Source organism: Coregonus clupeaformis, chromosome 6, assembly GCF_020615455.1.
Source record: "Coregonus clupeaformis isolate EN_2021a chromosome 6, ASM2061545v1, whole genome shotgun sequence".
NCBI classification, from domain to species: Eukaryota; Metazoa; Chordata; class Actinopteri; order Salmoniformes; family Salmonidae; genus Coregonus; species Coregonus clupeaformis.
Window position 1 is genome coordinate 45217294 of NC_059197.1, and position 60948 is coordinate 45278241.

A 60948-nucleotide genomic window follows, 5' to 3' on the forward strand; every position below is an offset into this window, starting at 1 on the left:
CCCCATAATGACAAAACAAAAACAGGTTTTTAGAAATATTTGTAAATGTATTAAAAATAGAAAAATTAACTATCACATTTACATAAGTATTTAGACCCTTTACTCAGTACTTTGTTGTTGAAGCACCTTTGGCAGCGATTAAAGCCTTGAGTCTTCTTGGGTATGACGGTACAAGCTTGGCACACCTGTATTTGGGGAGTTTTTCCCATTCTTCTCTGCATATCCTCTCAAGCTCTGTCAGGTTGGATGGGGAGTGTTGCTGCACAGCTATTTTCAGGTCTCTCCAGAGATGTTAGATTGGGTTCAAGTCAGGGCTCTGGCTGGGCCACTCAAGGACATTCAGAGACTTGTCCCGAAGCCACTCCTGCGTTGTCTTGGCTGTGTGCTTAGGGTCGTTGTCCTGTTGGAAGGTGAACCTTCGCCCCAGTCTGAGGTCCTGAGCACACTGGAGTAGGTTTTCATCAAGGGTCTCTCTGTACTTTGCTCCATACATCTTTGCCTCGATCCTGACTAGTCTCCCAGTCCCTGACGCTGAATAACATCCCTACAGCATGATGCTGCCACCACCATGCTTCACCGAGGGATGGTGCCAGGTTTCCTCCAGATGTGACACTTGGCATTCAGGCCAAAGAGTTCAATCTTGGTTTCATCAGACCAGAGAATCTTGTTTCTCATGGTCTGAGAGTCTTTAGGTGCCTTTTGGCAAACTCCAAGCAGGGTCTCCTGTGCCTTTTACTGAGGAGTGGCTTCAGTCTGGTCACTCTACCATAAAGACCTGATTGGTGGAGTGCTGCAGAGATGGTTGTCCTTCTGGAAGGTATTCCCATCTCCACAGAGGAACTCTAGATCTCTGTCAGAGTGACCATTGGGTTCTTGGTCACCTCACTGACCAAGGCCCTTCTCCCCCGATTGCTCAGTTTGGCTGGGCGCCCATCTCAAGGAGAGTCTTGGTGGTTCCAATCTTCTTCCATTTAAGAATGATGGAGGCCACTGTGTTCTTGGGGACCTTCAATGCTGCATAAATGTTTTGGTACCCTTCCCCAGATCTGTGCCTTGACACAATCCTGTCTCTAAGCTCTACGGACAATTCCTTCGACCTCATGGCTTGGTTTTTGCTCTGACATGCACTGTCAACTGTGTGACCTTATATAGACATATGTGCCTTGCCAAATCATGTCCAATCAATTGAATTTACCACAGGTGGACTCCAATCAAGTTGTAGAAACATCTCAAGGATGATCAATGGAAACAGGATGCACCTGAGCTCAATTTCGAGTCTCATAGCAAAGGGTCTGAATACTTATGTAAATAAGGTATTTAAAAATATATATATATATACATTTGCTCAAATTTCTAAAAACCTGTTTTCACTTTGTCATTATGGGGTATTGTGTGTAGATTGCTGAGAATATTTATTTATTTAATCCATTTTAGAATAAGGCTGTAACGTAACAAAATGTGGAAAAATTCAAGGGTTCTGAATACTTTCTGAATGCACTGGAAAAGCCTCATAATCTATGTCCGTTTCTCTTTCTTATTCTCTCTCTCTCATCTTCTGAGAGACATTGTGAGTGATATGGATCAGATTGGAAATTAGATCATTTGTGTTTTGATTATCAAATGAAGAGTACATAGCGTTAGCACCTGGCTGAGATGAGACATTCATATGGATGATGATAAAACATTTTGCTTTGTTGTTAGCCTAGAGAGGTCATACTCCTTCTCCATCTCATGCAGCCAATCACGATTCATCATGGCACAGCAATGCACTCGAGACAACAGAGACAGAGCTGTTTTCCATGTTTGTTTCTTGGAATAAGTGATTTCTTATTGTTTTTATATTGCACAATGGAATTGTTGTCATACTGGAATTGTTGGCCATCCCAACAAACCATAGTAAACCTACAAACCATGTACAGACTTGTATTTGCCTAAGCTGTCACTTGTCAAGAACACATGATTTAAGATATTATTCACCAAAATTATTGACCAACTACTTTTAACGGGACATTTCTTAGTCTTCACAGACTACTAGTTGACAAAGATTTCACATACATCCATACTAAGTCTATAGAAATTGGATTATGCTACATACTGTGCCTGTGAGAAATTGCTTTTCAAAACTGGTTGATGTTGATTCGAACATAACACATGCAGTATATTTATCCAGCCACGTCTATCACAGGTGTGCATACATCTTGTCACAGCTCTGTGTAGCGCTTTTGCTCTGTCTTTGCACTCTCTTCAGTCAGAATCTTCTTGTGGCCATCTCTTTGGTTTTTATTGGCACAGTGTGTAAAAATGTCAATAGTGTGAGTGTGTCACGAGTTACAAAGCCAGAACCCAGAAGCAGACCAGGACAAGGTAAGTTGAAACGAAGGTGAGTGTTTATTTACAAATTCAAGAGTGATGCTGAATAATCCAGGGAACAGAGCGGGCGGCGTTGATTAGTTGTTGGGGGTGCAGTGGTTGATCCCATCATGGCTCGGCAGCCGCCGACCACCAGGCAGAGGTTGGATGAAGGTTCCGGACGAGTGATGTTCATGGCTAACGATCCGGCAGGGAATGGATGTTAGGCCAGAGCCTAAGAAGGGTGATGATCAGGACCAGGTGTGCAGATTGCTGATGGGATGCAGGTGCGGAAATCAAGAGAGCTCCCCGGAGCGTTCCAGAACCCTCGGGAAACTGGAGATCCCGAGCAGAAAAACTAGTCCACAGACAGGACCCGACTCAGACTGCCGGGATCGTTACAGAGTGAGAGTCTATGGTGAACTGTGCCAAGCACCTGTCTCTGAACTCAATGTCCCTCAATGTTGTGAAATGGTTATCCTTGTGGAAGGTGAACCCTTGAAAACTATATGCTGCCATAAGTCTGCAGGATAAAATCTATCACTCCTCTCACAGCCCTAAGGCTAAACAAGGATTAGACTGAAAACTATTAAACTGGGCTCTGGATTCTGTAGGCCCACAGTATGCTATTTTGATAGCCTAGGACACTGTTTTTTCTGCAATCTGAGAACGTGGTACAGTTGTGCTTTATTGACTATGGCCATGTCTGAAATCTGGCTTGCGTACAACTTACTTAAACGTACTTAAACTGCATACTGTTTACTAATTGTACTACATACTATTTAGAACGTACTGTTGAGTACAAAAGTATGCAGTAAGCAACAAATATCAACATACTACTCATTCATACTGAAAAGGTGTCATCGAATGTGCAATCGTGCTTGTTCCCCACCATTCGTTCATTTTTGTAGAGCGCATCCCCTATTCTGATGATCAGCTGTTGTTGAACACACGTCCCACTGGGCACAGATGTCAATTCAACATTTAGTTTTGATTTACATTTGGTTAAATTGTCAGCTAAAGTGAATTCAATGTGAAATCAACTAATAAATTCACCATGTCATTGGATTTAGGTAAAAAAGTTAGGCGAAAAAATACGAAATTCTCTTACGTTGATGACTTTTTTCAAATCCAATCAGTTTTCCACGTTGATTCAACATTATCACATTACATTTTTTTGTTGAAATGCCGTGGAAATAACATTGATTCAACCAGTTTTATTCCCAGTGAGGTGGGTGTGGAAAGACGATTCTCTTCCTCAATAGTCAAGTCAAATCAAATCAAATGGTATTTGTCTCATGCGTTGAATACAGGTGTAGACTTTACAGTGAAATGCTTACTAATGAGGCCTTTCCCAACAATGAACAGTTAAAAAGTATTTTCATTTTTTTTGCTAAATAATAGTAACTCAATAAAATAACAATAGGCTATATAAAAGGAGTACCGGTACAAGTCAATGTGCAGGGGTATGAGATAGTTGAGGTAATTGAGGCAATATGTACATGTAGGTCAGGGGAAATATGACTTGGCAATCAGAATAGATAATAAACAGAGTAGCAGCAGCGTATGTGAAGAGTGTGAAAGTGTGTCTATATGTGAGTGTGTGTGTGTGTGGCGTCAATATGCGTGTGTGTGTGTGTTTTGTGTGAGCACGTGTGTGTGTGTGTGTGTGTGTGTGTGTGTGTGTGTGTGTGTGTGTGTGTGTGTGTGTGTGTGTGTGTGTGTGTGTGTGTGTGTGTGTGTGCGTGCGTGTGTTGGAGTGTCAGTGTAGTGTGTGTGTGTGTGTGTGTGCATGCGTGTGTTGGAGTGTCAGTGTAGTATGTGTGAGTGTGTGGGTAGAGTCCAGTGAGTGTGCATAGAGTCAGTGCAAGAATGTCAGTGCAACAAAAAAAATGTGTGCAGCGAAATCTACTAGATGAAATGTCAAAATGAGTATGATATTTAAACAGGAGAATGGCAAGATGACAGCAATCTGTAAGTCATTGAGAGAGGACATCAGTTCTGTATGTGAATCCATGATAACAATGATGGAAAAATCGGATTATCTCGAGGGACAATCAAGGCGGAACAACATTGGACGGAATTGCAGAATCTCCACATGAGACCTGGACGGAGTCTGAGGACAAAGTGAGGGAAATGATCCCAGAGAAACTGAAGATGGACCACAGGAAGATTGAGGTGGAGAGCGCCCACAGGACTGGAAAACCCACCACCGGCCCAGGTGACAGGCCCAAGCCGATAGTGGTCAAGTTTCTGAGGTTCAAGGACAAGGTAGCTGTTCTGGAAAGAGCCAAGAACTTGAGAGGAACGTACATCTTCTTCAACAAGGACTATCCTGAAGCTGTGCGCCAGAAGAGGAAAGAACTTATCCCAGCCATGAAAGCTGCTCGAGCGCGTGGAGACATTGCTTACATCCGCTATGACAGGCTCATTGTCCACCCTCCCTCCCAAAAGCCTGGAAGGGATGAGAGAGCCAAGCCTATGGGTTCATAGCTTCAACCCCACAGCTCACACACACACACACACACACACACACACACACACACACACACACACACACACACACACACACCAACTGATTAATGGACTGCTGAATGTTTGTTTTTTTCTCTTGCTTTGTTTGCTCTTTTCCATATTATGTCTATCTCTAATAAGCTACCCAGGAAAGGGCTGTCAATAGCCCATATGATAATAATAAGATTGTGGGAGCTGTACGGTTACATTTCAGTGCAGCCTTTGATATTATTGACCGTAACCTGTTGTTGAGAAAACGTGTGTGTTATGGCTTTTCAACCTCGGAGCTATCTATCTAATACAACCCATTTTCTTTAATGGAAGCTTCTCTAATGTCAAACATGTAAAGTGTGGTGTACCGCAGGGCAGCTCTCTAGGCCCTCCTCTTTTCTATTTTTACCAATGACCTGTCATTGGCATTAAACAAAGCATGTGTGTCCATGTATGCTGATGATTTAACCATATATGCATCAGCAACCACAGTGAATGAAGGCACTGAAACCCTTAACAAAGAGTTGCAGTTAGTTTTGGAATGGGGTGACCAGTAATAAACTGGTCCTGAACATCTCTAAAACTAAGAGAATTGTATTTTGTACAAATCATTCCCTAAGTTCTAGACCTCAGCTGAATCTGGTAATGAATGGTGTGGCTGTTGAACAAGTCGAGGAGACTAAATTACTTGGTGTTACCTTAGATTGTAAACTGTCATGGTCAAAACATATAGATTAAATGGCTGTAAAGATGGGAAGAGGTCTGTCCGTCATAAAGAGATGCTCTGCTTTGTTGACACCACACTCCACAAAGCAAGTCCTGCAGGCTCTAGTTTTGTCTTATCTTGATTATTGTCCAGTCATATGGTCAAGTGCTGCAAAGAAAGACCTACAGTAGTTAAGCTGCAGATGACCCAGAACAGAGCGGCATGTCTTGCTCTTCATTGTAATCAGAGGGTTAATATTAATACTATGAATGCCAGTCTCTCTTGGCTAAGAGTTGAGGAAAGACTGACGGCATCACTTCTTGTTTTTATAAGAAACATTAATGTGTTGGAAATTCCTAATTGTTTGCATAGTCAACTTATACACAGCACTGACACACACACTTACCCCACCAGATATGCCACCAGGGGTCTTTTCACAGTCCCCAGGTCCAGAACAAATTCGAGTAAATGTACAGTATTATACAGAGCCATGATTGCATGGAAGTACCTTCTATCTCACATAGCAAACCTGGTTTCAAAAAACAAATAAAGCAACACCTCACGGCACAACGCCTCTCCCCCATATGACCTACCTGTTGTGTGTATGTACTGACATGTACAGTGGGGAAAAAAAGTATTTAGTCAGCCACCAATTGTGCAAGTTCTCCCACTTAAAAAGATGAGAGAGGCCTGTAATGTTCATCATAGGTACACGTCAACTATGACAGACAAATTGAGGAAAAAAATTCCAGAAAATCACATTGTAGGATTTTTAATGAATTTATTCGCAAATTATGGTGGAAAATAAGTATTTGGTCACCTACAACCAAGCAAGATTTCTGGCTCTCACAGACCTGTAACTTCTTCTTTAAGAGGCTCCTCTGTCCTCCACTCGTTACCTGTATTAATGGCACCTGTTTGAACTTGTTATCAGTATAAAAGACACCTGTCCACAACCTCAAACAGTCACACTCCAAACTCCACTATGGTCAAGACCAAAGAGCTGTCAAAAGACACCAGAAACAAAATTGTAGACCTGCACCAGGCTGAGAAGACTGAATCTGCAATAGGTAAGCAGCTTGGTTTGAAGAAATCAACTGTGGGAGCAATTATTAGGAAATGGAAGACATACAAGACCACTGATAATCTCCCTCGATATGGGGCTCCACGCAAGATCTCACCCCGTGGGGTCAAAATGATCACAAGAACGGTGAGCAAAAATCCCAGAACCACACGGGGGGACCTAGTGAATGACCTGCAGAGAGCTGGGACCAAAGTAACAAAGCCTACCATCAGTAACACACTACGCCGCCAGGGACTCAAATCCTGCAGTGCAAGACGTGTCCCCCTGCTTAAGCCAGTACATGTCCAGGCCCGTCTGAAGTTTGCTAGAGTGCATTTAGATGATCCAGAAGAGGATTGGGAGAATATCATATGGTCAGATGAAACCAAAATAGAACTTTTTGGTAAAAACTCAAAGAATGCTGAGTTGCATCCAAAGAACACCATACCTACTGTGAAGCATGGGGGTGGAAACATCATGCTTTGGGGCTGTTTTTCTGCAAAGGGACCAGGACGACTGATCCGTGTAAAGGAAAGAATGAATGGGGCCATGTATCGTGAGATTTTGAGTGAAAACCTCCTTCCATCAGCAAGGGCATTGAAGATGAAACGTGGCTGGGTCTTTCAGCATGACAATGATCCCAAACACACCGCCCGGGCAACGAAGGAGTGGCTTCGTAAGAAGCATTTCAAGGTCCTTGAGTGGCCTAGCCAGTCTCCAGATCTCAACCCCATAGAAAATCTTTGGAGGGAGTTCAAAGTCTGTGTTGCCCAGCGACAGCCCCAAAACATCACTGCTCTAGAGGAGATCTGCATGGAGGAATGGGCCAAAATACCAGAAACAGTGTGTGAAAACCTTGTGAAGACTTACAGAAAACGTTTGACCTGTGTCATTGCCAACAAAGGGTATATAACAAAGTATTGAGAAACTTTTGTTATTGACCAAATACTTATTTTCCACCATAATTTGCAAATAAATTCATAACAAATCCTACAATGTGATTTTCAGGAGAAAAAAAATCTCATTTTGTCTGTCATAGTTGACGTGTACCTATGATGAAAATTACAGGCCTCTCTCATCTTTTTAAGTGGGAGAACTTGCACAATTGGTGGCTGACTAAATACTTTTTTTCCCCACTGTATGTGTAACTGATAGATGCACACACGCACGCACACTACATGTTACTGTATTTAAATGTATTTTTCGATATTCGTCGGACCCCAGTAAGACTAGCTCTCGCCATTGGCGTCGGCTAATGGGGATCCTAATAAATCAATCAAATCTAAAGTATACTCGATTTTCTACATTTCATATACTATAAAACTTTTTTTTTTCACTTACTCAAACGGCCTACCATTTAGGACGCAAGTATGGGTATTCAGACACGGCCAATTCCATGAGGAATTTCATCAGTGCAGAACCCTTTAGACTAAATGGATGAATTTCCTGGATTTAGTCGTTATGTTTGTTCTTTTTCCATCTGTGTTGCACATTGAAATCCCATAGGGAAAAGTATGTTTTATTGTTGGCTTAAACACTGTTTTTGGCTAAATCCAACAAGTTGAAGGACCAATCGATATGGCACATCACTTAAAATGATATGAATAAATTTGGCATCCAAATGACATGACACCTTGGGACCGCAACTCGTCACATAGTTTACAGAACTGGTGTATTCCTAATCTATATAGCTACAGCTTCTAACATAAATGCATGGTCTTACCAACACCATCAACAAAGAACAACCAATATTTGCATTGTTTGTAGGTCAGGGGTTATTTAACAGTACAATGGCATTTTGACATGGTAAAACCTGGTAATAAATCTAATTAGAATCTTTGTTTCCATTTGCAGGTATTATTTACTGGTGTTTGTTTGCTTTATCCATGGTTTCTTCCAGGGGACGACATTTTGAAATGTAAACCATTATTTACTGTACAAACAGAGCTTAATCACCATGACAGTTGAGATTCAGGGTCTAGGAAGGTGCTACAGTAAAAAATTTTTGAATATGAGGCATGAAGGGTAGACATGGCTGGGGAGGCACACAGCAGTGCCACTTATTTGTTTCATGCATTGTCCCCCCTGCTTAAGTTTTATCACTGTTTTACTCTGCTCACTGGCTGGTTCCTATAATGGAAACCTCAGGCTCCTCAGTGAGAGAGAAAAGTGAAAGGAAAGGGAGATACCTAGTCAGTTGTACAACTGAATACATTCAGCTGAAATGTGTCTTCCGCATTTAACCCAAGAGGGAGATGCTTTAGTAGTTTTATCTCTATTGTTAAAGGCAGTCAATCATCTGGATTCTGAGGCTCCAAACTAGAGAAGTACTGTATGTGTAATTGGAGAAGAATTGGTTTGTCTTTTTATTTGTCTGAGTTCTACACATTTGAATAAACAGCAGATAGCAACAGTATGTTCTCATGGGCAATTCATAAATTGTGCTTCGTCTGACATTAGGGGTCATGTATGCCATCGTAATGAATAGGGGATGCACTACACTGGATTGCCATTCACGTTGCAACGAGACTCATTGGAAAAATGCCTCCCCTGCTGTGTTCTTACAGCGGGGCGTGAGATAGACACGAGTGACTGTATGCTAATGAGGTTATTGTCACCATCCGTTATGTGTCAGGTGGGATGGGCAGCACTTGAACAAGAGATCCTGAGAAGTGCTTTTCCTATCCAATTTCCTTGAATGGATGTGAATCTAGAACATCTAGAGTCCGTGTTGAGTGTATGGCACTCAATCTCATTTCAAATGAGGCAGTAACGGGAGTTGCTGCTGCTGTTTGCCCTTGCACTTGCCTCAGAGCCCAAACGCTGCGCAGCCAGCAGTGTGAATAATAACCTGCAGCCGACATGCTGTTTTATGGGCGAACAGGGGGCAATTGCCCTACCTTTCCCTTGCCTGTTAAGCGTAATCACTCCTGTACTTCGTTTTGGGACATTTATGAGACAATGACATTGTAGAACCTTGAATAGATTCAGTGAGGATAACAGACACTTAATCATGTAGCCATGTCACATAGACAGAATGTCATTTATTCATCAGATATGATAAATAGATATTCCCTGGATTTCTCATGGGCCAGTGGAATAATCAAGTGGAACATTTCTCAAAGAAAACACCAGAAGAACCATAACCACACACATAAAAGTTGTGTCGACCCCGTGACACGTATGAATATGGAGCTGAATATCCCTCTTTGTGTGGTGCATCTAAACATTACTTAGCACAGTGACTTAACGCTGGCCCTTTAAATAGTGGTGACCTCAATTAATCTCATCATAACTCAGTTTAAATACATTTGAATAACAGATGTATTTATTTTCCTAAGAGGCACTGATGATGACTGTCACGCCCTGGCTCTGGGGACACTGTTATGTTGAGCCAGGGTGTGTAATTCTATGTTTGTATTTCAATGTTGGCCTGAGTGACTCCCAATCAGAGGCAACGAGTGTCAGCTGGTTGTCTCTGATTGGGAGCCATATTTAACTGTCTGTCTTTCACTTTGTGTTTGTGGTTTCTTGTTCTTATTTGGTTTGTGTTAAACCGTAGACATCACGTTATCGTCTGTTCTTTTGATCGTGTGATCATTAATTAAATAAATATGTTCACCTTCAACGCTGCACATTGGTCTCTCCCTGACGATCGTGACAGAAGAAACCACCAGAACTGGACCAAGCAGCCTAGTGAGGAGCAGAGTGGGTGGACTTGGCAACAGTGGAGGAAGAGCTTCGACTGGGTCAAGCCGAATGAGGAGCTGAATGGCGGAGATTGGAAGCAGAAGAGCGAGAGTTGGGCGAGAATTATCGAGGCCTGGCCCACGGGGAGGAGAGACTCCCAGAAAATGTTTAGGGGGGGGCTCACGACGTCGGACAAGCAGGAGGCCGCGATAGAGCGGCCCAGCGGGTTGCCAGAGGAGGCCGCCAGGTTACGGGGGCCACTGGTCGAAGAGGGGATGGAGGATGTAGAGGCACGGCGAGAGGTACTGGCGTGTGTTGCCAGTCCGGTCCGGCCCGTTCCAGATCCCGGTGTAGGGCCAGTGGTGTGTGTCCCCAGTACGGTCCGGTCTGTTCCTGCTCCCCGCACCAAGTCAGTGGTGCGCGTCGTCAGCCCGGCTCGGCCCATTCCTGCTCCCCGCACCAAGTCTGTGGTGCGTTTCGTCAGCCCTGTCCGGCCCGTTCCTGCTCTCCGCACCAAGTCGGTGGTGCGCGTCGCCAGCCCAGTCCGGCCCATTCCTGCTCCCCGCACAAAGTCTGTGGTGCGTTTCGTCAGCCCGGCTCGGCCCGTTCCTGCTCCCCGCACCAAGTCTACGGTGCGTGTCGCCAGCTTCGGCCCGGCCTGCTCCCCGCACCAAGTCAGTGGTGCGTTTCGTCAGCCCTGTCCGGCCCGCTCCTGCTCCCCACACCAAGCCAGTGGTGTGCGTCGTCAGTCCAGCACGGCCCGTGCCTGTTCCCCACACCAAGCCAGTGGTGTGCGTCGTCGGTCCGGCACGGCCCGTGCCTGTTCCACTGGTGCCTGGTCCGGCACCGGTCAGATGCGTTACGCCGGAGCTAGAGCAATCCGCTCCATCAGTGTGCAGTCCAGCTCCGGCCAGCGGGGCCAGACCGGACCAGGGGTACTTTGGGGGGTTGGAGAGGGAGTGGGGATCAGGCCCGGGCCGGATCCGCCGCCAAGGCGGAGTGCCCACCCGGTCCCTCCCCTGTGGTATTTAGTTGGCGCGGTCGGAGTCCGCGCCTTTAGGGGGGGGGGGGTACTGTCACGCCCTGGCTCTGGGGACACTGTTATGTTGAGCCAGGGTGTGTAATTCTATGTTTGTATTTCTATGTTGGCCTGAGTGACTCCCAATCAGAGGCAACGAGTGTCAGCTGATTGTCTCTGATTGGGAGCCATATTTAACTGTCTGTCTTTCACTTTGTGTTTGTGGTTTCTTGTTCTTATTTGGTTTGTGTTAAACCGTAGACATCACGTTATCGTCTGTTCTTTTGATCGTGTGATCATTAATTAAATAAATATGTTCACCTTCAACGCTGCGCATTGGTCTCTCCCTGACGATCGTGACAATGACATAATCTTAAGCGATGCAGTTGCCTCATTAAGAAAATATTGAAAAGAAAGTGTGAAAAATGTTCATGCTAAAGGTTGCTTTTAAAACCTCTGATCAACACACAACTATCCTACTGTCTCTTCCTTGAGCATGTATCTCCTGCAGCAGGGGTAAATGCAGAAAAAGTCAATTGAGGCATTTATTTAAGATTGCAATCAATGAGAAATGCTACGTTTCCCTGTGACAGTACAGTACTGGATTTGCGCGAAACATTAAAATGGTGGTCTTCACACAGAGGCATGGTTTTTGTTTGGGTTTTGACCTCTCTACCTGTTCCGCCATTAAACCCTCTCCATATGATGCTAACTTGGGGATTTTTTCCCTCAAATATCAACAAGGCAGTAAATTATGGACCACTCTTTAATGTATGAGCCCTATTTACGAGATATCTAAAGTATATACTGTGTACATGTACCACGTTGACCTGTGAGTACTGCATTTGCTCACACAGCAATCAATGGTACAAATTCCAATTTCCTGCAAGTTTCCTGAAAGCTGTTATTGTATAAGCACTTTACATTTAAATATTCCAGCCATCCACAGTTCAACAGTTGGGCTGATTACCATTTCTGATAATACCTGACTGCTTTTCCTGATATAACTCGATATAATTTCCCCAACACAGATGTCAGTACATTAGTAGAGTCAATGTATTGATGTAAGGTTATGACTCAAGCTGGTTTTAGGCCAGAAAGCGCTTGAGAAAAAGGATGGCTATCAGCCAACACATTCATAATCCACCCAACAATCCCCCTAAGGCCAGCTCAAGGACAGCCTTCTACTGGTTCCTGGTCTGCTTGACTTTACTGTGCTTCAGTGCCTTATTGATTAAGTAGATCATTTACTGAATGTGGTAGAAAGTTACACTTTAGGGCAGGTCATCAACTAGATTCAGCCGCGGGCCGATTTTATTCTTGAGCGGATGGTCGGGGAGCCGGAACATAATTACAAATAATTTGTAGACAGCAAATTGACCGCAACATATAATGTTTGACTAAAACATAATCATTTCAAACCTTGCTTACATTTTTATACGAGCACGTATCTCTCTATTATGCGTAGGAATACCTTGGAATAGATTTCTTCAATTAAAATTACTTGAGCTGATTTCCTGGTGTTTTTACAGTCTTTTACGTCCAACAATGGAGAAAAAAAAAGTTACAAATTATTATTATTATTATTTTTGACTCAGAAAATTGGTGGGCCAAATAAAACCACCTGCGGGCAAAAGTCGGCCCGCGGGCCGCCAGTGGGGAACCCTGCCTTAGGGTTATCCAGGAATGGATCAAGTTAATCTCAGTCAGGAGGAGGGTGTGAGTTCCTGGAGACAAGAAAATAACACATGCCGCGAGCCTCAATTATTTCATTCCAATCACTCATTGAATCATTTGTCTAATGATGGTTGGAGTGAGCCAGATCAGCTTCCTCTCTCGTACTGGGAGTAGAGGTATGAATCTGACATACTGTATGCTGGTCCTCCAGGACCTGAGATGGGCAGCAGAGCTCAAAGTTATCAGCTGCTATGAAGCTCATGCATGCAGCAGCTGACAGACTGCCACTTGCCAGTTGGAGCACTCTGGCCTACAGCCAAACAGCAACATTCAGCCTGCATCCCTAATGATCCCTGACAAGTGCGGGAAACAACTACCGCCCAGCAATTGGAAGTTTCTACTTCTGACATCTCATGTGTTTCCACGCATATCCTGATCTTGTCATCTTTCCAGCCAGGGGAGGTTATATCCTTCCATTACTATGTCTCCCAGATTGTAACACTGTATCACTCTCAGGGCAACATATATCGAAGCTTAGTGAGTTATTAAACTGTCTCCTGGGCTAAATCTCTCATTATTTCTCTCCTAGCTACCTACCGATATTCCCTTCCTTGCACCCCGCCTTCTCTCCCCCTTCCATTTCTCCTTAAATCTGCAAAGTAAGAATTTGGCAGCTGACTTCTGACCTGGGTGAACCCTCTAAATTGTGATGCACTGGTTCCCTTGGAGTGTTGTCCAGATATTTGTGAAGCTCTGTAAATCAGGTCTGACTCCTGTTAACTGGCTTTTCCCTTGTACTGCTGCAGGATGTGGTACTTCAGGTTCCTTTTGCCTTGTGATGGTCATGGTGCTGAGGATTACTGTAATGGTTAATTTATGTTTATCCTGATACACAGCAAGGTTGCTATATTGTTCAAAACTAGAGATGGTGGCTGAACGAGGATTTGGGAAGTAAGCCATGCTGCTTTTGTGCCATCCATAACATTGATTCCCACACCCCAGTATTTTGATGTTTCCTCTGTCCTTTCCTCTCCTGACATAGCTATGCTGCTCTTATTTCTCATATTTTAAATATATGGTTTTACTCATATAGCATGTTTAACCATTTATGTGGAGGCTGCTTGTCCTTGTGGGTGATTGTTTTATGTGAGTTGAGTGTAGCTCGGTGGAGCTACTCGTACCTTGTATTGCCGGGGTAGATTATTCCCCTGTGCCTGTATTTTGTTGGAGCTACCCGTACCTTGTATTGCCGGGGTAGATTGTTCCCCTGTGCCTGTATTTTGTTGTTGCTATCCAGCGCAACTGTGTACGACGGAATAAACTCTGAATTCTGTGATTTACCCTCCTGCGCCTGACTCCTTCTAATCACACTCATCACAGAATCACCCACCCTTCATGGAGTCAGCGGGAGAGGAGCGCATGCCTGGAGTCGTGGCACGGGTCCAGGAGCATTCCACGATGCTGGCCAGCTTGGTGGAAGCGATGGATCGGGTTCATCAGGTCGTCCAACGCCTGGAGAGGAGAGGACCCGATCTGTCGAGACCAGCTGGCCAACCGGATCCAGCCACCCACACCCCAGCACCCGGAGGGATCCAAATATCCCGACCACGGGAGTTCGACGGGACGGCGGCGCTCTGCCAAGGATTCCTCCTCCAACTGGAGCTCTACTTCTCCAGCATCAGGCCGGCCCCATCGGAGCGGGAGAAGGTGACCGTCCTCGTTTCCTGCCTCTCGGGGAAAGCCCTGGAGTGGGCCAACGCGGTTTGGAACGAAGGAGGAGCCGCGTTGGAGAACTACGGGGAGTTCGCTCGCCTCTTTCGGGTTGTCTTCGATCACCGGGCGAGGCGGGCGAGCGGCTGGTCCAACTGGGGGACGAGGACCGCGCAGGACTTCGCTTTGGAGTTTCGGACTCTTGCAGCGGGGTCCAGGTGGAACAAGCGGGCCCTGATCGACCACTTCCGGTGCCATCTGCGGGAGGACGTCCGACGGGAGCTAGCCTGCCGGGACACCATGTGTCCTTCACGCAACTGGTGGACATCGCCATCCGTTTGGACAACCTGCTGGCAGCCAGAGGACGTCCTGGAAGGGGTCTGCCCATTCCCACCCCGGCTGACTCGGATCCCGAGCTGATGGAGCTGGGTGGAGCAGCCGTCCGAGAGAGCGGAGGACAACAGCGACAGTGCCACTCTGATGGCACGAAGGGACAGTACACCACACGTTGTTGTCAACGCTCTTTTGGGTCTGGAGGCGGCAGGCAGGGCACTCTTGCATCACCACAGGTATCGAACACCCACACTCGTTCAGAGCCCTCTGCTGCGCACTGTACCCTACCCATCTACTTTCCCGATCACATGGTAGTTCCCCAATGTAAGGCGCTAGTCGATTCAGGCGCAGCTGGGAACTTTATGGACAGGGCATTCTCACGCCGTCTAGGCATTTCATTGGTTCCCCTATCCATTCCACTCGCCATCAGAGCACTTGATAGTCGACCATTAGGGTCCAGGTTTGTTCAGGAAGTTACTGCACCAGTCACCATGATTACCCAGGAGACTCATTGTGAGCAGATCTCTTTTTTTATTATTGAGTCCCCTGCTTTCCCTGTAGTATTAGGTATCCCTTGGTTAGTACTCCACAACCCCACCTTCTCATGGCCGCAGAGGGTTCTCACAGGGTGGTCGCGAGAGTGTCAGGGTAGGTGTCTAGGTGTTTCCATTGGTGCAACCACGGTGGAAAGTCCAGACAGTACCTCCACCGTGCGCATTCCCCCCGAATACCTCGATTTGGCGCACGCGTTTAAGAAAATGCAGGCTACCAAGTTACCACCTCATCGGGCAGGGGATTGCGTGATAAACCTCCTGGTAGACTCTGTACCTCCCAGGAGTCATGTGTACCCCCTGTCGCAGGCTGAAACGGAGGCTATGGAAACATAGGTCACCGAGTCCCTGCGCCAGGGGTATATACATCCCTTCACTTCACCCGCATCCTCTAGTTTCTTCTTTGTGAAGAAGAAAGACGGCGGTATGTGCCCGTGCATTGACTATCGACCACTGAACAAGGAGACGATCAGATTTAGTTATCCTCTCCCCCTCATTTTGTCAGTGATCGAATCAATGCATGGGGCGTGCTTCTTCACCAAATTAGATCTCAGGAGTGCGTACAACCTGGTGCGTATCCGAGAGGGGGATGAGTGGAAGACAGCATTCAGTACAACCACGGGGCATTATGAATACCTGGTGATGCCCTACGGTTTGATGAATGCTCCATCCGTCTTCCAGTCCTTTGTGAACAAGGTGTTTCGGGACATGCTTGGTCGCGGTGCAGTGGTCTACATCGATGACATTCTGGTGTATTCCGCTAAGCGCGCCGAGCATGTGTCCCTGGTTCGCAAAGTGCTGGCCCGACTGTTGGAAAATGACCTTTATGCCAAGGCAGAGAAGTGTATGTTTTTCCAGCAGTCCGTCTCCTTCCTCGGATACCGCATTACCACCTCAGGTGCATGAATGGCCGACTCCAACCACGGTTAAGGAGGTGCAGCGCTTCCTTGGCTTCGCCAACTACTATCGGAGGTTTATCTGGGGCTTTGGCAAGGTCGCAGCTCCCATTACATCCCTGTTGAAGGGTGGGCCATCCTGGCTCCACTGGTGTGCTGAGGCTGACCTGGCCTTCAGCAAACTGCGGGGTCTGTTCACCTCAGCCCCGGTACTGGCCCACCCCGATCCATCACTACCGTTTGTAGTGGAGGTGGATGCGTCCGAGGTAGGGATAGGCGCTGTCCTGTCTCAACGCTCGGGCAAGCCACCCAAGATCCGCCATGGTGCCTTCTTCTCTAAGAAGCTCAGCCCGGGGCAGCAGAACTACGACGTTGGTGATCGGGAGCTGTTGGCTGTTGTCCGAGCCTTGACCGTGTGGAGGAATTGGCTCGAAGGGGCGAAACACCCTTTCCTCGTCTGGACGGACCACCGCAACCTGGAGTACATCCGGGCAGCGAGGAGGCTGAATCCTCGCCAGGAAAGGTGGGCCCTATTCTTCACACGGTTCGATTTTACACTGTCATACATCCCGGGTATGAAGAACGTGAAGGCAGACGCATTGTCACGGCTGTATGAGACAGAGGGGAGGCCCAGAGACAACACCCCCATACTCCCGGTTTCCTGCATGCGATGGATGCGGATATAGAGCAGGCATTACGCACAGATCCATCTCCACCTCAGTGTCCAGCTGGGCTGCGGTACGTGCCTGCTCTTATCCATGATCGGCTGATCTACTGGGCACACACGTCACCCTCCCCTGGTCACCCAGGTATCGGTCGTACAGTGCGTTGCCTGACCGGAAAGTACTGGTGGCCTACCTTGGCTAAGGACGTGAGGGTGTATGTCTCCTCCTGCTCGGTGTGCGTCCAGAGTAAGGCACCTAGGCACCTCCCAGCGGGTAAGTTACAACTTTTACCAGTTCCACAACGACCATGGTCTCACCTAAGTGTTGATTTCCTGACTGACACCACCATCCTGGTCGTTGTGGACCGTTTTTTCCAAGGCCCGCCGCCTCCTTCCTCTGCCCGGTCTCCCCACGGTTCTGCAAACTGCGGAGGCCCTGTTTACACACGTCTTCCGGCACTACGGGGTACCAGAGGATATAGTGTCTGACCGAGGTCCCCAATTCACATCCAAGGTCTGGAAGGCGTTCATGGAACGTCTGGGGGTCTCGGTCAGCCTGACCTCTGGGTTCCACCCTGAGTCTAATGGGCAGGTGGAACGGGTAAATCAGGATGTGGGTAGGTTCCTGCGGTCCTACTGCCAGGACCGGCCGGGGGAGTGGTCGGTGTTCTTGCCATGGGAAGAATATGCCCAGAACTCTTTCTGCCACTCCTCTACTAACCTAACGCCATTCCAATGTGTTTTAGGTTACCAACCGGTTCTGGCACCTTGGCACCAGAGCCAGTCCGAGGCTGCTGTGGTGGATGACTGGTTTTGGTGCGCGGAGGAGACATGGGACGCTGCCCACGTTCACCTCCAACGCCCCGTGCATCGTCAGAAGGTCAACGCTGACCGCCACCGCAGTGAGGCCCCGGTCTTCGTACTGGGGGATCGGGTCTGGCTCTCGACCCGGAATCTGCCCCTCCGCCTGCCCTACCGGAAGCTGAGCCCGTGGTTTGTGGGGCCGTTCAAAGTCCTGAGGAGAATTAACGAGGTCACCTATAGGTTATTACTTCTCCCTGATTACCGTAATAACCCCTCGTTTCATGTGTCTCTCCTCAGGCCGGTGGTGGCTGGTCTGCTCCAGGAGTCTGAGGTGCGGGAGGTCCCTCTACCTCCTCTGGACATCGAGGGGGCCCCGGCGTACTCTGTCTGTTCCATCCTGGATTCGAGGCGTCGGGTGGGGGGCCTTCAGTACCTCGTGGAGTGGGAGGGGTACGGTCCGGAGGAACTGACTCCTGCGCCTGACTCCTTCTAATCACACTCATCACAAGGGCAATAGGTCGGATGGATAGAGAATGATCTCATTGATAAAGAGAAGAAGTTACTCATATTACTCTGAACACCTGTTGGTAGCTTTTGCTGGTTGGGAGTTTTATGACAACAATTGTGTGCTGGTGTAACAAGCAAGGTTCATGGATTAATTAGTCACTTCTTTACCATGAGGCGTGGAGGGCCAACTTCACAATAAATATAATACCTTAGCAATACACTAAAGTCTCCCTGTATGGCCAAGAATGTGAGGGTGGAGTGTGAGGAAAGTCACCCAACTGGTTGACATTGAACTTTGTCCATTGTAACCCTGACCCAGTTTGTTGCTGGTATGTTGGGTCTAGTGTGGGCGGGCATGTGGGATTGGAGAGATAGGTTTTGATGGGTAAACAGTCACATTACCTTTGTATGGTCAAGTGTGCATGAGAACATGAACAAACATCGAAACAATAGGTTGCTAAACAAACAGTGTGATTCTGGCATGTACATTTTGCACAGTTAATATTCACTGAATTATTGTTTGTTAAGTAAGGCAGTAAAGATTCAAGTATTCTTCTATTTTGACCTCTGAATATCCTTAATCCAGGGTCAATCTCTGATCAACATTGAATAAAAAATACTTCACATATATCTTTGGTCTTTCCAAATTGTTTTGCTTTGAAAAATGAATACTGTAGACCCATCGCTGTACCTTTAAAGGGGCAATCTGCACTTACTACATCCATTTTTGGACTTGTAAATTAATGATATAGCTTAAACCCATTGATTCTTGAAGAGTATTACTTATAAATGCCCCACGAGTTTAGTTCAACTGTCATATCCCATCAGAAGCTAAACTATAAGCTTGTTTTTCCAATGTTTGTAAACAAAGTATATGTAAACAAACACTGTATAGCCTCAAAACATGGTTAGAACTATAATTTTGATACCATGGATGGTCAGTCCTTGCATCCATAGCTCGGCCTATGAATTTGAGTGTGGTTACATTTCTCCAGCCAAATCCCTTAACCTTTCACCGAAACAGTGGCGGGTAGAGGTGAAAATGCTTTGTTATGGTTTCAGCTGCGTGAGCGACAGACATCATTTTCCAATTGTCTAGTGTTTCGCGCGTTTCCGAGCGCACAGCGCAGTCGACAGAGAGTGGGCGAGCCTGGTGCTAATTTGGTTCAATTCCCTGCGGATTGGTTTTAAGCTTCACATTGCCACGGGTGGAGGTGCCTCTGTTTTACAACCTTTTGGATTCCCCTACAAACCTGTAATTTTGAAATACGCTCTGTATTTGCCGTTTAAAGGCCATTTCACTTGCGCACGGGATCTAGACAAGTAACCTTCACTGAATAAAATGATTCCTGGAACGGTAAGATCCTGCTTTCAATATGAATCTCAGTGATAGCTTTATTAATGGTCTATATTACATTGGCTGTCAACTTTGTAGTCTGCATTGATAAAACAATGTGTGAGGCACTTTTGAGCATGAATTATGCAATATATAAATATATATATATATATATATATATATATTTAAAGTGGTTTAGCTCAGTGTGAGGCACATGAGCCACTTGCAAATAATTGTGCATAATTTGCCCAGTTATGTGTAACATGATTACCGTTCAGCGACTTCAGGCGTCCAGGCTTATGCAATGCTATTTAACATGATCAGAAAGCAGATTTGCGCCTGGAGAAATTGATATTCGGCCTAATAAATAACAAATATTGATCATTATCACAGTGACAATTGATTAGAAATAGTAGGCTATATTATTATTAGTAGTAGTAGTAGTGGTAGTAGTAGTAGGCCTAGTGATATTTATATGATTATTATCCTATTATGTAGAGTAGACTTTATATTTCATATGTTATACTTTATATTTGATACTGCTGCATGTTATTCGTTTTCCTATTAGGCCTTTTCGTTTTCCTTTCCATTAGGTGTATATTTATCTGATATGGGATGGTTACATTTTTGTTTAATTTTCAAACTGACAAGTTTTCAAACGCCAGTAGGCCTGTTGTCACATCAATATTATGATAAATGCTCGAAAGTTACTACATTGGAAATAACAAGTCATGGTTGCAGTGGCGACCTATCATTCAGGGCTCTGCCACACCTGTTTTGAGCCCCACATTTTTAGGTGAAAATAATAATAATAATACATTTTATGGGGGGGGTCACATATCAGTTTGCAAACAATGTAAAAAATAAATAAATAATAATTGCGTTAATAAAGCCACATACAAACATGGTCTCTTTTTTGCTTTCTTGAGTAAGGCAGCTCCAAAATGCAGGTGTTTCAGCCTAGCTCAGTACTTTCTGTGGTGGTGAGGCAGCCAGCGGAAAAATAAGGAGTGTAGGGGTTGGTAATGTTCTCTAGTTGCGCTGTGATTGGCTCAGTGTTCTGGCACTCATGGGGACACTACGGACACTACGTCGCCCGCCAAGTCTAATGGTAGAGCTAGAAAATTCAAGCCCCGTGGGTGCTGCCATAGAGTTACATTAGAAGTGCCCTTCCAAGAAGGCTAAAGCTCATTGGCCACAGATAAATTACATCAAATCACGTTATATCTACCGTAGCTTAGATTGGATTGATCATGTCAACATCATACTTTCAAAATCTTAGCTAGCAGTCATCATCATGAATCAAGTCGACAATCTACTCACAAATCCTTTTTAATCCTTGCCATATGAAGAGAAATTAGAGATAAAACGGATCGTTGATCATCGGCCATTGGACATAAACATTACACAACAAGTTGGGAATCGCAAATTCAACAATGAGTGGTTTGGAAGGAATCAGTGGCTAACTGCAAGCTTTGCAAAGCAATCACTAACCTGCTATTCAGTGGAGTGGCTGTGTGGTCCGAGGTCTGGGATTAAGGGTCTCTTTTCCAAGCTTAAAATGATAAACATTCAACATTGACCATGCTGTCAATGAAGCATGATTTGTGCCACACTCAAAACAACTGTTAACTCGGAACTGAGAAATCTGTCTTCAGTGAGTTCAAGACATCTGGGAAATCAGGAAAAAAAACGAGCTCGACTGGGAAAATACGTTTTGAACGGTCATCCAACTCGGAATTGTATATCAGGAACTCGGGCCTCTTTCTAGAGCTACGACCTGAAGATCACTGACGTCATCATGATTCGACCTTGTTTTTTTCAGAGTTCCCAGTTGTCTTGAAAGAACCATAAATCCAGAGAATGCCAAACTTTGATGACAAAGTTTGATGACAAAATGTACCCACAAGAAGGAACGCCGCGCCTCCTTCCTGTTCAAGTGAGCACAGCACAAGTCCAAAAATGTATTGTATGCTGCTGCATAAATGATGTAATATGCCAGGGAGATATGTATACTGTAGCTAAGAAAGTAATACTAAGTGTATGTTGTGTAGTAAGCTGTTAGTAGCCCATGTGCCTCACCCTAATAATTTGGTCTATTTTCCCCTCATTTTCGCCTACTTTTCTGACTTGGTGGTGCACATAACCTGTTTTAGAGAAATGTAATCGTCGAATATTGTAAGAACTTTCATTGTCTGCTTATATACCCCCTTTATTTCTCCTGAGGTTCTGACTTGGTGTACAGGGAGAACGCTGTAAGAACGGCCCATGTTCTGAATTCTGTCGCTGTACATTTCAAAAGTGTTATATTGTTATATTGACTACGTCCGTCCTAGCTCACTCATTAATGTCTTATTCTAAATTATGGATTGCCTCTTATCCACTCATCGTCCCCTTATGCCAAAGTTTGTACATCTCAATTGTCAGTATAAACCACATTTGTTTTGGCAAGTCAGCCATATCAGCTACGTTTTTTAAAATGGCAGTAAATTAGGCTGTTTCACTGCCAGACAAGGCTCCACTGATAGCCAAGTGTAGCAGTGATAAGGTGTTGGGACTGCTGTTGGGACTCTGCTGTTGGGACATCTTTATGTAGGCCCTAACAGTTTGTGGGCACCATTTGTCATCGTTATAGTGCAATTAGTGTATTGTTTAGTGTTGTGTTGTGTAGTGGCTTTGCTGGCACGCATCCCACATGTTTTGGTTTTTTTGCCCCACCAAGATTGACATGCTATAATCGCCACTGCGTTGTTGTGCGTGCGGGCTGCAGGTAGGTTTTATCTCTGTGCCTTACGCTCAACTAGCTCTCTCTACCCATGACTTTGCTCTTGACAGCTGTATTGCAGCATGAGGGCGCGCTTCCTGAAAGATTGGAAGGCGCTAGTTTAGTGTCATTTTATCACTCGGTCAACAGTTTTAAATGTATCGGTAGTTGGGCAAAAATGTTGTTGGTTTGAGGCCCGCGTGGATTTCTCTATTTGCTGTCATAGACTGTATAACTATTTGTGTGGCGTGGTAAACAATCTTTGAATATGGAGGTCTTTCATCCAACAAAGAACGGAAACCTCCGGAGCGTTTTACGAGAAAGCATATAAAACATTATTGCTCTTTTGTTGAGTTTTGAGGTGAGTTCAGGGGTTATTGAACAGATGACCTCATAAAAAAAAAACGAATAAACAAATTACAGATTTAGTTCTGTGATGTGTTCGAAACTGGTTAGTCAAGTTGTTAAAGCAAGTAGCTGCAAGTAGTCCTATCTACAGGTGAATTCTTCTTCAAGAGGCAATGGTGAATTCCTGACTAAAGACAACTGGGCACTGAGTTGCATCATTTTGATTAGATAAGCTGTTATGATCACTATGATTTATGTTTAGAGATGATAGTTCGGAGTAAAGTGTCCATACAGTTAATTGCTGATAGGCACTCACAGATATGGCTGAATGATAATGTTGATGGACTGTTACATGTGTTTCCCTTAGCCCTCTGCTCTCCACCCTCCTGTCAGTGGTAGGGGCTTATGTAACACAAACCTTGGCTTCCGTTGTCATGCTGTAACATACAGTACTGTTCATAATTTTTTAGACCAGTGCTGTTTCCTAAACATCATCCCCAAACACAATCACCTCACTACCATTGCCTCTTACTGGGAAAGCATCCAAGCAAGATGATAGTACTTTTACTTTTTGAACATGTGAGAAGAAAGCACTGGGAAACAGTTCAGCATGGAACATTGCTTCTTCTTTGGTAGCAGGTGGTGTCAGAAAGTTGTTACATGCAGTGCATATACACCACAGGAGGTTGGTGGCACCTTAATTGGGGAGAACGGGGTCAGGGTAATGACTGAAGCGGAATCAGTGGAATGGTAACAAATACATCTAACAGATGGTTTCCAGGTGTTTGATGCCATTCCATTTGCTCCGTTCCAGCCATTATTATGAGCTGTATTTGGACATACAGATGTATTCATATTCACAGAGATCACCACAGGCTACACAGACACACATCAGCTGAGCAACTCACACGCACATATACTGTCTCTCTCTCTCTCTCTCTCTCTCTCTCTCTCTCTCTCTCTCTCTCTCTCTCTCTCTCTCTCTCTCTCTCTCTCTCTCTCTCTCTCTCTCTCTCTCTCTCTCTCTTCTCTCTCTCTCTCTCTCTCTCTCTCTCTCTCTCTCTCTCTCTCTCTCTCTCTCTCTCTCTCTCTCTCTCTCTCTCTCTCTCTCTCTCTCTCTCTCTCTCTCTCTCTCTCTCTCTCTCTCTCTCTCTCTCTCTCTCTCTCTCTCTCTCTCTCTCTCTCTCTCTCTCTCTCTCTCTCTCTCTCTCTCTCTCTCTCTCTCTGAGGTGATCACAGACGCCAGCTGTTGTAATAGTCCCGTTATGTAAAATGAGAGCTCTTTCTGTCGGGTGTGTCAGTGGTGATTGGGCTGGCACCTTCTGTTAGAGGCACAGACAGTTGTGTCGTGTGTCTGTCAATGCACTGGCCCACGCACCTCACACCACTCAGAATGACAGGGTTGTGACATCAGGCACTCCAGTGATGTGGTGCTAAGGGGTTCAGTAATCACTGTATAGAGCAAAGGAATTTCATACCAGCAGGGGCTTCTGGTTGCTGGGATATGCCACAGCTCCTATACTTTACAAGGAGTCCATGAGTACATTACTGTAGTGCTTTGGTTTGCTTGGTAAACATCAGTGGCTTGCAACTTGTTTAAAGAGAATCCGCCGCATTAAGTGTAGACGGACACAAAATGGATGTCTTGAGCAAGTAAAACAGTGTTATCTGAAGTACAAAGTAAAGTGTGTGTGTGACATTGCCCCATGGCACCTGAATGAAATAGATTTCCATTCTTCTACTGCCTTATTGTGTCCTGACCTATTTGTGCTAACAGTGAGCCAAAAGCCTAATATTTCTTATTTAATTTAATAGATTGTATTAAAATATGTGCACGTAAAATCTTGGAAGATTAGTCAATGCTTGTTCAAGGTTTTCTACTTTTGTCCTTGAATATTATCAATGATTTTCCAAACATGTTTTTTTAATGATTTGTTTGGGATTTTCCATAATGAGTAGTGTTTATGTACCGATATCAAGATGGGGAAATGTCCTTTTTATCTTGTTTGCCGTCTTGAAAATACAAGTAAACAACACAAGCATGTTATGGGTGGTTAGTTGATTGCTTTCCTAATTTCAATTACACATGCAGTATAACCTTTCATTCAGTCATACCCATGATCTGATCAAGCACTCATGTCAAATAAATCCAATTAGGTCAATGAGGTCAGCATGAATGGGCTGAAGTCTATGGAGTCCCTAAGTCGTACAGAAAGTTGATCATGGCAGGATAAAGGCCAGTAACATAAAACATCTATGACCATCTTATGAGACACCACCCGGCATAGACAAAAAAAGAAAGAAAAAGACAACAGACAACAAAAAAACAGAAAGGTTACTTTAAAAACCCAATCCTGTCATTCACTAGGGTACGTCGCGTCTCGATTTGAAGGGAATACCTTAACTGGAATGCTATTGTTGCAGGTCTTTCTGTTGGCACTTCTACAGTACACGGGAACCCCATGAACAGTAACTTAGGTAGACTTCTAAATTGCCTGAGGAGTTTAATTGGTTTCTAATCCTCCTCTATTTGGGATGTGCCAAGGCATAGCCCCGCTGCAGCTTGGCTGAAGGTAAACAGTGCATAGAGCTTTTCTTATCTGTTTTGTGTAGAGAGGGAATCTATGAGGTATTAGTGCAAATATGAGATCTGAATCTCTTGACCATATTAAGGACGATATTGGGATGTGACGCAACACGCAAAGCTCCAGAAGTCCAAGCTTGGGTTTATTCTTATAAACTACAGAGTTCTCATGAATGTACTGTGTCTTTTACAACCTCTTTTCTTGCCACACATTGTTCATGTTAGATTCTTCTTTGATATGAATCTTTGGTCTTGACAGTGTAGGTGAAGTCCTGTTTGTTCTGTTTACAGTAGGTAGGCTATTGCATTTATAAGGAAAACATTTATTCTCATGTTTACTCAGCCCTCCATAATTCAACTTTGAACTTACTGATCTATGATTGATTAACTGTCTTGCCAAGTCATGGCTGTCATGTCATGTGTTTAATTACTAATTAAATGGACTAAGGCTCCACTTACGAGGAAATGGGAAACATTTGCCTATCATCAAGCATTCAGGACAGAGAAAAATAAACAGGGGAATTGTTTGTTTCATCATTATTGTGTGTGTGTGTGCATAATAATAATACATTCATTTGTATAGCGCTTTTAATTCCAGAGTTATCTCAAAGCTCTACTGAGGATTTTATTTATTTATTATATACAATAAAAACAACATACATTTAGAATCAAGGCAGGTAAAATAGCGATAGTGGTCTAGGTGCTAAATACATTTTAGATTGGGACTAGGACTATGAAAAAGACAGTCTGTAGAAGTGGGTTTTAAGGCCCGTTTTAAAGGTTCTGAGTGATGGAGTGGCTCTCAGATGGTCAGGAAAAGCATTCCATAGGCAAGGGGCAAGGGAGCAGAAGGCTCAGTCCCCCATAGTTCAGAGACGTGTCCTGGGGACTTGAAGCAGTAGGGAGTGGCCGGAGCGGAGAATGTGAGGTGGCTCGCTGATTGAGATGAGGTCGCTGATGTAGGTGGGGCTCAATCCATCAAGGCTTTAAATACAAGCATGAGGATTTTATAGTCGATGCTGTAGTTGACCGGTAGCCAGTGGTGTTGGGCCAGGATCGGGGTGATGTGGTCTGACTTCTTGGTCCTGGTCAGGACCCTGGCAGCACTCTTCTGGATGAGTTGGAGCCTCTGTAATGATTTGGCTTGGAGGCCCCCAAACGGCGTATTGCCGTAGTCGATCCGAGAGAAGATGAAGGTTTGGATGAGTTTCTCTGCATCTGGCTGGGAGAGTGATGGTATGACTCTGGCAATGTTTTTAAGATGGAAAAATTATGTTTTACATATTTATTTAAGTGGGCATCGAAAGACAGAGAAGGATCAAACTTGACTCCTAAATTGGAGATGACAGAGGACAGGTGGATGGCCTGGCCGCTGATTGGTTCCAGCACTAGTGACCTGCTTGGGTGTCCCAATAAGCCATAAGCAGTTATCTTTCATCCATACCAGTGGAGGCTGCTGAGGGGAGGATGGCTCATAATAATGGCTGGAACGGAGCAAATGGAATGGCATCAAACTCATGGAAACCATGTGTTTGATGTATTTGATACCATTCGACTTATTCTGCTCCAGCAGTTACCACGAGCCCGTCCTCCCCAATTAAGGTGCCACCAACCTCCTGTGATCCATACCCATGCGTGCGTGTGCTTTTGTATGTGTGCCCACATAGCCGCAAATTCGTGTGTATGTCTACAGTATGTGTGTGGGTGCTTAGCAGTCTACTGTTTGGTTGTGCACAGGATGTACATGAGATGTAAGGAGAGTTTCATCTTTAGCCATCTTGGTATACATTATCTTGGAATGTTATCAGCCCTGGTGAACTTTGTGTGGAGACATGTTTTATAAAAGCAGACAGAGAGGAATCTGTGTATCATAGTCCGGTTCTCTGTAGCCTACAACCTCTAGTGTCTTGCCATCAGTGCTCCTCCTGTGTAGGTGAAATTGTAATTGAATCACCCTTTCCTCTTTGGCATTGGGTTGTCTCATGATTTATCAGGGAAATAATGTAAAGTAGCCTCAATCTATTATGTATGCACACACACAATAATGATAAAACACAATGTCTGACATCTCATAATTAGAGCCAGGAGGAACTTTTACCGGTATTTCCAGCATTGTCCACTAGTGTTGCTGCAGGTAGGAAATCCTAGGAAATGATCTGTAATTGACACAAGCAGTCAATCAGTTAATCAATGTCTGGTTGTGCGTGTGTGTTCGGTGGGGGGATTGCCTAAGCCAGGGGAGGCATAGCTCTGCAAATCTTAATCGCACAAAACCTCTTATTTGGCAGGGAATACTTCTCAATTTGCTCAAGCTGATCCTCTCCAATGGACTAAGAAGTTGTATCTAAAAAAATAGGTCAATGAAACCAACCATGGAAGTATATTGGAGCGAATTCCGGGGATAGCCCCGACCGGGACTCGAACCCAGGTCCAGTAACTGTCAAGCCAACACCTTAACCGTTACAGAACATTTCCTAGGATTTCCTACATGCAGCAACACTAGTGGACAATGCTGGAAATACTGGTAAAAGCACAATGCTTCAAAAGTGCCCCAAAAATACCTGGCTCAAATTATGAGATGTAAGACACTGTGTTTTATCATTATTGTGTGCCTGTGTGGGTGCGTGCTTGTGTGGGTATGCTGGCTTGCGTGCCTGTGCATATCTGCATGAATGTCTTTGCCGATTTCAGTGCACTTTGCCATACAGTATACTGGTATGTGTACGTAAACATTGCCATGTGGAAATTACAGTTCTCTCTCTGAAGTAAAAATCACAGTGGTTACTATGTGGATCCCCCCATCCCTCCCTCCCCTCCTCTACACAACAACATGATGGAAGATGGATGTCACACAGGAAGAGGGGCCAACGGGTCCACAGCTTCCTGTAACCTTCCTCTGCTCATCAGAGCTCTGATCTGCCTCAGAGATACTACAACAGCAGGAATTCAACAACAATTCCTCTCCTCTTCCCTTGCTGGCTTTAGTATTGAATCTGACCCCAGCTTCAGAGTTTGAATGTCTGAATTTAAAAGGCATTAATTATTCTTATCTCTGTAGCTTACACCATCCATGGACCACACATTTCATTTTTGAAATATGCTGCCTGCATGTCAAAGTGCTAATGCACTTTGACATGCAGCTCCATCACTCAGAACCTTTAATTATTCCCCGCTGCCTGTGTCTACAGCAGTGGCAACCCGTCATTCAGGGAAGGTATTTGAGCCCCACCTGTTTAGCTAAAAAAATATATATATATACACTACCAGTCAAAAGTTTGGACACACCTACTCATTCAAACTTGCCCACAAGAAGGAACGCCGCGCCACCTTCCTGTTCAAGTGAGCACAGCACAGGAAGGTGAGTCCAAAAATGTATTTGATGCTGCTGCATAAATTATGTAATATGCCAGGGAGATATGTTTACCGTAGCTGAGAAAGTAATACTAAGTGTATGTTGTGTAGTAAGCTGTTAGTAGCCCATGTACTTCACCCTAATAATTTGGTCCCTTTCCCCCTCATAACTTAGCCGACTGTACTGACTTGGTGGTGCACATGTAGCCTATAGCCTGTTTTAGAGAAATGTCATCATTGAATATTGTCAGAGCTTTCCTTGTCTGCTTATATGCCCCCTTTATTTATGCTACGGTTCTGACTTGGTGTAGATGGAGAATACTGTAAGAGCGGCCCATGTTCTGAATTCTGTCGCTGTACATTTCAAAAGTGCTGAACAAATAGTTATATTGACTACGTCCGTCTTAGCTCGCTCAGTAATGTCTTAATCGAAATTACGGATTGCCTCTTATCTGCTCATCGTTCCCTTATGCCATAGTTTGTACATCTCAATTGTCAGTAGAAACCACAGTTGTTTAAGCAAGTCAGCCATATCAGCTATATATTTTTTAAAGGCAGTAAATAACCTGAATGAACTGTTTCGCTGCAAGACAAGGCTTCACTGATAGCCAGGTGTAGAGGTGGTGAGGATTCACTCCATGGTGCTGAAAAGAAAGCTCTGCTGTTGGGACAGCATTATGTACGCCCTAACAGTTTGTGGGCACCTTTTGTCACAGTTATAGTGCAGTTATTGTATTGTTTAGTGTTGTGTTGTGTTGTGTTGTGTAGTGGCTTTGCTGGCATGCATCTAAAAGATTTACAGTGCCTTGCTAAAGTATTCATCCCCCTTGGCGTTTTTCCTATTTTGTTGCATTACAACCTGTCATTTAAATTGATTTTTATTTGGATTTCATGTAATGGACATACACAAAATAGTCCAAATTGGTGAAGTGAAATAAAAAAAATTACTTGTTAATTTTTTTAAATCAAAATAAATATCGGAAAAGTGGTGCGTGCATATGTATTTACCCCCTTTGCTATGAAGCCCCTAAATAAGATCTGGTGCAACCAATTACCTTCAAAAGTCACATAATTAGTTAAATAAAGTACACCTGTGTGCAATCTGAGTGTCACATGATCTGTCACATGATCTCAGTATATATACACCTGTTCTGAAAGGCCCCAGAGTCTGCAACACCACTAAGCAAGGGGCACCACCAAGCAAGCGGCACCATGAAGACCAAGGAACTCTCCAAACAGGTCAGGGACAAAGTTGTGGAAATGAAACAGATCAGGGTTGGGTTATAAAAATATATCAGAAACTTTGAACATCCCACGGAGCACCATTAAATCCATTATTTAAAAAATTGAAAGAATATTGCACCACAACAAACCTGCCAAGAGAGGGCCGCCCACCAAAACTCACGGACCAGGCAAGGAGGGCAATAATCAGAGAGGCAACAAAGAGACCAAAGATAACCCTGAAGGAGCTGCAAAGCTCCACAGCGGAGATTGGAGTATCTGTCCATAGGACCACTTTAAGCCATACACTCCACAGAGCTGGGCTTTACGGAAGAGTGGCCAGAAAAAAGCCATTGCTTAAAGAGAAAAATAAGCAAACACGTTTGGTGTTCGCCAAAAGGCATTTGGGAGACTCCCCAAACATATGGAAGAAGGTACTCTGGTCAGATGAGACTAAAATTTTGCTTTTGGTCATCAAGGAAAACGCCATGTCAGGCGCAAGCCCAAAACCTCTCAGCACCCCGAGAACACCATCCCCACAGTGAAGCATGGTGGTGGCAGCATCATGCTGTGGGGATGTTTTTCATTGGCAGGGACAGGGAAACTGGTCAGAATTGAAGGAATGATTGATGCCGCTAAATACAGGGAAATTCTTGAGGGAAACCTGTTTCAGTCTTCCAGAGATTTTAGACTGGGACGGAGGTTCACCTTCCAGCAGGACAATGACCCTAAGCATACTGCTAAAGCAACACTTGAGTGGTTTAAGGGGAAACATTTAAATGTCTTGGAATGGCCTAGTCAAAGCCCAGACCTCAATCCAATTGAGAATCTGTGGTATGACATGAAGATTACTGTACACTAGCGGAACCCATCCAACTTGAAGGAGCTGGAGCAGTTTTGCCTTGAATAATGGGCTGTAATTGCTGCAAAAGGTGGCTCTACAAAGTATTGACTTTTGGGGGGTGAATAGTTATGCACGCTCAAGTTTTCTATTTTTTTGTATTTTTTCTTGTTTGTTTCACCCCAAAAAATATTTTGCATCTTCAAAGTGGTAGGCATGTTGTGTAAATCAAATGATACAAACCCCCCCAAAATCCATTTTAATTCCAGGTTGTAAGGCAACAAAATAGGAAAAATGCCAAGGGGGGTAAATACTTTCGCAAGCCACTGTACATGCTAAAATCGCCACTGGCCTACAGCATTGTAAAGTGAGCAGTGTGTTGTGCTGGCTTGCCCCAGCTTGCCGTAGCTAGACGGCCTCTGTCTGTCTAAAACGGGTCGGGTCAGGTCGCACCCATCCATTCCCCTAATTCTGCACACAAGCTCAAATCCCCAGTCCTAATCTTTCCCCGTTTGAAGCTGCTGCACTTCCAGACCTTGGTTATTGTTATTACCTTAGTCACAGACAATGAGTTGGAGGGGCCACCGAGTTCCACTGGACTGGCCTGGAATAGCCCTGGTGTTAAGGAGACCCACTAGCCTAGCTCTGATCCTCTTACACCCTCTGCTGAAACAGTTTCCCGTTTGACCAGGATGAAGAGGGTCACACGCCATCCACCCTGTTTTAAAAGCATGTTTGCCCTTGATGACAGAAAAACTGGCTCATGTGCTTCCTATTACTGTCTGTGATCGGTGAGAGATGCCAGCTTCCATGGACACAAGATGAACTGGAGATTATTGTGGACTACAGGAAAAAAAGGGGACTGAGCACGCCCACATTCTCATCGATGGGGCTGTAGTGGAACAGGTTGAGAGCTTCAAGTTCCTTGGGGTCCACATCACCAACAAACTATCATGGTCCAAACACACCAAGACAGTCGTGAAGAGGGCACGACAGAGGGTAGTGCGTACGGCCCAGTACATCACTGGGGCCAAGCTTCCTGCCATCCAGGACCTCTATACCAGGCGGTGTCAGAGGAAGGCCCTAAAAATTGTCAAAGACTCCAGCCACCCTAGTCATAGACTGTTCTCTCTGCTACCACACGGCAAGCGGTACCGGAGCGCCAAGTCTAGGTCCAAAAGGCTTCTTAACAGCTTCTACACCCAAGCCATAAGTCTCCTGAACAGCTAATCATGGCTACCCAGACTATTTGCATTACATTTACATTTTAGTCATTTAGCAGACGCTCTTATCCAGAGCGACTTACAGTTAGTGAATACATATGTGTATATATATATTATTTTATTTATACTGGCCCCCCGTGGGAAACAAACCCACAACCCTGGCGTTGCAAACGCCATGCTCTATCAACTGAGCCTCATCCCTGCCGGCCATTCCCTCCCCTACCCTGGGCCAATTGTGCGCCGCCCATGAGTCTCCCGGTCGCGGCCGGCTGCGACAGAGCCTGGATTTGAACCAGGATCTCTAGTGGCACAGTTAGCACTGTGATGCAGTGCCTTAGACCACTGCGCCACTCAGGAGCATTACAATAAATAAATAACTGTGCACTATAGACACTATATCAGCCAACTCTCCAGGCAGTCATTGGTGAATATTACTCCACTTCTTGACAGTCACATTTTATGGCTTTCTTCAACATCTTCTTTATCTGCTTATATTTGTGTCTATTTGATTACAGACGAAGCGCCATTCTGTCCCAAAGCTATATTCTGTTTTTCATTTTCCTCTAATGGATCTAGTCATAGACGCCTTTGTGTGTTTTCCCTCACATATGTCATGGATGCAATTTGGGTTTAAAATAACATTTGTTTCGACTATCCCTTAATTTTGCTCCATTCTGATGTAATATTGCCCACCAGATTCCAAATCACTGAGTGTATGATTCACTCTTTGCAGTGAACCATCAGTCAGAGCTTTGGATCTCTTTAAAGGTGAGCCATGATGTTTCGCAACGGCATATTCTCTCAGCCTCTGCTGATTTTTTCTTTTTGGCTGTAGTCTAAGCTATTTATCATGACATGGTGACGGAGGTTTGCCAAAGACACAGGAATAGGATCCGTTGTCTCCTTTAAAGTGTGTCGTCAGTTAAAACCTGAGCCAATGTTTGAAGGAAGCTAAGACGGAGGACATTTCTCGCATCATTTCATCTGGTGGATTGAAGCGTATGTGTTCCTTCACTGGGCTTTGCTTGCCACTGCCGACACAGTACAGGAAGGGATTAAACCTACACATAGATTAAACCTACACACAAATGTCAAAACATTGCAACCTTATCACTTTTGAAAATCACATGTGGTACCGTGATAAAGAGTGTCTGTACTGTAGCTTGGTTTTTGAAAAGTAATTCCTTTCTTGACACAAGTCATCCTTCCTATGTTGGCTTTCTCCCTATTCCTCATGTCTCACAAACCTTGGCCAAACCTGGCAGCCCAGGTTGTCTTATGAAGCTGCCTCTTACCCGTCTACACTCTGGTGTCAGATAGGTTCGAGTTTGAGTGGTTTCCTGCCAGGTATGACTGACATTGAGGCAGGTTATCATCACTCCCATCTCATGCCTGCATTTCTCTTCTCTTTTCACTTTCTTTGCAGAGTATACATGTGAAGGCTAGCTCTTTGTATAGCTACAGTCTATTTGCATACTGTAGCTGTACATTCCACTAAGAACCTACAGAAAATACCTCTTTTTGAGATGATAAGTCTAATTGTTTGCCTAAAACCCCAGCAGCTTTAACGGTAGGATCCCCTGGATTTTTTGTGAGATTAATTCCAATAATGAGATAATTAAATCCTGAATATTCTGGCAGAATGTAAACTGTCATAAAAAGTAATGTTTTATTCACTGTGGTACTCTGGAATTGCCCGAGGCCCAAGGCCTCACTAATGAGTTGGGTTTTCATTAGGATTCATTACTGTGCAAATATGACCCACCACATAACGAGCAGGCTCTCACCCAGCAGATGTGCGATCATTTCCCCATACGTTATGATGTAAAATATTGGCTGTTGGATAATATGGAACTTCCTTTTCTGTTTTGCGCGGCCATAGTACGTGTAAGGGGTGGATTAGGGTTCAGTAGTTTGACTGACATGTTGACTTAACCTAAAATGTGTTTATCATGATGAGATGACATGGTAATAATGACCTGTCAGGCTGTTATATGTCGGTTCTTGGTTTTAGTCCAACACCTTCACGGGTCAACAAAACCCTCACAGTTAGTGTGCTTGTTCAGGAGTTACTAAACAAGTTAATCCAAGGGCTATCCAATGGCATCTCCAGCTTTGAACCTTAATTGTTTTTTCAAAGCGTTCTTCTGAAGTGAAGTCGAGGCTTTTCAGGGTGTTTTGAAATGGCTGCTCATAGTTTGTGAAGCAATAAAGTACCGACAATGTACTTTGGATCACAATCTGTGTTTTGAGTAGCTACTCTTGACCTTGTGTGTATGCTACAGTGTTTGACTGCAGGCTTACTGGATTTTCTTTTGTACAGAGGAAACAAATAGACACCTGCTGGGAATTGGCCCCTGAAAAGAAAAACAAGCTATTGAAGATGAAGGCAGGATACTGTGCAACTCCCCCTCAACTCTTTTAATGCACACAGTTTGGGTTATTTTTGTAGCAGTAGAACGTTTTTCAAATCATGAGAGATGTAATATAGCACTTGCACAAGAAAAATTGAATTCAGAGAAAAATATGTATTGTCAATGTGACTCTTGTTATGCATACAATTTCCAAATTCCTTGTGCAGGAAAAATTATCCGTCGTAAAAGACTCCTTGTAAAAATTGATTAGATTAGTATATTTGATTACAGCACCTTAATTGGATCCTCTGTGTGCATGAAGCATGGCCCCAAAAGCACAAACTCTTTGTAAATAAAAAGTGATCCCCAACAATGAGGTTAGTACAGTACAATATGTACATTGAGGGAGTTGCTGTGTAGACCAATGTATTCCAGCTCTTTAAGTAACATAGCAGGGACAATATGTTATGTTCAGCGTTTGTATTTTTTAAGACAAATCACACGTCCACCCTGTTTAGCAAAACACCCCCACACAAAACCATTAATAATGGACCGCAACCCGGTCATAGATGATTTAACAGAACACTTTGTCTCTGGATACAGGCATGTGGCTTCTTCAGAACTATATTTAGAGAATTAGGCCAACTTTTAGAATATTGTTCTAATTCTAGACATTCAGTTACATAGCATTATACCAGGGCATTGTTGAATACTTGTTTCTGATTGGCTTGAAGGGCATTCTAGAGTGTGATGAGTACTGAGGATACGAAGAGGCAGGACGCAGATGCAAGAGAACAACAAAGAGCGAGTACACGACAAGACACTAACAATCACACACAACAAACACTGAACAGTCCAGGGCTATATAGGGGTGGTGATGAGATGATGAGGTGCAGGTGCGCTGGAGGTGATTAGGGTGCGTTGGGTTTCCATTCCGGTGTTGCTGAGGTGGTGCGCTCAGACCGGTGGCTCAGTAGACCAGCGAATCAGAGCGCCGGAGGGGAGCAACGGGAGGAGACGTGACATAGAGTGTGCATTATTTCCATATAACACCCGGTATACAGTGTATTTGCACGTTAGAATTCAACAGCTATAGTTCATTCTTACAAGTTTGAACTGCTTTTGAAAGCAGAAGTCGAATTAAAAACATTATTGGCATTGTTGAAATAGATTTTCATAAGAGCAAGCTAGGCCTGATGGTTTGGTTAGCTAAACTAGCAAGTCTGTTTGTTTGGTTACTTCAGTAGTCCCTTGTTGATTATCCCTTCCTTGTTTAAATATTCCCCATGGAATGTTTAGGTGATAATGCGGGAGAAGCCAGTGTTTGGAGGATATATTGGCACAGGTGTTGTTAGGCCTGAGACAAACCGTGCATATACAGTTGAAGTCAGAAGTTTACATACACTAAGTTGACTGTGCCTTTAAACAGCTTGGAAAATTCCAGAAAATTATATCATGGCTTTAGAAGCTTCTGATAGCCTAATTGACATAATTTGAGTCAATTGGAGGTATACCTGTGGATGTATTTCAAGGCCTACCTTCAAACTCAGTGCCTCTTTGCTTGACATCATGGGAAAATGAAAAGAAATCAGCCAAGACCTCAGAGAAAAAATTGTAGACAAGTCTGATTCATCCTTGGGAGCAATTTCCAAATGCCTGAAGGTACCACGTTCATCTGTACAAACAATAGTACGCAAGGATAAACACCATGGGACCACGCAGCTGTCATACCGCTCAGGAAGGTGACGCGTTCTGTCTCCCAGAGATGAACGTACTTTGGTGCGAAAAGTGCAAATCAATCCCAGAACTACAGCAAAGGACCTTGTGAAGATGCTGGAGGAAACAGGTACAAAAGTATCTATATCCACAGTAAAACGAGTCCTATATCGACATAACCTGAAAGGCCGCTCAGTAAGGAAGAAGCCACTGCTCCAAAACCGCCATAAAAAAGCCAGACAATGGTTTGCAACTGCACATGGGGACAAAGATCATACTTTTTCGAGAAATGTCCTCTGGTCTGATGAAACAAAAATAGAACTGTTTGGCCATAATGACCATCGTTATGTTTGGAGGAAAAAGGGGGTTGCTTGCAAGCCGAAGAACACCATCCCAACCGTGAAGCACGGGGGTGGCAGCATCATGCTGTGGGGGTGCTTTGCTGCAGGAGGGACTGGTGCCCTTCACAAATAGATGGCATCATGAGGAAGGAAAATTATGTGGCTATATTGTAGCAACATCTCAAGACATCAGTCAGGAAGTTAAAGCTTGGTCACAAATGGGTCTTCCAAATGGACAATGACCCCAAGCATACTTCCAAAGTTATGGCAAAATGGCTTAAGGACAACAAAGTCAAGGTATTGGAGTGGCCATCACAAAGCCCTGACCTCAATCCTATAGAACATTTGTGTGCAGAACTGAAAAAGTACGTGCGAGCAAGGAGGCCTACAAACCTGACTCAGTTACACCAGCTCTGTCAGGAGGAATGGGCCACAATTCACCCAACTTATTGTGGAAAGCTTGTGGAAGGCTACCCGAAACGTTTGACCCAAGTTAAACAATTTAAAGGCAATTTAAAGGCAATGCTACCAAATACTAATTGAGTGTATGTAAACCTCTGACCCACTGGGAATGTGATGAAAGAAATAAAAGCTGGACCTCTGGCAGTCTCTATGGGGGTGCCACAGGGTTCAATTCTCGGGCCGACTCTATTCTCTGTGTATATCAATGATGTCGCTCTTGCTGCTGGTGACTCTCGGATCCACCTCTATGCGGACACCATTTTGTATACATCTGGCCCTTCATTGGACACTGTGTTAACAAACCTCCAAACGAGCTTCAACGCCATACAACACTCCTTCCGTAGCCTCCAATTGCTCTTAAACACTAGTCAAACTAAATGCATGCCCTTCAACCTAACGCTGCTTGCACCCGCCCACCCGACTAGAATCACTACTCTCGGCGGGTCTGACCTAGAGTATGTGGACATCTACAAATACCTAGGTGTCTGGTTAGACTGTAAACTCTCCTTCCAGACTCACATTAAGCATCTCCAATCAAAAGTTAGATCTAGAATCGGCTTCCTATTTCGCAACAAAGCCTCCTTCACTCATGCTGCCAAACATGCCCTCGTAAAACTGACTATCCTACCGATCCTTGACTTTGGCGATGTCATTTACAAAATAGCTTCCAACACTCTACTCAGCAGATTGGATGTGGTCTATTACAGTGCCATCCGTTTTGTCACCAAAGCCCCATATACTACCCACCATTGTGACCTGTACGCTCTTGTTGGTTGGCCCTCACTACATATTCGTTGCCAAACCCACTGGCTCCAGGTCATCTTTAAATCACTGCTAGGCAAATCCCTGTCTTATCTTAGATCACTGATCACCATAGCAACACCCAGCCATAGTATGCGCTCCAGCAGGTATATCTCACTGGTCATCCCTAAAGCCAACACCTCCTTTGGCCGCCATTCCTTCCAGTTCTCTGCTGCCAATGACTGGAACGAACTGCAAAATTCTCTGAAGCTGGAGACTCTTATCTCCCTCACTAACTTTAAGCGTCAGTTGTCAGAGCAGTTTACCGATCACTGCACCTGTACACAGCCATTCTGAAATTAGCCCACCCAACTACCTCATCCCCATATTGTTATTCATTTTGCTAATTTGCACCCCAGTATCTCTATTTGCACATCATCTTTTGCACATCTATCATTCTAGTGTTAATACGAAATTGTAACTATTTTGCACTATGGCCTATTTATTGCCTTACCTCCATCATTTACTACATTCGCACACACTGTATATATATTTTCTGTTGTATTTTTGACTTTATGTTTTGTTTACCCCATATGTAACTCTGTGTTGTTGTTTTTATCGCACTGCTTTGCTTTATCTTGGCCAGATCGCAGTTGTAAATGAGAACTTGTTCTCAACTGGCTTACCTGGTTAAATAAAGGTGAAATAAATCAAACATATTTTTAAAAAATCATTCTCTCTACTATTATTCTGACATTTCACATTCTTAAAATAAAGTGGTGATCCTAACTGACCTAAGACAGGGCATTTTTACTAGGATTAAATGTCAGGAATTGTGAAAAACTGAGTTTAAATGTATTTGGCGTATGTAAACTTCCGACTTCAACTGTATATCCTCAAAACACCGGCTTCAAGGACATTATCACTTTTATACAACGGGTCACCAACATATTCAAATAATGATTTACAAATCTCATTAAAAATGTTATTTTGATGAATTTAGTCATACTATTTCATTCTTCCACAAGACATAGTCCCGACACAAATTTAGGGTTGCTACTCAAGCCGTCTGGATGTTCGTTCTATCGTTTCGGTTGCTAGAGACGCGACCCAGTCATTCAGTCTTTTTGTTCTGTATCTATGGACATTCGTTCTAAATGTTCCATTGCCATACGGGCTGGTAACATTCTTATCTCTTGCTTGCTACAGTAGCTAGACAACTACGGCTAATTTACAGTCATGTCAAAAAGTGCAGCCAGAATAACAGCAAAGTAGCTGCATTTGCATTTGTTTAAGCTGTTTTCTAGAGACATTTATTTGGATACATACATAACAATGAGCAAATGAGGCGCGATTCCGTCTAGCATAGAAAATGTGCTCACTCGTCAGGACACTGTTGTTCAGAGGAGCTAGCCAACAACATTTACATTACATTTTAGTCATTTAGCAGACGCTCTTATCCAGAGCGACTTACAGTTAGCACATACATTATTTTATCGAACCCACAACCCTGGCGTTGCAAACGCCATGCTCTACCAACTGAGCTACATCCCCTGCCGGCCATTCCCTCCCCTACCCTGGACGATGCTGGGCCAATTGTGCGTCACCCCATGGGTCTCCCGGTCGCAGCCAGCTACGACAGAGCCTGGATTCGAACCAGGATCTCTAGTGGCACAGCTAGCACTGCGATGCAGTGCCTTAGACCACTGCGCCACTCGGGAGACATATATAACAACACAGCTAACACAATCACTTCAAAGCTGGAAAGACGGCAAACTAGCTGCACTTCGTTTTGTTTGACCTTTTTGCAATTGACATTTCTTTGTACAATGGGGAGAACAAGTATTTGATACACTGCCGATTTTGCAGGTTTTCCTACTTACAAAGCATGTAGAGGTCTGTAATTTTTATCATAGGTAAAAAAAAAATATCACAAAAATCCAGAAATTCACATTGTATGGTTTTTAAGTAATTAATTTGCATTTTATTGCATGACATAAGTATTTGATCACCTACCAACCAGTAAGAATTCTGGCTCTCACAGACCTGTTCGTTTTTCTTTAAGAAGCACTCCTGTTCTCCACTCATTACCTGTATTAACTGCACCTGTTTGAACTCGTTACCTGTATAAAAGACACCTGTCCACACACTCAATCAAACAGACTCCAACCTCTCCACAATGGCCAAGACCAGAGAGTTGTGTAAGGACATCAGGGATAAAATTGTAGACCTGCACAAGGCTGGGATGGGCTACAGGACAATAGGCAAGCAGCTTGGTGAGAAGGCAACAACTGTTGGCGCAATTATTAGAAAATGGAAGAAGTTCAAGATGACGGTCAATCACCCTCGGTCTGGGGCTCCATGCAAGATCTCACCTCATGGGGCATCAATGATCATGAGGAAGGTGAGGGATCAGCCCAGAACTACACGGCAGGACCTGGTCAATGACCTGAAGAGAGCTGGGACCACAGTCTCAAAGAAAACCATTAGTAACACACTACGCCGTCATGGATTAAAATCCTGCAGCGCACGCAAGGTCCCCTTGCTCAAGCCAGCGCATGTCCAGGCCTGTCTGAAGTTTGCCAATGACCATCTGGATGATCCAGAGGAGGAATGGGAGAAGGTCATGTGGTCTGATGAGACAAAAATAGAGCTTTTTGGTCTAAACTTTTTGGTCTAAGAAGGTACAACCCCAAGAACACCATCCCAACCGTGAAGCATGGAGGTGGAAACATCATTCTTTGGGGATGCTTTTCTGCAAAGGGGACAGGACGACTGCACCGTATTGAGGGGAGGATGGATGGAGCCATGTATCACGAGATCTTGGCCAACAACCTCCTTCCCTCAGTAAGAGCATTGAAGATGGGTCGTGGCTGGGTATTCCATCATGACAACGACCCGAAACACACAGCCAGGGCAACTAAGGAGTGGCTCCGTAAGAAGCATCTCAAGGTCCTGGAGTGGCCTAGCCAGTCTTCAGACCTGAACCCAATAGAAAATCTTTGGAGGGAGCTGAAAGTCCGTATTGCCCAGCGACAGCCCCGAAACCTGAAGGATCTGGAGAAGGTCTGTATGGAGGAGTGGGCCAAAATCCCTGCTGCAGTGTGTGCAAACCTGGTCAAGACCTACAGGAAACGTATGATCTCTGTAATTGCAAACAAAGGTTTCTGTACCAAATATTAAGTTCTGCTTTTCTGATGTATCAAATACTTATGTCATGCAATAAAATGCAAATTAATTACTTAAAAATTATACAATGTGATTTTCTGGATGTTTGTTTTAGATTTCGTCTCTCACAGTTGAAGTGTACCTATGATAAAAATTACAGACCTCTACATGCTTTGTAAGTAGGAAAACCTGCAAAATCGTAAGTGCATCAAATACTTGTTCTCCCCACTGTATATATCCATAGAAATGATGCCAGCTGATTCATGATTTAGACTGGTTGAGAATGCTGCCTGCCTGTCTGTCTCGTCCCGACACGTTCATTACTATGTGACAGCTGGAGATCGAATTTGAATATAGAAACAATGTTGCAAATGTCAGAGAGACAGACAGCAAAGTTTATACAAATCTCCGCTGTTGAAAACGAAATGTTAGTCTAAAAGAAATGTGAGATAATGTCTAGATGCTTTTTATAGTGGAGATCAAGTTTATAAATTGCTTGGCTGGGCTGATGTGACATGGGATTGCGCAGTCATATGGAACAGAGTAAAAAGGTATTTTAACGTCATAGATTTAGCCGGTGGTGACTTGTGGAATAGACACAGGCTGGAATTAGGTTTTAACCAATCAGCATTCAAGATTAGACCCACCCGTTGTATAATAATTGGGAGCTAACATGGCTACCATATAATGTTGTAGTGTCATGTAAATGCATCATAATGCAGAAACCTCAATGTCCTAACTCTCTAAATACAGTACATGGCTATGGTCTTCTTGATGTAGATGTTTCCAAGATTACAACGATTGGCTCTCCAATCAGATTGTCAGATAGCACTCTAGTTAGATTTCATTGAGATGTCTTTGGGAGACTTTGGTGAGGACAACACTTCGATGCTCAAATTGTGCTGCCATTTGTCTAATATCACATGCCATTGTCTCCAATCAAGTCCCAAGTAATGAAGTGTCCCTATTAGTGTCATGCTCACAGAGAAAGCCAGTAATTAGCCTACCCTACAGTAGCAACAAAATGGGTGTCTTGTTGTCACAGTGTCATTGGGAAATAGTGCGCCGAATCCTCACATGCTCTAATCAGCTACATGGCCTCAATGGCCTTCATGGATTAATTAATGATAAAATGTTGATTGGGCTCATTAACACTGGAACTAACTGCTGTGGTAGAAATTCTATAGGACGAGAGACTGTAGATTCTTTCAAACAACAACTTTATTATAAGATTAACAAAAATTTAGAAATCAACCATCCCCTCAACAGTGCATTGTTGAAAGCTCAACGAACACAGTTGGCTCTCTCCTTTTATGGAAAGTACATCCTCTTATCTATGTGACAGTTAGCAGATGTGTAAAAACAGGGCCGGGGAACAGAGTTGTATCGCCACCATTCTCTGTTCCTCCCGGTAATTCCCACATAGCTAAATTCCTGCCGATCGTAAACACAGGAGGTCACATATTGCGGTCGCACCCAACGGCTCATAAATCTGTACGCTCAGATTTATGACTAAGTCACACAAGACAAGTTGGATCAGTAAAAATACTAGCATAGTATGTCTAATTAAACAGTATTGTATGTAATGAATATTAATTTCCTCCACACTGCCTTCATCATTTGACGAAAATATACATTCTGATCAATGGCCCAATTATTTGGCTGGCATCATTAATCCCGTGCCATTACATTTTGACTTCCTTTCCACAAATCAAATGCCAAATCCTATGCCCATTGTGTACCACAAGCTTGTTTTAGCATAATATGTGATAAGAATTATAACCCAAATCCATATTGTGTGATTGCTCTGTACTGTACACAATAGGTCTAACTGATTGTGTGCGTTGTTTTGCAGAGTGTGGGCTATTGAGTGGAGGTCTGAGGCATGGCCTGGTTCTGGCCCCCCTGGGTGAAAAACACCCAGCAGCCCTGAGATGATGAGTAGCCCTCCGCCCTGGCACTCCTCTAAGTGATGAAGACCCCTGCCATCCTCCTCCTCATCCTGTCTGTCCTGTGCAGAACTGAGGTAGGCACTTTTAACTTGGTTTCTGCTCATTACGGCAGTAGTGATTGTACTTAACATTACTTCCCACCTTCAATCCATCCATAGAAGTGTGTTTTGTCATTAGACGCTGCTGTTGTTAGTTTGTTTGATTGTCCTCAGGAGCTGTTATGAAATGTAAATCATGTGAAGATGATTCACTGTTCTGAATCACTGCAGGTAATAACGGTCTCAGTGTGCTTTAGAGAACACAATCAGAGTGCTGGGAAGCTGATCTGAACAGCAGTGTCAGTGTAATGTGCTTTGAATCCTCAATCGATGCAGCTGGTTTAGTGTTTGTGTCAGCTTTTATGGAGAACTTAAGTTACAACACTACAGTAAGCCAAGGCATTAGTGTTTTTTATATCCAGTCAGGTTTTACACCCAGTCAGGCCCAGTGCAGTTAGGTATTGTGGGGTTACCCAGAAGAACCCACTGGGGTTGACCCCTGACCTGTAATTTGTGACCGGCAGCTTGTGTCAACGAAGACGGTGAAGCACACGGTGGAGGAATGGAACAGATACAGGAACGAGTGCCTGCTGAGAATGAGCATGGACCCCACACCCCCAGGTAAGACTCAAAGACAGACACGTGTCCTATGTGTCCTAATCAGGCACACCCCATTATGGGTTTATAAATAGAATAGAATAACATAGAAAACGTTATTGTTGCAGCGGAAATATGCCTTTGGCTTCACAATTATAATAAAACACCAGGAGCTTTATCACCCCTCTCCTTTCTCTCAAACAAATCCACAGAAGTCCACAGAATCTACCCAATTCTTAGAATAAGTACCATGAGTCAGGCTACTTAACATCTGACCCAACAGACTGCATCCATTGCAGGGCAGTATACTCATCATTACTACTGTTTTCCCAGGTGGTCGTCCTCCAAACACTAAACAGTCTCTATCCTGCTTAGCTTCAGACAAAAGCTTAGGGATTCAGGGTCTGCTTACTGCTTACTTACTTACTTACTTACGTCTTACTTATATATTTTCTTCTGCTCCCAGGCTTGTTCTGCGGCCGCATGTTTGACATGTACGCCTGCTGGCCGGAGGGCGTCCCCAACACCACCGTCAAAGTGCCCTGCCCTTGGTACCTACCCTGGTACAACCAAGGTACTGGTGTGGCATTGGTTAGTGCTTTATGGTTTGGTAGGAGAATTGAGATTCTGTTTCAATCAACTTCCAGCTAGGAGGTTAATGATAACACTGTTTCTATCGAAAGCCGTGCAGAATCAGGCCCCCAGTGTCTGGTCTGGAGCGTGAAATCACAAGCTCAGCTGGTCGGCTACTGCGTAGCAGCCTAGCGGTGCCAAAAGCCCTGGAGCCTCTTTTATAACCGCCATTTCATTAAAGAGTACGACTCCGGGATGCTGACCTTCTAGGCAGAGTTGCAAAGAAAAAGACATATCTCATTATATGAAGCTGCCAGTTGAGGACCTGTGAGGCGTCTGTTTCTCAAACTAGACACTCCAATGTATTTGTCCTCTTGCTCAGTTTTGCACCGGGGCCTCCCACTCCTCTTTCTATTCTGGTTAGAACCAGTTTGCACTGTTCTGTGATGGGAGTAGAACACAGCGTTGTACGAGATCTTCAGTTTCTTGCCAATTTCTCGCATGGAATAGCATTAATTTCTCAGAACAAGAATAGACTGACGAGTTTCAGAAGAAAGTTATTTGTTTCTGGCCATTTTGAGTCTGTAATCGAACCCACAATTGCTGATGATCCAGATACTCAACTAGTCTCAAGAAGGCCAGTTTTATTGCTTCTTTAATCAGCACAACAGTTTTCAGCTGTGCTAACATAATTGCAAAAGGGTTTTCTAATGATCAATTCGCTTTTTTAAATGATAAACTTGGATTAGCAAACACAATGTGCCATTGGAACACAGGACTGATGGTTGCAGATGATGGTCCTCTGTACGCCTATGTAGATATTCCATAAAAAATCTGCAGTTTCCAGCTACAATAGCCATTTACAACATTAACAATATCTACACTGTATTTCTGATCAATTTGATGTTATTTTAATGGACAACAAAATTGCTTTTCTTTCGAAAACAAGGACATTTCTAAGTGACCCAAAACTTTTGAACGGTAGTGTACAGTGAGGGAAAAAAAGTATTTGATCCCCTGCTGATTTTGGACGTTTGCCCACTGACAAAGAAATGATCAGTCTATAATTTTAATGGTAGGTTTATTTGAACAGGGAGTGACAACAAAAAAATCCAGAAAAACGCAAAATGTTATAAATTGATTTGCATTTTAATGAGGGAAATAAGTATTTGACCCCCTCTCAATCAGAAAGATTTCTGGCTCTCAGGTGTCTTTTATACAGGTAACGAGCTGAGATTAGGAGCACACTCTTAAAGGGAGTGCTCCTAATCTCAGCTTGTTACCTGTATAAAAGACACCTGTCTACAGAAGCAATCAATCAATCAGATTCCAAACTCTCCACCATGGCCAAGACCAAAGAGCTCTCCAAGGATGTCAGGGACAAGATTGTAGACCTACACAAGGCTGGAATGGGCTACAAGACCATCGCCAAGCAGCTTGGTGAGAAGGTGACAACAGTTGGTGTGATTATTCACAAATGGAAGAAACACAAAATAACTGTCAATCTCCATCGGCCTGGGGCTCCATGCAAGATCTCACCTCGTGGAGTTGCAATGATCATGAGAACGGTGAGGAAGCAGCCCAGAACTACACGGGAGGATCTTGTCAATGATCTCAAGGCAGCTGGGACCATAGTCACCAAGAAAACAATTGGTAACACACTACGCCGTGAAGGACTGAAATCCTGCAGCGCCCGCAAGGTCCCCCTGCTCAAGAAAGCACATATACATGCCCGTCTGAAGTTTGCCAATGAACATCTGAATGATTCAGAGGAGAACTGGGTGAAAGTGTTGTAGTCAGATGAGACCAAAATGGAGCTCTTTGGCATCAACTCAACTCGCCATGTTTGGAGGTGGAGGAATGCTGCCTATGACCCCAAGAACACCATCCCCACCGTCAAACATGGAGGTAGAAACATTATGCTTTGGGGGTGGTTTTCTGCTAAGGGGACAGGACAACCTCACCGCATCAAAGGGACGATGGACGGGGCCATGTACCGTCAAATCTTGGGTGAGAATCTCCTTCCCTCAGCCAGGGCATTGAAAATGGGTCATGGATGGGTATTCCAGCATGACAATGACCCAAAACACACGGCCAAGGCAACAAAGGAGTGGCTCAAGAAGAAGCACATTAAGGTCCTGGAGTGGCCTAGCCAGTCTCCAGACCTTAATCCCATAGAAAATCTGTGGAGGGAGCTGAAGGTTCGAGTTGCCAAACGTCAGCCTCGAAACCTTAATGACTTGGAGAAGATCTGCAAGAGGAGTGGGACAAAATCCCTCCTGAGATGTGTGCAAACCTGGTGGCCAACTACAAGAAACGTCTGACCTCTGTGATTGCCAACAAGGGTTTTGCCACCAAGTACTAAGTCATGTTTTGCAGAGGGGTCAAATACTTATTTCCCTCATTAAAATGCAAATCAATTTATAACATTTTTGACATGCGTTTTTCTGGATTTTTTTGTTGTTATTCTGTCTCTCACTGTTCAAATAAACCTACCATTAAAATTATAGACTGATCATTTCTTTGTCAGTGGGCAAACATACAAAATCAGCAGGGGATCAAATACTTTTTTCCCTCACTGTATATATGTCCCCCCCACTTCTAAAAACAAAGTTGAGCCCCTGCATAAAGCCTATCTATTTACTAGGCTACTAGGTCCAATTAAATGAGAGATGTGCATGGTAATTTGTTGTATGGCTCAGGAATATGAACCTATCACGGCCAGAAAAGGTGAGGAATATATTCTGCAATGGTTATGAAAATAAAATACGAAAAAGATTCCTTTGTATAATTATACGATTATTTTAGACTAAAAATAATTCTGGTCTGCCCTAGAAAGCCTATGTAAATTAGGATCACCAGAATGGCCAAAGCAAAAACAATGTGCCGGTTATTTTGGCCTCTAAAATGTGTTTATTATGATTAAGTTCGATCCCCACGGTGAATTATTTTAAAATCCGCTACAAATCGAGATATTTAATTAAATAGTGAGTAAATCCATTATGACTACTACATTAATTTTGTCGTCACACATGACCACGTGCTAACACAGAACAATCACGGGCCGGCAGTCTACGAGGAGGCTCCCGGTTGACTCTCAAGCAGGATTAAAACGACTACATCGACCATGATCCTTTGCTAGTTACGGACACTTTCACAATGATCCTTAATTCAAATAGTTTCGGCTTCATGCGCTATCGAGAGTTTTCCATAGGAATACATGGATGACGTCAGCGCTATCACTGTCTACTGGTTTTAATGTCTATGTGCAGAATTGAATTTGTCTCATTTGTTTGACTTCTTCCTTTATCTCTCCCTCACCATGTCTGTGCAGTTCGTAATGGGTATGTGTTGCGGGAGTGTGGGCCTGATGGCCAGTGGGCCATTAACAACACCAGTAGCAACTGGAGGGACCACTCCCAGTGCAACGCAGACAACAACCAGCAGGTAGCACAGGTAATACCCATCATGCACCAGTAGTAGACCCTCTTCTCAGAACACGTAACAAGAGACAAAGGGTTAATGCTTTTAATTACTGAATTTGACTTTTAGAAAACTTCACCAGTAGTCTTAGGAGACCCTCCAAGTACTGACAGATGCTTTGAGAGGTGAACTAATTCATAGCCAAATAGCCATTCAAAAAGCAATGAGTAATAGAGTAGGTATTCCAATGGCCTACCACCTGTACGGGACATAGAAATGCAATTACCAGAATGGCCATTATTTTATTATATTGCCCAAATACTCTGATTGCTTATGAATGTTGAGGTGGGCTAGCAGCAGCAGCAGTTGCTGTCCCCTAATGTTGACTTCCACTCATCCCTATCAACATGCTCAACTCACGTCCTCCTTACCCTGTCTTAATTTCACATCGAGTGCTGCACCCCATTACGAGCTCAGTAATGAATGGCCCATTCACTACATGAATATAGAATATGTCATTACTTAGTCTGTTCTACATACAGGGTTATAGATCTGCCAGGGCTACAGAGTGTGAGGGGTGAGCTCTGAGAGATTTACGCTCCACTTCACCACTGTTTGACACCTGTTATACTCGCATGTTCTAATCTGTGAGATTCATAAGCCTAGAGTATACATTAATGGAGTGTCACATATTTTTAATAGGAGCTTATTTAGTGTACTGAGCATCATTAAAACATTTATGAACATTTCCCAAGGCATAATAGACAACAAGACAATAGGACTTCTTGCAGCAGTGCATCTGCTTTGTCTGTGTCTGTGTCTCTGTTTGCACTCTATCAAAAAGAACAGGACATTAGTTCAGTACAGCACAGCGCATTCATAATAGAGTCAGAGAGTTATAGGTGAAAACAGGGTCATGTTGTTCCTTCGTCTACTTGGGATTTGAGTGCAGGTCTTTGTGTGTCCACAGGAGAACCAGATGGTGATCTTGGCCTACTTCCGGGTGATGTACACTGTGGGCTACTCTCTGTCCCTGGCCAGCCTTTCCCTGGCCCTCGTCATACTGCTCATCTTCAGGTAAATACTGTCTCTGACCACAGTCATAAACAGTATATGGTCCATCTTTATATGTCAGGATTTGATTCTGACTATGGGACTGTTTGTTTGGACTAAGGCAATGGCTTCACTTCTAGTCCTCTGATGTGAATTAGGCAAATGTAAATCATACAGATGTAGGATCTTAATTTGAGCCAGTTTGCTACAGCAGGAAAATAATCCTGCAGCAACACGAAATGTGAATTATTATGTGGATTATAATTAATGGATATTTCTTGTTACAGCAAATTCTGAAATTTTAAAGAGGAAATTACAAACTTTAGAAGCCTTTTTTAAACCTTGAATACACAGTTTGCATTTCCTGCACAAAATTCACAGCAACAAAAGAGTAATCAAATTAAGATCCTACATCTGTATATGACATATACATGATGCTGGAAATAATTTTGTGATACAGTAATCTCATTGTCAAGTGTTGTACCCTAGGAAACTAAGGTGCACCAGGAACTATATCCACACCAATCTGTTTGCGTCCTTCATTCTGCGAGCCATATCCATCCTCACCAGAGATGCTGTTCTCACCAGGGACACCCCCGAGTTCAGAGACAACAGAGACGTGTCCAATGTCCTCAGTGATAAGGTCAGAACTAAAGGCTATACACACTAATGCAGGTTACAGGAACACACATACACAAACATACAATTTAAAGACTCAATTAATCTCTCATACTTTAGACAGCCATCCTTGACCTCCTCCCCTGACCTTTGTCGTGACATGACTTACTTTAATGTATGACTGTTATTTATCGAATCACCTATCTATGTTTAATCGTAACTCGATTAAATTAATCATATAACAATTCACTCATTAGGAATTTGGGGCACCACGGAAGAAGTTGTTTAATGAGTTACCATCTCCCGAATTAAACTCTTAGAAGATATATATATGTTATATATCGATAACAGTCACTTATTAAATAATTACCTTTTATCAATCTTATTCTGAACGTCGCATAATCCTTGAACCTGCAAGAACCCTAACCTTATTGATGAATCAGCAATACACAAATTGGCTTAATTATTTATTTACTCACTAACTAAATAATTACACAATACAAACACACACACACACATAGGTTATTCATTACTAACGTAATACAATGAAAACAGGTCCCTAGTGGACTGGACTAACACTAGCATGACTGCTTGGTTAGGGGAAGGAGGGGTCAGTATGGAAGGGAGAGACAGAGATTCAAACTATCGTAGTTACTTTGGAGACTATGCTCACAGTAATCATAATACTTATGCACCCTAATAACGGTCATTTGGATTAGAAATGCAACATGTATTTACGTGATGCGGTCCTCAATAGTTGAGTTGATGATGTAGGACGTTGGTTTGCCCACCAGAGATCCCAATGTCCTTGGTAGAGTTTCTGGCCGTAGTAGTGGTTAGAATGGATACTTCAGATGTACCAGCGGTTGTCTGAGAGGGATTGTCCTTCCCACTTCGTGTCTTTATTGAAAGTTCTCTAGACGACTATACATGCCAGCTGCAGACTGAAATGATTAGGTCTAGTGCATTGTCTTTTTCTTCACCTCGTGTTGAGAGTTTCAGAGTTTCTCAATTTCAAACGTGTGGACTAACGTCTCTGTCACGACTTCGGCCGAGGCTACATCCCCTCCTTCTTCGGGCAGGCTTCGGCATTCTTCGGGCAGGCTTCGGCATTCATCGTCACCGGAGTACTAACCACTGCCGCCCCCAATCATCATCACAATTTTCTTGTCAATCACACACACACCTGGTTCTAATCCCCTAATTAGTCTGTGTATAAGTGTTCCCTCTTCCCCCTTGTCCTTGTGGGTGATTGTTATTTGTGGAGGTTAGTGAAGCTCGGTGGAGCTCGTGTATTTTGTATCGATGGGAGATTTCCCATGTGCCATGTATTTTCCAGTGCGCCTGTTTTGTGCCCTGGAGTGTGTTTGACGCATATCTGCGTAAACCTGTATTTTTGCGGATTAAAGCCTGTGTTTCAGTGATTTATCCTCCTGGCCCTGACTCCTTCCACACCACCTCATCACAGAATCACCCACCCGCTATGGAGTCAGCGGGAGAAGAGCACATGCCTGGAGTCGTGGCAAGGGTCCAGGAGCATTCCATGATGCTGGCCAGCTTGGGGGAAGCGATGGATCGGGTTCTTCAGGTAGTCCAACGCCTGGAGAGGAGAGAACCCTATCTGTCGAAACCAGCTGGCCAACCGGATCCAGCCACCTACACCCCAGCACCCGGAGGGATCCAGATATCCCGACCACGGGCGTTTGATGGGACGGCTGCGCTGTGCCAGGGATTTCTCCTCCAATTGGAGCTTTACTTCGCCAGCATCAGGCCGGAACCATCGGAGCGGGAGAAGGTGTCCATCCTCGTTTCCTGCCTCTGTGGGAAAGCCCTGGAGTGGGCCAACGCGGTATGGAACGAAGGAGGAGCCGCGTTGGTGGACTACAGGGAGTTCGCTCGCCTCTTTCGGGCTGTCTTCGATCACCCGCCCGAGGGGCGAGAGGTGGGTGAGCGACTGGTCCACCTGAGGCAGGGGACGAGGACCGCGCAGGACTTCGCCTTGGAGTTTCGGATGCTGGTAGCGGGGTCCGGGTGGAACGAGCGGGCCCTGATCGACCAATTCCGGTGCCATCTGCGGGAGGACGTCCGACGGGAGCTAGCCTGCTGGGACACCATGCTGTCCTTCAATAAACTGGTGGACATGGCCATTGGGTTGGACAACCTGCTGGCAGCCAGAGGACGTCCTGGTAGGGGTCTGCTCGTTTCCACCCCAGACGACTCGGATCCCGAGCGGATGGAGCTGGGTGGAGCCGCCAGCCGAGAGAGCGGAGGAGGACAGCGACAGTGCCACTCTGGTGGCACGAAGGGACAGTACACCACACGTCGTAGTCAACGTTCTTTTGGGCCTGGAGGCTGCAGGCAGGGCATCCACGCATCACCCCAGGTATCGAACACCCACACTTGTTCAGAGCCCTCTGTTGCGCACTGTACCCTACCTATCCACTTTTCGATCACATGGTAGTTCCCCAGTGTACGGCGACTGTTGGAAAATGACCTTCATGCCAAGTCAGAGAAGTGTATGTTTTTCCAGCAGTCCGTCTCCTTCCTCGGATACCGCATTACCACCTCAGGTGTGGAGATGGAGGGAGATCGCATTTCAGCCGTGCATAATTGGCCGACTCCAACCACGGTTAAGGAGGTGCAGCGCTTCCTTGGCTTTGCCAACTACTATCAGAGGTTTATCCGGGGCTTTGGCAAAGTGACAGCTCCCATTACATCCCTGTTGAAGGGTGGGACGTCCCGGCTCAGCTGGTCTGCTGAGGCTGACCTGGCCTTCAAGAGACTGCGGGGTCTGTTCACCTCAGCTCCGGTACTGGCCCACCCCGATCCATCACTACCGTTCGTAGTGGAGGTGGATGCGTCCGAGGTAGGGATAGGCGCTTTCCTGTCCCAACGCTCGGGCACGCCACCCAAGCTCCGCCCCTGTGCCTTCTTCTCTAAGAAGCTCAGCCCGGCGGAGCAGAACTACGACGTTGGTGATCGGGTTGGTGATCAGCTGTTGGCTGTTGTCCGAACCTTGGCCGTGTGGAGGCATTGGCTCGAAGGGGCGAAACACCCTTTCCTCGTCTGGACGGACCACCATAACCTGGAGTACATCCGGGCAGCGAGGAGGCTGAATCCCCGCCAGGCCAGGTGGGCCCTATTCTTCACCCGGTTTGAGTTTACCATGTCATACATTCCGGGTATGAAGAACGTGAAGGCAGACGCACTGTCCCGGCTGTATGACACAGAGGAGAGGCCCAGAGACAACACCCCCATACTCCCGGCCTCCTGCATTGTTATGCCGGTAGTATGGGCAATGGACGCGGATATAGAGCAGGCATTACTCACAGATCCATCTCCACCACAGTGTCTAGCTGGGCTGCGGTACGTGCCTGTTCTTATCCGTGATCATCTGAGCTTCTGGGCACACACGTCACCCTCCTCTGGTCACCCAGGTATCGGCCGTACAGTGCGCTGCTTGAGCAGAAAGTACTGGTGGCCTACATTGGCTAAGGACGTGAGGGTGTATGTCTCCTCCTGCTCGGTGTGCGCCCAGAGTAAGGCACCTAGGCACCTCCCAGCGGGTAAGCTACAACCATTACCAGTTCCACAACGACCATGGTCTCATCTTAGTATTGACTCTCGACCCGGAATCTGCCCCTCCGCCTGCCCTGCCGGAAGCTGAGCCCACGGTTTGTGGGACCGTTCAAAGTCCTGAGGAGAATCAACGAGGTTACGTATAGGTTGTTACTCCCCCCTGATTACCGTATTAACCCCTCGTTTCATGTGTCTCTCCTCAGGCCGGTGGTGGTTGGTCCGCTCCAGGAGTCTGCTCTGGACATTGAGGGGGTCCCGGCATACTCTGTCCGTGCCATCCTGGATTCGAGGCATCGGGTGGAGTGGGAGGTGTACGGTCCGGAGGAACGGTGCTGGGTCCCGGTGAGGGATATCCTCGATCCCTCCCTGTTGTGGGATTTCCACCGTCACCATCCGACTCGCCCTGCTCTGCGTCCGCCTGGCCGTCCCCGAGGCCGGGGTCGGCGCGCTGCTGGAGCTGCACGTCAGGAGGGGGGTACTGTCACGACTTCGGCCGAGGCTGCCTCCCCTTCTTGTTCGGGCAGGCTTCGGCGTTCGTCGTCACCGGATTACTAACCACTGACGCCCCCAATTATCATCACAATTGTCTTGTCAATCACACACACACCTGGTTCTAATCCCCTAATTAGTCTGTGTATAAGTGTTCCCTCTGCCCCCTTGTCCTTGTGGGTGATTGTTACTTGTGGAGGTTAGTGAAACTCGGTGGAGCTCGTGTATTTTGTATCGACGGGAGATTTCCCATGTGCCGTGTATTTTCCAGTGCGCCTGTTTTGTGCCCTGGAGTGTGTTTGACGCATATCTGCGTAAACCTGTATTTTTGGGGATGAAAGCCTGTGTTTCAGTGATTTACCCTCCTGCGCCTGACTCCTTCCACACCACCTCATCACAGTCTCACGTTTTCTGGTCTTTCTAGTCTAACCATTTTGTAACGTGTAGCTTACGCTCCACGTCTGCTGGTCTAAAGGTTGATTTGTTTTTCAAGGCTTTTTATGCACTCGGGGTAAACGGGGTGTTCCATCATGTTTGTGCTCATCTGGGCGTGGCCACTGACTGAGAACAAATCAATATGGAAAACAATCATCTCATCTAGAATGCTAAAATCACATTGTTATCTTCACAAAAGTATTATTATACTTAATCATTCGTTTTATACAACAAATAGATGCAATCTTCATAACTGGGAAGTGTACCCCACCAGAGATACAGTTATGTTGTTCCACCATCTTTACTGACATCACAACATAGTAACGAATTTGACACAATTGTTCTTTATGTCCCCACCAACTATTTCCCACATACTTTTAAGTAGGAATGTTGGATGTTGTGGATGTTGGAGTTTAGGCGGAAGACTTCCTTTGTTAACAAAGCGGTCCTTTCTCCCAATACTTCATGGCAAGGAAGAGAAAGTCTCTGCAAGGAATTTACGACCGGTCATAAAACTGGCCCCCAGGAAAGGGGGTGTTCAATCTTTGATCCTCAACCCATAAGGGCAAGTCATGATACCTTTGACCCCTGATCTTTGCCCCCAGGCCCTGTCTGGCTGCCGTGTGGCCCAGGTGCTGATGCAGTACTGTGTGGGGGCTAACTACTACTGGCTGCTGGTGGAGGGCCTGTACCTTCACAACCTCCTGGTGCTTATGGTCTTCTCAGAGAACAGCTACTTCTGTGGATACCTCTTCATCGGCTGGGGTAGATACATACTCACACACACACATACACACAGATGAACACACACGCATGGTAAATAATATAAATACTGTTTCCTGACAGTAATGTATGGGTTAATGGCACTGTGTGTAGGATCCCCAGTGTTATTTGTGGTCCCCTGGATTATAGTGCGGTACCTGTATGAAAACACACGGTGAGTCACTCATTTCCATCCAATCTTATTTCCTCATAATCTGTTACTAAAAACTGAATTCCAACTGAGAGATTATGATTCATCTCCTCCCAGGTGCTGGGAGATCAACGAGAACATGGCGTACTGGTGGATCATCCGCACACCCATCCTCCTGGCCATTCTGGTGAGTGTGTGTGGCATGAGTGTCGACTGTGCTGTGTGCCCTAAAGCAGTGGGGGTCCAGGGGTGAGTCATTCGTCAACCCCCTCCCCCCGCTTCCCCTGTAGTCTTGTCTCTTTGAAGTTAGCAGACCGTTACCTCTGAAAATTGTGCAAACGTGAAAGCTGAGTGGGCATGTTTTGGTTCCGGAATGCACTGCACATTAAAATTAATGGATGACTCATCAACCCAGAAGACAAAATGAATGTCTTTCTTTTCTTAGTAACACTTAACAAGTTCCTTGAAGCTTGAATTCACCTTATCTTAAGAGTGTTTAATTAGCGTCTCTCAGTGAAACTCTGAGAGGAAGAAAATATTATTTTTTCTACGGTATTTTGCATCAGAAGCAACATGCCAGAAGATATGAGGATTCTCCTGTCACAGATTACTTGTCATTTGTCCCACAACTCTCGCGTTGCCCCTCAGGATAAAATGCCTAACATGGTTTGACATAGTTAGTAATGTTAGACATAGACTGTGTTTTCTATCTCTGTTTTACTTTTCATATTGTATTGATGTGTATATTTTTGTAATTACAAGGCTCATCTGTTAAAGAGGCCTTGGTCTCAGCATGACTCCCTGTCAAAATAAAGGTTAAATAAATAGGAGTAATTCACACATGTAATATGGCGTGAGTTGGACTCTGTCACCTGGACAGAGTCCAACTCATAATACCCCTAACATGCTGCAGTCTGACTTTGGAACTCAAACTTTAGCGTTTGACATTATTGTGGAATTCTCACATATTCACCCTACTTCAACAGTAGCAGTTATCCTTGTTTCCCTTTCTTTTATAATACTGAAATGCCAGAGAACAGAACAGACCTATTTGGATACATATCCTTTTTAGATGTCAGATTCTTACATTTTCTCTCTGACAATAATAAAGCTAATATTGGGTGGTTTGATGTTGATTATGTTTTATTAATATTTTTGTTATTCCAGGTCAACTTTTTCATATTTATTCGGATCATACAGATCCTTGTCTCCAAATTAAAGGCACACCAAATGAGGTACACCGATTATAAATTCAGGTAAGAAAGATACAGCACCTTCTAATCCATGAACTACATAAAAGAAAACCAGAATAAAAACACAAAACAAACACTGTATTGTATCTTGTAAAACTGACTTAGTCAACTCATTGCTTACACGTGTTTACTTGTTTCTTGTCACGTGACTTTGTCCATGTCATACCTTGTTAAACACTGTCCCATTCACGGAACATTACCATACCTTTGGCAGCGTTGTTGTCACTTATCGTCCAGCATGAACACACAAGGACTCTACAGCAGACATTATGATGACATAACTCTTTCCACACTAAAGACATTTGCTTCAAACTCAGTTGACATCCATTACCTCAATAATCCATCACTAAGTTGACTTGCACTTCTACTAACCCTTTATGGCATGCAGAGGAAAGGGAGCTATGGAATTCTTTGATGTTTCTGTGGTATTCAAGGAGGCCTCCCATCCATTGATTGTGAGCCGGGGTCCTTGGAGACGGTATAGACTTTTTAGGAAACCAGCCACATCCAAGAGACCAGTTGCATGCATAATCCTCTGACCTAAGCCTGGCCTCGAGGCACACTGGATAACATGAGTCTAATTGGAATCTAAGGACAAATGCAGCTGATGCACTGATTCTGAACCACCAAAGAATCATGGGAAGAGGAGGCCTTTCTGATTTCCCAATCAGGTTGTGGCTTTCGTTGTTTGGCTTTTATGTGTTTGTGTGAAAAGGGAACCATCCATTGATGTCATTGATGAAAGAGATTCACCATATAGGACCAAATAGACCTCTCTAATAGTTGCCCTTTCTTGGCTCTGTAAAGGATGTTCTGTGTGTGCAGGTTGGCTAAGTCCACTCTGACCCTCATCCCTCTCCTGGGCATCCATGAGGTTGTCTTTGCCGTGATGTCAGAGGAACAGACAGAGGGCATCCTCCGAAATATCAACCTCTTCTTTGAACTTTTCTTCAACTCTTTCCAGGTAATATGATGAGATACAAAGGTTATGCATTCGTCTATATGGCGGGGTGTTTGGGTAGGCAGTCATTGTAAATAAGAATTTGTTCTTAACTGACTTGCCTAGTTAAATAAAGGTTAAATAAAAAAATAAAATGCTGTGTGAGTGTGTGAGTGAGTGAGTGTCTTCTTCTGATACCTCTCTCTCTCTCGTCCCACAGGGTCTCCTGGTTGCCATCCTGTACTGCTTCGTCAATAAAGAGGTGAGTAAGGAAGAAGTGAAGTGTGCTCTCAACAAAGCCCAGGGCAAAACAAGTGTACTTGAATATCATTAGCAAACACCTGAGGTTATGGCACATTCGTCTCTGTTTGTTCCTATGAGAAGCCAGTGCTTTCTGTGACCTGCTGGGTATGTCACCCTGTCACTGTGGGTTAGCTGTCTCACAGAGAAGCTCACTACCTAAGTCCACAGGGCAACGGGATGTCATTGAGGGGCCCAGCCATGTGTAGAGTCAAGAAGTGTATAGGCCACTGTGTGACATGAAAGGTCCGATGTATTTCCTGTTGAGATATGGCCTAGTTTGGTTGAGGTAGCCTACATTCAGTAATGTTTAAAGTGAGTAAAGATCAAATTAGATACAATTTGTCTTGTGAAACGTTATTCCTGGTCAGATCATAAGGTCAGGAAAAACTCATTACCCTCCCTGCCTCCATCTCTCCCAGGTGCAGTCAGAGATAAAGAAGAAGTGGCAGCGATGGAAGCTGGGTATGACCGTCCTGGACGACCTTCGCAACACCGGCAGCAACACGGCACAGGGGGGCACCAGCGGCGGGCAGTGCCACCACAACCCGCCCTGCCAGCCTGACTGTCCACAGGAGGACACCCACAACCTCTCCTCGGACGCCTCCGCCTCGGGGCTGCATCTCGACCCGCACCCACACCACCATCCAGGAGCCAAGAAGGGCAAGGCATACTGCTACATTTCCGCCCGCAAGCAGGTGCTGAACGGCCTTGATGGAGCTCCGCTGGGCAACGGGGGCGGAGATGGAGCCATCAAATACTCTGAGAGCTACTGCTGAGTGGCCCTGTGGGGGGCTAATGGGGGCTAACAACTAGCTGGCTACCTTTGTCATTTCTAGTGGATGGAATCTGAACCAGACAATCACCTGCTTCCAATTCAGTTGTGTACTTCCAGATCTATGTGGCCTACTTGGTGTTTCGTCAAACCCATGTCTTAATAGTTGTGTGAATGTGATCTGGGACTCATTGGATGATTGCCAGAATGCATTTTCTGCACTGGCCAATCAGGCTGTGTTGTGACTCCTGTAGGCTTTCAGTGGCAGATAAGATGACCCATCCCAAGTGCAATATCGCCTCAATTGACCTAGATGTTGAGGAAAGCTACTTAAATTAGGAAATGAACACCGTCCAACCATTATCTTCTCTGATTGGACTGTTTTGGGGGTTTGCTTCCTTGTTTTCTACCTCTCGCTCTACTTGTGGACAAAATGGAAACGTTATGTGCCAACCGTGGACCGTCTTTTCATGTGCAATGGATATTATAACACTAGTGTGTTGATATGTTGGTATTGGACAATCACTCTGTGAAAAACTTAGAGAAGGCAAGAGTTGAGTAAACCAATATTGTCTTCAACAGTGAGCTGGCCACACACTATGGTTTGCCTAGGCAATACTGTATTTTGAATTCTTCTCACCCAATCGTTTAACATCTCTAATGCCCCTTGCTCTCTAGTCATACATTTACTGCAACCTTATAGGCGTAACTGAATACTGTAAGCAAGGGAACCGCGCTCGTACGCAATATCAATATCATAGACCTAAAGGAAGGCACATAACTAACATGGTGGTGGCTGAAAATGAAAAAGATAGATGTCTCTGATTACATGCCTAAGGGGGGTTCGATCACATGCACTATATGGAAGATAACTAGCAAGAGATTTATTCTTCAAATGAAGTCAGTGGGGGAAGGGGAGTTTCTTTACTGCACTGTCAAAATGGGTTTAATTATTTGTAATGTCCTATTGACATAGTGAAAACGATCACAGAATGGAAGGTGACCGTAATCCCGAGGTCTTTTAAGCACTGCATCTATAAGCAAATGAAAAGATGAGAACAGGAACGGTGTAGAATCTTCTCCATTTATCACAGACTTATGGAATCTAGAATGAAAATGATCTCTATCGTGGTGAGTTATGGTAGCTTGTTATCCGCCACAAATCTTTTTTTCTTGTAGGTTTTCCAGACTAACCACAACCACTTACTACCCAGCTGAAGGTTTTATATCCCCCTGAACACAGGTTGTAACATCCCAAGAGGGAATCTCTCCTCTGCCTCTGCCATGTAGCCTAATCCCTATGGTGCAATATGAAATGGCTCTCTACATGATAGACCACAGCTACAAAATACACATTAGTATTCTACTGTATGTGTGTTGATGGTATGTTGTAGGTCTATGTGTCTGACAGCATGTTTGCAAAGCTAGGATCCATTCTGCATAAACAGCGCCGGAGAAGATGGCTGCCGTTTTACAGCCCTCTAACCAATTGTACTATTATGTGTGTTTTTCCGCGTTATTTGTAATTTATTTTGTACATAATGTTTATGCCATCGTCTCTTATAACCAAAAAGAGCTTCTGGATATCAGGACAGCGATTACTCACCTCGCATTGGACGAAGACTTTTTCTTCAACGAGTCGGACGCGAAGGATATTCTACAGACACCCGGCAAGGCCCAGATCCCCGTCATTCGCCTGAGGAAGAGACGGAGATATCGTGGACGTAGGTCGGGGTGCCTTATGAGATCCGACGGCGAGCGAGTAAACTGCCTCTCCCATCAATACTATTAGCCAACGTTCAATCTTTTGAGAATAAAATTGACGATTTAAGATTACGGTTATCCTACCAACGGGACATTAAAAACTGTAATATCTTATGTTTCACGGAGTCGTGGCTGAACGACAACAATGATACCATTCAGCTAGCAGGCTACACGCTACATCGGCAGGACAGAACGGCTGGCTCCGGTAAGACAAAGGGTGGCGGTCTCTGTATATTTGTAAACAACAGCTGGTGTACAAAATCAAATACTAAGGAAGTCTCGAGGTTTTGCTCGCCTGAGGTAGAGTATCTTATGATAAGCTGTAGACCACACTATTTACCAAGAGAGTTTTCAGCTATATTTTTCATAGCTGTCTATTTACCACCACAAACCAATGCTGGCATTAAGATTGCACTGAATGAGTTGTACAAGGCCATTAATCAACAGGAAAACGCTCATCCAGATGCAGCGCTCCTAGTGGCCGGGGACTTTAATGCAGGGAAACTTAAATCCGTTCTACCTAATTTCTACCAGCATGTCAAATGTGCAACCAGAGGAAAAAAACTCTAGACCACCTTTACTCCACACACAGAGACGCATACAAAGCTCTCCCTCGCCCTCCATTTGGCAAATCTGACCATAACTCTATCCTCCTGATTCCTGCTTATAAGCAAAAACTGAAGCAGGAAGCACCAGTGATTCGGTTAATAAAAAAGTGGTCAGATGACGCAGATGCCAAGCTACAGGACTGTTTTGCTAGCACAGACTGGAACATGTTCCGGGATTCTTCAGACAGCATTGAGGAGTACACCACATCAGTCACTGGCTTCATCAATAAGTGCATCGATGATGTCGTCCCCCACAGTGACCGTACGTACATACCCCCAACCAGAAGCCATGGATTACAGGCAACATCCGCACTGAGCTAAAGGGTAGAGCTGCCGCTTTCAAGGAACGGGACTCTAACCCGGAAGCTTATAAGAAATCCCGCTATGACCTCCGACGAACCATCAAACAGGCAAAGAGTCAATACAGGTCTAAGATTGAATCATACTACACTGGCTCTGACGCTCGTCGGATGTGGCAGGGCTTGAAAACTATTACAGACTACAAAGGGAAGCACAGCCGCGAGCTGCCCAGTGACACAAGCCTACCAGGCGAGCTAAACCACTTCTATGCTCGCTCGAGGCAAGCAACACTGAAGCATGCATGAGAGCACCAGCTGTTCCGGACGACTATGTGATCACGCTCTCCGTAGCCGATGTGAGTAAGACTTTTAAGCAAGTCAACATTCACAAGGCCGCTGGGCCAGACGGATTACCA

The 60948-nt window shown here is 44.7% G+C and overlaps 1 protein-coding gene across 1 annotated transcript; it reads left to right on the forward strand.

The window, feature by feature from the left end:
- The first annotated feature begins 19603 nt into the window (after positions 1-19603).
- On the forward strand, positions 19604-59294 carry LOC121567424 (glucagon receptor-like). The gene is made up of 14 exons (XM_041877457.2): positions 19604-19830; positions 42779-42949; positions 43438-43534; positions 43977-44084; positions 47418-47539; positions 48477-48583; positions 49049-49202; positions 54286-54445; positions 54557-54617; positions 54711-54780; positions 55761-55849; positions 56672-56810; positions 57007-57048; positions 57509-59294. Exons 2-14 carry the CDS (start codon positions 42896-42898, stop codon positions 57863-57865), a joined length of 1560 nt encoding a protein of 519 aa, XP_041733391.1. The 5' UTR covers positions 19604-19830; positions 42779-42895; the 3' UTR covers positions 57866-59294.
- Positions 59295-60948: the final 1654 nt, after the last annotated feature.

Coding starts and splice junctions, on each gene's coding strand:
- LOC121567424 (XM_041877457.2), top strand. CDS start 42,896: ATGAAGACCCCTGCCATCCTCCTCCTCATCCTGTCTGTCCTGTGCAGA. Junction 47,540..48,476: donor ACAACCAGCAGGTAGCACAG/GTAATACCCATC, acceptor GTGTGTCCACAG/GAGAACCAGATGGTGATCTT. Junction 57,049..57,508: donor ACTGCTTCGTCAATAAAGAG/GTGAGTAAGGAA, acceptor CATCTCTCCCAG/GTGCAGTCAGAGATAAAGAA.